At 41.7% G+C, this 72,089-nt stretch overlaps 2 protein-coding genes across 2 annotated transcripts; one reads left to right on the top strand and one right to left on the bottom strand.

Annotated features, from left to right (window-relative positions):
- The first annotated feature begins 25,745 nt into the window (after positions 1–25,745).
- On the top strand, positions 25,746–39,304 carry LOC126473530 (40S ribosomal protein S2). The gene is made up of 6 exons (XM_050100641.1): positions 25,746–25,856; positions 28,284–28,517; positions 28,592–28,709; positions 29,209–29,372; positions 38,787–38,946; positions 39,062–39,304. The coding sequence occupies exons 2-6, from the start codon at positions 28,287–28,289 to the stop codon at positions 39,220–39,222; spliced, it is 834 nt and encodes a 277-aa protein (XP_049956598.1). The 5' UTR covers positions 25,746–25,856; positions 28,284–28,286; the 3' UTR covers positions 39,223–39,304.
- A 23,382-nt stretch (positions 39,305–62,686) lies between these two features.
- On the bottom strand, positions 62,687–66,206 carry LOC126473529 (mitochondrial translation release factor in rescue). The gene is made up of 3 exons (XM_050100640.1): positions 66,068–66,206; positions 65,513–65,818; positions 62,687–63,104 (listed from the first exon to the last, which is right to left on the bottom strand). Exons 2-3 carry the CDS (start codon positions 65,757–65,759, stop codon positions 62,881–62,883), a joined length of 471 nt encoding a protein of 156 aa, XP_049956597.1. The 5' UTR covers positions 65,760–65,818; positions 66,068–66,206; the 3' UTR covers positions 62,687–62,880.
- Between the last annotated feature and the right edge of the window lie 5,883 nt (positions 66,207–72,089).

The raw sequence follows: 72,089 nt of genomic DNA, 5'->3' as shown, positions 1-72,089 counted from the left end.
GACTGTTTTTTCTGCTTCTACCAATCTTATTGACTTAATTGTGGCACTGAATGATGTGTTAACTGGATTTCTTTATGCAGCTGTACCTACTGCTACATTTGCATACTTTCATGGTAGTTCTTCCTGCAATGCTACTTCAATATGAATGTGGACTGAATGTAACACAGACCGTTTTGAAGGCGAAAGTTTGTACTATGCTGATAACCTGTAACGGTTTGGGAGTCTTTGAGTTACTTAAAAAGACATTTTTAACATTATTATAATAAGTTATAAGTCATTTGTTTTAGTACAGCTCATACTAAATAGTGTTTTCCTTAGTTAATGAACGCAACAGATAAACATAAGAACTAAATTAGTCATGAGTAATATAGTGTCCCACATTAAACAGTTTGAGGATGTTTGGATAGTTTTATGACTTCACTGTTGTTGACAATATGTTGGTAGCACATTGTCTCCTTGCATGTTACTTTGTATCAGAGACAGTGAGGTTGTGCAGTTCTTCGTAACAATAAGGCGAGGGTTCTCTTGAATTCTGTCACCGATTGTATATCGCATAAGGTAGAGATACATCAGTTCAGCAGGCCCTCTTCACAGCATTACCACTTCTCTTGACTGCAGCTTGTGGAATAACTTCACTTGTCGCTATCTTAAAAGTCACGAAGTAGCATTACTAACTTTGGCTTGTGGGAATGCTAACTTGATGTAAGAATAGTGAAGGGGAGCTGCACCTGTAATAAGCAATTCATGCCTGTGGAAATCTTTCTTAAGGCATCCACCACTATGCTGTCATACAAGTTAGGATTTTCACGCGCTCTAGCCAGAAACGCTAGTTACGTATCTTTAAAGAGGGTGGCAAGTATTTGTGCGATAGTTGCGCAGCTTTTAGCTAAAGGGCATGTAATGCCGCTGAAGTAAACAAAGTGTTTTCCGTGTTGGTTCAGCTACTGTTGAGCTTATGTTGAATGACTATAGATAATTTATATCACCATCTTTGAGCCTACTGTATTTTAGAAATCAGTATCGAAGTCACCATATATATTTTTCTTGGGAGAGTGAATTTCTGCTAGACGTTCCTCCACGTGAGTATTAAACACTTTTCTGTCTCCAGGCAGGTGACTTGTACACACAAATAATAATTGCATTGTGCCTCAGTAATTCAACTATAGTGAGTTCTATATCTTCTTCACTGGACAGATTATTGTATTTAATTACGCTGTTGAATTCAATATTTTTAACCAATGTGCAGGAACCACCGTAGCTCGATATTTTTCTACAAAACATGTTTGGAAATTTGAACCAACAGAGGAATTTTAGCTCTAACGTATCTTTTTTAATCCAGTGTTTGGTAGCGCATAGGACAGAAATATCATTCAGATTACTTAACATTATTTCTATTTCCTTAAATGTATTGAACAGTCACTGAATATTCTGATGGAGCGATTTAAAATTAGGTACAGGGAATATATCGTTTCATGCTTGACTACTTGCCCTCACTTCCTGCAGTAATGTGTCTAGTAGAAAAATATTCTCATTTTTTTGCAGGGATGGTATTCTTGGTGTTTGACTTGTTGCTTGTTGCTCCACTGGATGTGGGATTCTGCCTTTCATTTGTTGAGGTGCTTCCACTGGGTACTTTACTACAGCTCTTTTTCATCCATCTACCCATTAATGACTGTTTTGGTGCCATATTGGTGTTTGGAGTTCAGCCCGGTGTGTTGCTGCTTCTTTCTTCTTGTTTTTTTTCTGTTTACATACTGGTCCATAATTGCCTGTCTTTTCTTGTTTGGTACTTTTACTTTAAGACAGTCGCTTTTTACGTGTTGGTCTGTTTGTGTGTGCTTTATTTCTCAACTGGGTTTTTCTAATTTTGTCATGTGTATGAAGGAGTGAGGCATAGCGCCTTCACATCTTGCCTGTTTTAGATAAGACATTACAGCAGTGATCAGACTTGCAGTAGGAGTCACGCACAGCAATCTGACGCCACCTGTGGCGTCAGATTGCTCAAGCGTATAGAGTTTCTATGTGATCTGGTAGAGATCACTAGCTGACGAACACTGTTTGAACTGTATTTAAAATACGGTCGACTATAATTTGCAGTTCTGTTTGTTTAATTTTCTAATTGTTTATTAATTACTACTCTTATTGTGTTCAGTTATGAGAGTGAATGAAGGTGTGAATATGAAATACTGTTTTGTATAAAGTGTTTACACTATACAGTGAAGTAATTGGTTATGTGAGGAATGCTTGAGAATGACATGTGTGTTAGGCATTTGTACTGGGGAATTTATTATAAACTAGTTTGTCAGTTTATGCTACTGGGAAAATGAGATCATGATTTCGCAAAAATTGGTTTTGCTAAGAGCATATGGGATTTCAAAATTTGACTAAGTTAATTTACTGTTCTGATTTAGTGACAAATTTGGATTGGTCCTGTATATAGGTGCGGGATTGAATGGCTTGATGCTGCTTTCCCATTGGCTGTGATGTCTCTGCCAGTCAGAAATTAACATATTCACGCGTCTTGTGGTAACTAGAAACGTCTTTTGTGTGGGGAGATGAGTCCACGTTTCACTTCCATACATGGCTACAGTCCATACAATACTTTCAGAAACGACTTCCTGACATTTAAATCTATACTCGATGGTAACAAATTTTTCTTCTTCAGAAACACTTTCCTTGCCATTGCCAGTCTACATTTTATATCCTCTCTACTTCGACCATCATCAGTTATTTTGCTCCCCAGACAGCAAAACTCCTTTCCTACTTTAGGTGTCTCATTTCCCAGTCTAATTCCATCAGCATCACCCGACTTAGTTCGACTACATTCCGTTATCCTCGTTTTGCTTTTGTTGATGTTCATCTTATATCCACCCTTCAAGACACTGTCCATTCCGTTCAACTGCTCTTCCAAGTCCTTTGCTGTCTCTGACAGAATTACAATGTCATCGGTGAACCTCAAAGTTTTTATTTCTTCTCCATGGATTTTAATACCTACTCCGAACTTTTCTTTTGTTTCCTTTATTTATTGTTCAATATACAGACTGAATAACATCGGGGATAGGCTACAACCCTGTCTCACTCCCTTCCCAACCAGTGCTTCCCTTTCATACCCCTCGACTCTTATAACTGCCATCTGGTTTCTGTACAATTTGTAAATAGCCTTTCGCTCCTTGTATTTTATCCCTGCCACCATCAGAATTTGAAAGAGAGTATTCCAATCAACATTGTCAAAAGCTTTCTCTAAGTCTACAAATGCTAGAAAAGTAGGTTTGCCTTTCCTTAATCTTTCTTCTAAGTTAAGTCGTAGGGTCAGTATTGCCTCACGTGTTCCAACATTTCTATGGAATCCAAACTGATCTTCCTCGAGGTCAGCTTCTGTCAGTTTTTCCATTCGTCTGTAAAGAATTCGCGTTAGTGTTTTGCAGCTGTGACTTATTAAACCGATAGTTCGGTAATTTTCACATCTGTCACACCTGCTTTCTTTGGGATTGGAATTATTATATTCTTCTTGAAGTCTGAGGGTATTTCCCTTGTCTCTTACATCTTGCTCACCAGATGGTAGAGTTTTGTCAGGACTGGCTCTCCCAAGGCTGTCAGTAGTTCTAATGGAGTGTTGTCTACTCTGGGGGCCTTGTTTCGACTCAGGTCTTTCAGTGCTCTGTCAAACTCTTCACACAGTATCATATTTCCCATTTCATCTTCATCTACATCCTCTTCCATTTCCATAATATTATCCGCAAGTACATCGCCCTTGTATAGACCCTCTACATACTCCTTCCACCTTTCTGCTTTCCCTTCTTTGCTTAGAACTGGGTTTCCGTCAAAGCTCTTGATATTCATGCAAGTGGTCCTCCTTTCTCCAAAGGTCTCTTTATTTTCCTGTAGGCAGTATCTATCTTACCCCTAGTGAGATAAGCCTCTACATCCTTACATTTGTCCTCTAGCCATGCCTGCTTAGCCATTTTGCACTTCCTGTCGAGCTCATTTTTGAGATGTTTGTATTCCTTTTTGCCTGCTTCACTTACTGCATTTTTATATTTTTCTCCTTTCATCAATTAAATTCAATATTTCTTCTGTTACCCAAGGATTTCTACTAGCCCTCGTCTTTTTACCTACTTGATCCTCTGCTGCCTTCACTACTTCATCCCTCAAAGCTACCCATTCTTCTTCTACTGTATTTCTTTCCCCCTTTCCTGGCAATTGTTCCCTTATGCTCTCCCTGAAACTCTGTACAACCTCTGGTTTAGTCAGTTTATCCAGGTCCCATCTCGTTAAATTCCCACCTTTCTGCAGTTTGTTCGGTTTTAATCTACAGCTCATAACCAATACATTGTGGTCAGATTCCACATCTGCCCCTGGAAATGTCTTACAATTTATAACCTGGTTCCTAAATCTCTGTCTTATCATTATATAATCTATCTGATACCTTTTAGTATCTCCAGGGTTCTTCCATGTATACAACCTTCTTTCATGATTCTTGAACCAAGTGTTAGCTATGATTAAGTTATGTTCTGCACAAAATTCTACCAGGCAGCTTCCTCTTTCATTTCTTAGCCCCAATCCATATTCACCTACTATGTTTCCTTCTCTTCCTTTTCCTACTCCCGAATTCCAGTCACCCATGACTATTAAATTTTCGTCTCCCTTCACTACCTGAATAATTTCTTTTATCTCATCATACATTTCATCAATTTCTTCGTCATCTGCGGAGCTAGTTGGCATATAAACTTGTACTACTGTAGTAGGTCTGGGCTTTGTGTCTATCTTGGCCACAATAATGCGTTCACTATGCTGTTTGCAGTAGCTTACCCGTACTCCTATTTTTTTTATTCATTATTAAACCTACTTCTGCATGACCCCTATTTGATTTTGTATTTATAACTCTGTATTCACCTGACCAAAAGTCTTGTTCCTCCTGCCACCGAACTTCACTAATTCCCACCATATCTAACTTTAACCTATCCATTTCCCTTTTTAAATTTTCTAACCTACCTGCCCGATTAAGGGATCTGACATTCCACACTCCGACCCGTAGAACGCCAGTTTTCTTTCTCCTGATAATTACCATAAACTGGCTACAGTCATGAATGATGTATGCATGTGGACTTATGACTTTGTATAGTTTAGAATAAGGCTTGGTAGTGACTGGTGTATACAAGCCTACTGTAACAGAGTGAAATTTTATGCACATATATAGTTTAATTTAACTATTCCTTCGACCAATAAAACAACTTTGACTGCGACTTGTGGTTACAATGTGGACAGCTGTATTTTCTATAGCTTTTTCCGCTGAGAATTGCATATCAATAACTTCAAGGAGGCGTGCAGCAGCAATCCAATGCAACGCACAAACTGCCGCAAGAGACAAGCCTATTCCAGACGTGAATCTTTCCTCGATTGTTTAGATAGAGTCCATGAGCTGTACATTCGTTTCATTGCTGTCGTTCGATTTCAAAATTCACAGAGAGTCTCTTCCTGAATACACTTGCAGCAGTACTTATCAGAAGCGATTCACAGACTTGATTTTTCCGCTCAGGCCTTGGGCGTTATCTCTAAGAGGTACCGGACGAATAATTACGTTCAGTTTGTGTGTAACTTTCAGTATGCAGTGCAGATAATTCATTATATCCTTCTGCAATTCTTCCAAAGGGGTTTCAATGTCATTTGAGCCAGCAATAACGATTAATGGATCGTTTACTGAGAATCTGTTAGTTAATTTGTCCACATTTTTTACACCTTCCTTGATTGAAGCACCAGTTTTTATAACAATTTGCACACTGAAATTAATATTTGATTTGTTCTTTAATATATTTTCACAGTTCTTACCTTGACTATCACTTATAATAAGAATTTTATCTCCTTTACTAACAGTTATTTTAGGCCTAAAATATCGCATGTTTTCACATGAAACATAACTCGAGTTTTCCACTTCTTCTTGATCATAGCGAGTTATTTGTGTTTCTGAATCCCTGATTTTTAACTTCATGACACTGGTTTTCTCTTGCAGCACTTTTTAATCTTCATCCTTGATAACTATAGGCCACTTATCAGAAAAGTGCACTGTTTCTGACGAAATTTTCGGCGCATTTTGCTTCATCGGCGATTCATTTTGGTGCTTTCAGTTAGTAATTTCCATTTTTAGTGCAATGACAATAAATTATAGGCTGGATAAAAGTTCATTTAGTTTAGATATCTCGATCTTACAATTTGCACACGGTTTATTTTTACCGGAAATATTCACATATTTTGTAGGAGATGCGTGAAATATTTTTACATTGGCCACCATCTTATTTAGGGAGCAATGTTTATGCCCTGTTCTACTTTGTATAGCGTTGCATGTTGTCTTCGATTATGTTATGTGTTGTGTTTCGAATACAGACTGCAGAAGAAACAATATATACTAACTTGTCACAGACTGTCAGGCAGAGGGGTGCCCCTGGAATGTACAAAATGCCACTTAGAAAACTACTAAAATGGAAGATTGCTCTCTACAGAAAATCACCACATTGCTTAGCAACAACAGCAGTGGTGTGGAGAAAATACTGAAGTCTCTCCATAGCTCAGTACAGACGTGAGAAAAAAAATTGAAGGTTGCGAGAAATCTGGAAGCGGTATAAATTCTTCCTATAAACCAAAGTAGTTTGGTTTTGACTGTTTATGGTTCCTGGTAGACATTCAGGAACCAAATGAAATAAAAGATAAAATCGAAGAAGTAAACAAGGTTACACTTGCTTATGTTTATTTGTATTCTATATTGAACAGCACTATACAGCTGTAATTATTTTCGCATGATACAAATCCTAGCGGGCTTAAAAGTAATTTGCAGATTCATCACGAATATCTTTGCCTGTGTTTGAAGTTCTCGCTGGTATATTTGGGAGTGCAGTAAAAGATAATGCAGTAATATCTTGTTCCCATGCCCCAGGCATCACTTCACCAGCTTGCAGGCAATAATAATCGAAGCTGTAATAATCGACTCTGTAATAGTTCCTTGATTCGACATTTCTCTTTGAAACAGGGCAAGCAACTTTTCATGCAGTTTTCATTCAGTTTGAGGTTGATTAGGTAATTAGAGGGAGACAATAGTTGGATTCCTTGGGCAATGTTTTTATTTAAAATATATCGAATGACAGAGACTGGACATACTGTGCTCTTTCTATGTTCATTTTCTTTCATTTAACATCATGCTGGGATGACTTGTTCTCTGGATGATTTTTATGTGCATGGGAAAGCATGGCTCATTGTATTTGAGGCAGATTGGGCAACTAATTGTACAAAAAAATGGGTCCTTTGTCATCAGCGCAGCCTGGAACCTCAAGTGTCTGTCTTCGCAGCAGCTAGAATGCCTGCGGCTAACCAGATGATTGGTAGTTATTGTGTATTTACAACCTTGGCTCAGTCCAGTGGCCAAACTGTATCTGGGCTGCCACACTAACAGCAGGAGAGCGCCGCTGTCCCATGTTTTACTGGGAATTTTTTGCAGATAAACATCACTCGCTTACCAAAAGAATTACAGCTTGCAGAAAATAATAGCCTAGTCTTGTGAGCTGCTTTCCACATTCAGAGGTCCTCTGATGTGAGGCAAGTGCTGGGCGTGAAAATACGCCGTTGCTAAATTAGTCGGTAACGTCAGGGAGAAGGAGCTGTGGCGGCCGCTTTTTAGATGTTGAAAGATGTTTTGTCATGTGACTGTCATGGTAAGATGTGCGTTGTCTTGGCAGGGTTTTGTGTGCTGGAAGTATCCACACTACTGGGTCAGCATCTATGCATTTCTCGCTATTGGCAGGTATGAAATGTTTGGCGGAAAATTATACCAGGGCGTCGGAATCAGTGAAAATTTGGGCAGTCGGTGGTTACATACTTAGGAGTGTGAATTGGAACAGATATGGAGCTGTACACATCTTGGTGATGGAAATCAATGTGCATCCCAGGAGATCAATGGGGTCATAGTTGGGGCAGCAGGAATGCGCCCTTGGCTTCTCTACATCAGAGCCCTTTGCACATAGTGGCAATCACCACTGTTGTTCCTGAATAATTACAGTGAGCATAAGTAACAGCATTGGTGTGATAGAGCATTTCCTGGACCGCACTTATAGACTTATGTACGATCATCTATTTCATGTCCACCATTGCTCTATTAAATGTTTGAGTTTCTCCTATTAACCAGCAGATTTGCAGCCACTGTTTTCGTTTGGTGGTAGTGAATTGTGAGATTCATGTTTAGATCGATAATGTGTGAGAAGGGCATACTTTTATATTCAGTCGAGTAACTACAAATTGATGGAAATTCACTAAGTAGAATTTATATCAATAGAGTTTGTAAACCACATGAATGAGTTTATTGAGTAAATTATTGTATTAACTGAAAGAGTGTTTCTGTTGGACTCATTCCAATCACATTCAGATGTACTCTGTGTGAAATACGCTTTAGAATCTACATCTAGGGCCTTAAAAATCACGTTATCCATTAGAGTCGTGCATATTAAAATCTATGACCTAGATCTTAAAGGTGTGTCTGGCTCAGAATTAGATTTCTGCATCTGGGTAACTTTATAGATGCAGTCAGTCCCACATTTTTAAGAAATTATGAAGACACACGGCTCTCTAGGTGGTAGTTCATGCCTTCTAAGGTTGCAACAACATTGATTTACAAAAGACATAAAACACCAAGGCCACAATACCGAATGTATTCTTCACAACCATCCTAGCCCTAGAGAATCAGTAGTTAAAAATTCTTTCATGTGAGCCTTTTTGTGCATTCCTGGACACAGCTTCATCATGTTTTCCTGTAATACAGAAGCATGACCTACCAAGAGTATATAAGGTAGCAGCTTTGTCCCTCCATGTAAACATTCATGAGGTGGTAAGTTAAAGACACCTCCATCTGAAATCCTTCTTTGGCAGCCAAAATCAGCATAGAAAAATTTGTGATTAGTGTCAACAATATCAAGCAGCGCAGTACGTAATGACTCTTTGTAAATGTAAAATTTACTCTCACAGCAACAGGGCACTTTAGGGCAATAACCTTCCCTTTCAGTATTGCTCTGACACGAAGGAGGAAGTGGAGTATCTGTCTGAATACATTTTCTTTTTCATACAATTCATTTTAATTCTCTGGCATCTGAAACAAATTTGACTTCAAGTTTCACAAGAGATACCAGCAGAAGATATGAAAGATCTGTGATTCCAGATGAACCGGCAAGTACACGTCCTTCAGAATAAAGGAGTTGGAATGGGGGGGGGGCAGGTGGAAGTAGAGATCTTTTAAACCAGGATACTATAATGTTGTAGAATAATCTGCAGCAACAACAACAACAATGATAATACGATTCAATAGCTCAGTTACAACAAAACTAATAGGTGAATTTGTATAGAAGGGAGAAGTCCATAGTGAACAAGGATGTGTCACAGATATCATCAGGTACAGATTCCCTTGTCACATTTGTGTGAACTGCACTTGACACTGAAATGGAAGAAGTTCTTTTTGTTGACGACAATGGTGGCGATGATTTGGAATAAACTGGAATAGTTTTAATGCATGTACCAAAAATAAATTATGATCAATAAAATATATATTTTAGTACTACTTACATAACTAAATTGCCTTATTGCCTTCACAGGATCCTTCAGTGCTTCAACCAAAGCTTCATAAAGTGTAGGAATTATTTGAGCTATATCTGGCTTTGTAACATGGAATAAATATACAAAACTTCAACAGATATCTTCTATTGCCAAAATGTCGAAAAGTAACAGCACGTTTTTGCTTCACAGGAATTGCTTTTCTGAAATTTGTGTCTTTCTTCGCAATAACTGTCTTTATAACATAAATTAGAATTTCAAAATCAGATGGTGGCATCCTAGTGAAGTCCCTAAAACCAGAACCATCTTCCAAATTCAGCTCACACAGTATGTCATTTCCAGGATATCTTCCATAGTTTGTAAGACAACTACATCTTCCTCTTTGCCTGCTTATTTCGTCAAGTATTATTAATGCTGTATCATATCTCATTAATTCATCCTCTTCACTTGTTATAGCGTAGCTCTTGATGCAAATGCACAATGTGAAATGTTTGGTGCTAGTTTAGCATAGCAAATGATAAGAATACATATGTAGAAATGCTTCTTGCTAGTACTGATAGGGACACAAGTAAGGAGCATTGTTGCCAACATGTTGCAGACTTTGATAGAACACTGTTGCTGACAGATAAATGTTTTTATACCCAATGTAAACACGGGCTAAGTAATTCATGCATGTCAAAACCTGGCCTTACAGAGTGAAAGTCAATTAGATATCAATTCGCTTAGTCCAGTACCAGAGTGCGATGGTGAGACTGAGATACCATCCATGATGCAAAAAATTGGATTAACATTCTCAGAATATGGCGTCTGGCAACGATAACATTTATCAAAGGCCAAAGCAAACTACACAACTGATGGTCAACGATCAGTTTTGTATGATAAACTACTGAAAGCAATGCAACATTTCAAATAATCGACTTTTACTAGCTGTGGAAATTATATCCATACAAACACATTAGACAGTATTGATAAGGGAATATATAGAGCCTTTTTATCTTATATTTAGAGATTTCTTTCCTACCTAGCAAATAACATCAGAAAGAAATGTATTTTTCGCCTTCCACAGAGCTGAAATTTTTACTTAAAAAGATTATTTAATGAAAATAGCTTCATCAATTTAGTTCTTGTTTAGGCACAGTGTATTTATCAACTCTGTTCGGTTATCATAAAACATACTTAAGTTTTTACTATCAGATATCTGGCTTCTCTTGTGGAAGAACATTCAAAGTAAAACAATATCCAAGTCACCATGCAATATTCGCAATGTGTCACAAAAATAAAGCAACGTAATAAGTACTAAGAAGACATAAAAACACAAAATCTACTACTATTAGACGAGTGAACTGGTGAAGAAAGGTTAACTTTCTCAGTTAGAAGAGGCGACACTGTTCGTAACACCAGTGTCAACAGCTAAACTTCTTCCCTAGACATAGTGACCCTGAGGTCCCAATCCGTCTCATCTTGTTCTGTTTGGGCGTTAATGGCCTTTGTAAATTCCACCATTTGAAATACACTGTGGAATATTTTGATGTAGCTTTCCGTCAGGTACATAATTAGCATGCAGTGTGTTTTTATCTTCTAAGCATCTATTATTGTAAGGAGTAGTGGTGAACCTTTGAACCAGAATACTTGTACTTGTTAAGGCCCCTACACAAGCACCAATTGATTGGCTGACTGTAGGACTGACCATTTTTGTGGCAGCCTACACACATCCTGACCAGCTGCATTCAGCGTTTACAGCGCCCACGTGTTGTTGGGATTTATGTATGTAAAATTCATTTAGTTTATATCTGACATGATTCCCTTTGGTTTTACACAGAAACAGAAACTGGCGTTTGTCCAGGCTGTTATAGAGGTACAGAGGCCGTGAAGGTCACGAGTGGCTCACGTCTGACAGCTAGCGATCAGCTGATTGCAAAACGTCAGCTGAACTCATGTGTTGCTCGCAAGGAGCGCTGGCAATTGACTGCTCTTTTTGGAGTAGCAGACGCTCTGTGCAGTGAAATTTTCTTTGCTTGTTACTTTTTTTCTCTTTTACTCAGTTGTTAATAGAGACAGTTTGGTTAGTACTGATTATGCCTCACTGAACTTTCTTTTTTTACTTTGTTAGATGTGTATCACTATACATGTCGTTAAAAATAAAGTGTTGAGCCTAATTGTGCGTGCAGTCTTCTTCCGTGTATGGACATGATGCTTGTTTGCTGTTCTCACACTTCAGCTCTGCAGCTCTGGTGAACCCGACGTGATTACAGCCAAGGAAACATTTAAACACACCTGCATGTTTCAAGACAGAATATTTCAGAAGTGTAAATGTGAAACAGGCAGAAGGGCCAGCCGTCTCCAGACTAGCAGTATATCTCCCGCTGTTATGCCTGCATAATCTGGCACTTTGGTTTCCTCAAGTAGAAGCGAGCTATCTGAGTGCTGGAGTAACGGTGGATGCTATAAAATCTGCTTTTGTAGGTAGCCAGCTTGACCATAGATATGTCGGTGAGGCACAGGATACCATTACATCGCCACCCAAAGAAGTATTGTAACCGAGACTCAAAGGTATGTGGTAAGTCCTCAAACAAGAGGATACAGGGGACTGCAGGCCCTCGCAGTATCTCTAATATCTGAGAAGCAAGGCCGACGCACTCGTCATACCCGATACATACTCAGCATCTTACGGACTAGCAGGCTACCAGCGCAGGTGAAAACTATCATAGCATCTCAGACAGAGATGTCTCTCAACACTGTTGCAGAATTAGCTGTTTACATAGACGATACGATTGTGCTTGCCTCCTGTCCAGATACAGCTGCATCATATAGCAGTTCTATAATACAAGCCAAGTAGGATTACAAGAGCCTACAGAGAAAAACTCAATTCCTGAACAAGCGAATGAATGAGAATATCTTGGAAGAGGTAGACTCCCTGGCCAGACCGATGAATGATCTGCTCGATGACACAAGGGAGAGATTCCACCATAGATCATACTGTCAATCTACATCAGACCAGTCCTCTGATGACTCAAAACCGATGGGAATGTGCTGCTGGCACCACCAGTTTGGTGAGCAACCACAGAGCTGCAACCTGTCCTGCTTATACATCAGCCAGAAGCATCAGTCGGAGGTAGAAGTTTTGGGCATTCGTCCTAACACCGTTTCATAATTGCCTGGAAGACTGGGCACAAATTTCTCGTTGACTCCAGCTCAGACCTCAGTATTTGCCACAAGGTAACCAACACAAGTATCGACCAACCACTACGTTCAACTTGTTGGCAGCCAATAATTCCACTACCGCTACATATGAATTGTAACACATGGAGTCCTGGCTTTGAATTTTACGGTTGCTGACATGAGAGAACCGATCATTGGTGAGAATCTTTTGGCTCATTATCACCTACTGTTTGACGTCCCGCATGCCCGCCTGCTAGACACCATCACTGAGCTGTCTATGATCAGCTTTCGACAATGTGTTGCCATTTTCGACGCCAGAGTGGTCCAGTTTACTGCAGGCAGGTACACATACACCAACTCGAGCAGTTTCTATCAGTGAAGTGCCCCCCTAGGCCCCATAGAAGGTATGTCATAATACGGTACGCTATATTAATACTACTTCTGACCCACCTATTTCCTGTCGATCTAGGCGACTTGCACTCGGCCAATATGCCATAGCTTGATCAGAGTTTGATATGATGTTGAAGGAAGGCGTCATCTATCCCTCAAGTCGGCGTGGTCATCACCATTATATTTGGATCCTGAAAAGAATGGTATGTGGTTTCCATACGAGGATTACTTTGCTGTGATTGCATGTACGATACTGGACAGGTATCCAATCCCGCTGCTAAAAGGTTATAATCATGCCCTGTCCGGCAAAATGGTTTTCAGAGTTTTAGATTGTGCAAAAGCATATACACAGATCACTTTTGCTGCAGAAGATATTCCATAAACAGTCATCATTACACCCTTAGATTTACTGAAAATTTTGTATACGACCTTTGGACTTACAAATGCACAGACATGACAGCGATATATAAACGCTGCATTGAGAAGATTGCATCACTGCTGCTTTGCCTACCTTTACTACAGCCTCATCTATTCAGATACTCTGGAAGAGCATGAATGTCGCCTTTTAGAAGGTCTTGATGACTCAACGAGTCTGGAATCGTTTTGAATACAGTTAAGTATGTATCTAGCAATGCAACAATTACATTCTTGAGAAACCTTATTTCCTCCAGCAATGCAGCAGTTACATTCTTGGGACACCTTATTTCGTCTGAGTGGTCATGCCCGCTACCAGACGCTATCCTCAGTATATCTCGACCAGAAATGGGTGAGAAATTTGGTCGGTTCTAGGGGTTCTCAGGTTTTATCATTGCTATTTGCCCAATGCGGCAGAGCTAGCAGCAACACTAGCCTAAAGGCAAAGCTCCCATGCCATGGGCCCAGGCAGAGTTAGACGCTTTTGAGAAGGCCAAACAAAGCATAGTCGATGGGGCACTACTAGCACAGCCTGCATAGGACTCTACTCTCGCACTTGTTGGCATGAGCCAATCAGCCATTGGCGCCACACTACAATAATATGTGAACATTGGCTGGCAGCTGTTCGCCTTTTTCTCCCAAAAGCTGACGCCAATGCAGCCACAATACAGTGTGATCGAGCGAGGTTGAAACGTCCCCTTTGAACAATAATACATGACTGTCCTTTATCTGACACACAATACTTTTTAGCGCAACGCAATCTGACTTTCAAAAAAATCCCTACGAAAGAATGGCCCTGACTAATATTAACCTATACGTTTCACAAATCACTTACCTCACAAAAATCTTCGCTGCTCAAGCTACTGCAATACAGCGAGCGCCACTACTGCCAGCTAAATAAAAGATTCAAACTACTGAAGGCACTAACTACTGATAGGGATAGTTAGCAAATGAAAGATATTAATAGAGAACAAACAATGTATTTACCTTGATATCATCATATATAAATATAGCAGTTCATGACAAATTTCAAAACTCCGCCATCTCTCTCCCCACATCCACCACTGCTGGCGGCTCACCTCCAACTGCGCAACGCTACGCGCTGTTCACAGCCAGCTGCCTAACACTACAATGGCGAGTATTACAACAATGCAAAGCAGCCACAGACTGCACACAGCACAGCCAGTGATTTTCATACAGAGGTGGCGTTACCAATAAAAAAACCTAAACAGCCTACTTACATAGCCCCCATGCACCCCACAAAAAATTTTACAAATTGGTTTGGGCAGTGCCCAATACAGATTTGAAAAAAATTTTCATCATTACAATAACAAAGATATCAAATGCACACACTTATTGATAGAACGTTGGGGTCAAAAGCTAAAATTTTGTCACAGTCCATAAAGACAGTCCTGATCATTCATTACGGTAAAATATAGTGTTTTTCTCAAAGTCTGAGCAGTAGAAGAAAATGCACACAGAAGTAGTGGATTTCCATGCAGTCTTGAAGAAGTAGTGTTGTCCTTCCAACGGAAAGAGTGCTGACTCTCGACATGCAGACAAGTATTGGGTCACAACAGAGCAAACCCACTGCAGAGTCAGTCGAAGTTTTGATGAATATTGGTAGGTAGGTCATCACAGAGCAGACCCACCGTAGTCCTGGTAGAGATTACGATATTGGTGGGCCACCAGAGGTGCAGACCCACTGCAGTCCTTGTAGAAATAATGGTATTGATGGATCATCAAAGATGTAGACCCACTGTAGTCCTTGTAGAGATAATGGTATTGGTGGGCCACCAGAGGTGCAGACCCACTGTAGTCCTTGTAGAGATAATGGTATTGGTGGGCCACCAGAGGTGCAGACCCACTGTAGTCCTTGTAGAGATGGCCAGCAGCCATCTGTTGCAATTGTGCAGGTGCACATTCACCATCGAAGAGTCTTGCGGAGAATATAGCAAGTCCATAAACCACCACTTGTGCACTCACAAAGTTTTTGGAATTGTCCTTAGAACCAGCAATGCTGTTATCCAGTCCCTTGCTGAATTATTAACACACGTGCAAACACTAACAGTCCCTAATTCTCACATATTGTCCATATACTATGACCAACAAAAACGTGTGCAGTGAAATGTAACTTACAAGTTAATAATAAGATGAACTGGTGTCAATTACTATTTTATAAATTTACAACATGAAAATACAATTACAAAGGTACAAAATACATCATTAAAGAACATAATAATACAGATAACATTTGTAGTACAGGCTTTACAAAAGAATAGAAATAGACATATACATCAGTGTTACAGGAATTATGATATGAGTACATACATAAAAGATCGAATAACTTTTGAAACATCAACTTCACACATGAGCATTGAACAGAACAGAATTAATAATGTCTAACATCTTTACAAAGTAAATAACATATTATTAATGCCAATTATATTCGAGGATACCAGTATTCCTCATCATAGTGAATGTAGCTTAGTATTAGAAGAGAAAAAAAGTTCTATGAAACAGTACACAGAGACAGGAAGAAAACAAATACACAAGGGTACACAAACATATAGTGGGATAACACAAAAGGGAAAGGGCAGGGTTTGTTTTCAGTGTAACATTTGGTACTGCTGTCCAACCTAAAACTTCATTCCATAGATCTTTCGTCTTATTTCAAAATTTGTTTCCACCAAAAAAATCCTATCAAAGCATGCTTTCTGTATTTATATGTTCACATATTTCTTACCTCATTATTTATTTCCAAGAAAATCCTACGTAAACCTGTTGTCCCTAAACCCTACTTTTTTGCTCATATCCTCTTTCAAAATACTTTTTTTTGGCCAAACCATTTTCTTATAGCTTCTCAACGCATTTCTTCCAATTCATCACATCTCGTTCTCTCAAATAGCCTACCCCATCTTAAGCTAACTTAAATCTACTGAGCTCAGATGCTAAACTAAGGGACGAGGCAATGCAGCAGCACAAAACAATTAACACAAGCAGCAATGACAAAAAATACAGATTGGCAAAGCTAGCAGCAGCAAATGTAATAACTTATATCAAAACATGACATAGCTCAAGCAGAAAAAAATATTACACTAAAAATGGCCATGTCTAATACCTATGTCACATCTTAACACTAGAGTGATGCATCACAATTTATTCTACAAAAGAAATTACCAAGTACTTGAAAAGAAAATTATGAATGCAGTTCCTGTGAAGGTAAATGTCGCTTTGTGCTCCCTCATTTTTTTGAAAACAATTATTATATACTCGATCTGTAGACAGAAAATATTTATATTAGTACATCTATAAAATTTTATTTTAACCAATGCTGCAGTGCAGCTAGAAACTAGATATCAAATGAAATAAGCAACTATGTACAAAGCAAAGCGTAAGAACATCGTTCAATAGTCATGTGGCATTTCATAAGTAGTAAAAAAATCTCTCATCTAGAAAGACAGTAGTCATAGTCAGGTGTGTAGACAAACTATTTCTTGTCATTTCATTAGGCATTTCAGTAAATATCAGAAAGTACGATATGTTTCCAAGTAATTAGCGTGTCGGATTTGCGATGCTTTCTCTAAAGGAATGACAATGGCCAGGATAATGGCTTCCCTTTTTTTTTTCCTTCCTGTGCTCTGAAAGGCACGCGCCAATGGCCCTCTCTCCAGGCGTCCGACACAGCTGGGTGCCCACGACGCATTACGTGCAGGTGGTCACTTAACTTTCTTACGGAAATATTTACGACAGCAGTTTCCGCTACAGTGACAGTCTCACATAAAAATATTTCACAGGTCAAGAATTAACGTTGCAAATCTGTAGAAAGAAAATCCTATAAATATAAGTGTCCAAATAAAATATTCGTCAGCATTGTGATACAGTCACGCATTTACGCACATTTCATAACTCTTAAAGTACGATTCTTGGTTTCCAACATACTTCTTATTCCTCATATACAGTAGCATCATCTTATTGATCATAAACATATCTCAACAGCATAGTACACATCGTCGTCGTAATAATAACATCATAACACCTCAGTCAAATCTCAAAATCGTCGTAGCTTCCTCCAATAATTTCAAAACCTAAAAAAAATTCTCTGCTCATTTCAGTAGTGTCATCTACCTCAAATGTACTTTAAAATCATGCTCCCTTACCAAATATATCATTCAAAGCTCTCATAGTATCACAATGATTCCGAAAAAATATGAACAGTTTACAAAGTACAGACAAAATACAGTTTCATAAGTGTGAAGTTACCCAACTGTGTATTGCGTAAACATGTGTCACTGATGTAATAAAAAAAGTTTATCTCTCAGTTACATGATCAGATAGCTGTGTAATTTGTGTGTTAGAGAAATATGGTACCGATGTGTAAAGTTGTATAAGCAAATACCATATTAGCTAGGGTTCCTTGTGGTTGCCAAACACATGGTACACAAAGTAGGCGTATACCCCCATGAGGATTAATGTAATTATACCCTCAGGTGTTACAGATTACAGAAATAGAATGAAATATATCACGGAAAACTTTCTTTGTAATTCAAAAATCTTGAAAAATAAATGTTTTAAGTACAAAATTAATCACTCAAATACGTGTACTGTAGCGCTAAATGTGCGTCTTGTTGCAACATAATCTGTGTGGAAGTGTCGTAGTTATCGTCCTCCGAAAGCTAAGTTCTGCAGAAGTCAATGTACTTACCTCATAATACACAAAAGTGAAATGCTTTGCGTATAAATGTCTTAGTTATTACGCTTATTGCCGTGATGAAGAAAGTACTGTACAGTAACGTATTGTTGTGCTACGGAAAAGGCAGTCTCATTGTAGCTATACTACAAAAGTTACTACTAAAACCTGTTTTACTTTCCAGAATAAAACAGAAAAACTGTGCAGAAATAAAACAGAAACACTACAAAAGCAACATTGTAAATTGTCACTCATTAGAAGCGTCGTGATAAAACCGTGTAGTTGTCACTTAAACTAACCACTGTGTCGTCTGGTATCTCACAGAAAGTACATTAAATCCAGAATATATTTTCAAGTAGACCAAAATGTTGCATTAAAATCTCATTAGCAGTACTGGTAAATGTTCTAAGTATGTAAGCCTTATAGTCGTTCCATAATCGTGCAACTGACAAGCAAGAATGTACACACACAATAACACTGTGACGTCTGTTCACTATAACAATGCATTCGTCATTTCTGTTTAAGTAAGTTCTCTTGGTTCTTGATTGGATATTTAACTTCAAACATTGTTGTATGTTAACAGATTCTAAGTCTGACAATGCATATTAGTAATGTGAAGCGAAAAATTTTATGGCAAAGACTAAGTTAAAAAGCAGATTATCTTTCAATAAATGGTTTTACATGTGAAATGGGGTGTAAACCTTTACTCTTCCTAGTGCACAGAGTTTCAACTGAAAAGCAATTGTCATGTTTTTTTACGTCGGTAAGGAATGCTAAATCTTTTCTCAAGGCTAGCGTCTTTGTTATTTTTCCCTGAGCCAGCGGCCGCACGCAGCTGCCTGCTGTGCGAGTCATTGTCTGTCTCTTTGTTGGCGCGCGCTGTTATTGGGATTAGGAGACCTAACTTCTACAAATTCGCCTTGCCGAGAGGGCCCAGCTCTGTTAGAGTCCCGCCAGTTCTGATGAAATTCACGTATATCGTTATGATTATATCGTCTGTCGTCATGTCGGTAGTTCCTGTAGTTTCTTTCTTGTCGGTCATGTGGTGGAGAATTTCTCCCTGAATCGTAACTGCGCGCTGGACCGTTGCGTCTGAAATTATCCTGTCTCCCTTGATAATAACAGTTCTGGTTACCATATTGTCTGTTTCTATGGTTATCTCTGTCATATTCATTTCTACGGAAATGCGATCTTTCTCTGTAACTATTATTCTGCCAGCGGTTGTCATAAGGGTGGTGTCTGTTTTGGTCACGATTTGTGTTGTGAGAATAGCCTTGTCGTGTCCAGTTATTACTTCTGTCGTCACGGAATTGTGACGGATGTGACCTGTAGTGATTGTTTTCCCGGTTTCGCGTTCCGCGATGGTCAGTGTCAATTTCTAATTCTTGTAAAAGTCCCTGAAATGCTTCAATGTCGTCTTTGCAACGTCCTGCCAAAATAATATGTCGTAAATGTTCAGGCAATTTGATTAAGCAAATGCGGATGAGTTCTGAGGGGCTGTATGGGTTTGAAAGATATTGATTCTTATGCAACATGTCTTCAAAATATTTCACAAGACTGGAAAATTCAGATTGTTCGAAATGTTTCATCATTATGATGCCATGTTTTACTTGGTCTTGTGTGGCTTGAGACCAATATGCTGAGAGGAAGGCATGGTAAAACTCTCCTTCACTGTGGCAATCGTGAATGACCGATCGCATTCTTTCAGCTGGTTCATTCTCCAAGTAGCCACACATAAATTCTAACCTGTGCTCCAATGACCAGTTGGGATGAAAACAATGAGAGAATTGATGGAGCCACGCTTGTGGATGAATGTCGTTGGCAGAATTCTTAAACGTTTTGAATTTACGTGTAGTAATGAACAGCTTATAGTCAAAATCATCATGTCGGCGAGTCGCATGTCGGTCATTGTTACGTCGCTTCGGCGGTTCCAACTCAAAATTCGGTGCACATTGCCAATTTCTTTCATAACTTCCGAAATGCCCTATGTTATTATTTTGTGGCTGTTCCGTATTTCTATGTCCCTCTTCCCTTATTGGGGCGCGAGTGTCCTCTGAAATACGTAATTCTTGTATTACCTGTGTTAGCTGATCTTGTACTTCCCGGATTTCTCTTTGGTGTTGCGTATCAATTTGATTCAGATTTTGTTTCAGTTTCCTAATTTGTTCGCTCTCTTCTGTGTTATTAAAGACTACCGGTTTTGTGTCATTCAGATTATCATCTACCTTCGTAGATAAATTATTTAGCTGATCCGAAAGTTCAACTACTTTCTCTGATAATGAACTAATTTCCTCCATGTGTCTTTCTACTGTGTCCTTTAAGTTTTCCTGAGTTTTTGTAAGTTGCGTAACCGAATCGGTAGATGCAACTGAGTCAATTTTAGCTTGCAAGGTCTCATGATTTTCATGAACAATAATTTGCAGTTCTTTTATGGTTGCTTCGTGATTCTGTAATGCATTTTCATGTCGCGAAAAAATAGGTTGAAAATGCTCACAAATTTGTGTTTTTACGTCGTTACAGACTTTTTGACATTTCGATTCGATTTTATGTAACTCAGTAGTTAAATATTCACGTGTTTGTTCAAGTGTGGTGTCTAACTTTTGAAGATTTTGTTCCATTGTGTCTAACTTTTGAAGCTTTTGTCCCATTTGTTTCTGATTTTGTTCAAGTGTTGTGTCTAACTTTTGTAGCTTTTGTCCCATTTGTTGCATTAACTGTAATAACAATGCACTGGTGTCTGAAACATGTTCCTCAGTGCTTTTCGGCAGTGAATTTGCACCGGCAACATTCACATTTTGACAAGCGGAAAACGTGTCTTGACTCATTTGGGAAAACGGTGAGGACGCAAAACCTGAATCTACAGTATTTGCAAAATTGTGTCCTGTCATTTCGGATTCCTGAGGCGAGCTGTTGCCGACCGATCGATCGATAATGCTTCCCTCTTCACTAATTGTTTCACTGTCCACGCCATTGTTTGCCGCCCGCTCCATTTCCCTATGCATAATTATCAAATTACTACTTTGAACATCAGTTAATTCATTACTCGGTGGCGCTAACACACTGCTTTCATTTTCACTGTCATTTCTCAGTTTACTTTGGAGCCTAGTATTACGTTTTTCACACGCCATTATTGTCACAGTATTTCACACGACAACACAGAAAAGCACAATTTGAAGAGCAAAAATAAGAGAACACATTAACATAACACTGAAAATAATATCTAGTTAATTGCAGCTGCGAAATACTTGGTGCAAATCTACATGCATGCCACAACTGTTTTACTGTACAACAATGAAAGACTGCAATTACAAAGGAGATTTTCTCTACAATTACGCGCTAGCAATAAACAAAAGCTACACTAAATACACAAACTACAAGAAAAAATCAGAAGATTCCAGTGTGGTATCCTAGGCTAAGGGTCGACATATGAAACGTCCCCTTTGAACAATAATACATGACTGTCCTTTATCTGACACACAATATTTTTTAGCGCAACGCAATCTGACTTTCAAAAAAATCCCTACGAAAGAATGGCCCTGACTAACATTAACCTATACGTTTCACAAATCACTTACCTCACAAAAATCTTCGCTGCTCAAGCTACTGCAATACAGCGAGCGCCACTACTGCCAGCTAAATAAAAGATTCAAACTACTGAAGGCACTAACTACTGATAGGGATAGTTAGCAAATGAAAGATATTAATAGAGAACAAACAATGTATTTACCTTGATATCATCGTATATAAATATAGCAGTTCATGACAAATTTCAAAACTCCGCCATCTCTCTCCCCACATCCACCACTGCTGGCGGCTCACCTCCAACTGCGCAACGCTACGCGCTGTTCACAGCCAGCTGCCTAACACTACAATGGCGAGTATTACAACAATGCAAAGCAGCCACAGACTGCACACAGCACAGCCAGTGATTTTCATACAGAGGTGGCGTTACCAATAAAAAAACCTAAACAGCCTACTTACATAGAGAAAACATAAACAGCCTACTTACATAGGGAAAACATAAACAGCCTACTTACAAGGTGCCGCAGTGGTTACCACACTGGACTCACATTTGGGAGGATAGCAGTTCAAACCTGCATCTGGCCATCCTGATTTAGATTTTCTCTGATTTCCCTAGACGGCTTCAGGCAAATACCGGAATGGTTGCTTTGACAAAGCGTGGTCTGTTCCTTCCCACATCCTAGTTTCTGCTCTGTCTGTAATGACCTCGTTGTTGATGGACATTAAGCACTACTCTTCTCCACCTCCAATACAAGTCTTATGATAGAGAATTGTTAGCCATCTACATCGCTATAAAATACTTGTGTTCGCAACTCAAGGCCAGATTCTATACAATATGTGCAGCTGATAAGCCTGTAACATCAACAGTCCAACAAAATAGTGATAAATGTTCTCCACGAAAGTATAACCAGCCAGAGTTTACCTCATAGTTTTCTACAGACATTTGGCACGTTCTGGGTCTGATGATGTGTTGACAGACCGTTTATCCCGCTGTTACACAGACAGTTGACTTCATGCACCTGGCCAGAGCTCAAGGATCTGGCAAGGAGCTTTGTGATTGCCTGGATGACACTGTGTCAGACTTACAGCTTAAGCTTGTTGAAGCTCCAGCCTCAGATACTAAAGTCAATTGTGAGATATCTTATCCCAAAACCAGGCCGTTCGTGCCAGCACCACTTTGTACACAAGTATTTCAAATTCTACATAGTCTGTGCCACACAGGAGTTAAGGCAACGGTGAAAATAGTCTGAAACTGTCACCTCCAGCCAGGAGTGGAGAAGGATTGTTGACAGGGGGTCGATACGTGTACACAATGTCAATGTAGCAAAATAGTACAGTATGGGCACTCACCAGTAGCCAGCTTCCCAGATACACACAAGATTTGCACATATGCACACTGATGTCGGGCCACGGTCCCACTCTGAAAGGCAATGTTGCTTACTAACCATCATGGGCAGATTTACAACTCTAGCGACTGCATTTATGTCACAGTGGGTTGCAAGTTCTGGATGCCCAATCCCTATAACTGTGGACAACAGATGACAATTCAAATCTGATCTATTTACCAAACTGAGAAGCTTCTGTGGAGCAGTCCACCATTCTACTATGATCTACCACCCTCAGCAATAGCATGGTGGAACAGTGGTATGGTTCCCTTAAGCCAGCCCTAATGTGCCATGAGACTAAATGTATGTCAGCCTTGCAACTAGTTCTGCTGGGGATTTGGACAAAGTGCAAGCCGGAACTGAATGCATCACCAACTGAGTTTGTGTACGGTGAAACCTTATGCCTACTGTTAAGTTTGTTGATTTGAGAGCCTTACCAAAATACAGCACAGACTCTCTGCATTTCATTGATGACCTAAGAGACAGAATCTCACAAATCCGCCCACAACCAACATCCTGACGTGGTGAGCACCAAACTTTTGTGCATAAGGAATTAAACAGATGTACACAGGTCATGCTATGCAGGGATGGGCTTAAGCCAGTGTTAACACTTCTGTATACAGGCCCACACTGAGTTGTCACCATAGGCGACAAAACATTGAAGATCATGGTCAATGGAAAACAAAATACCGCCTCCATCAGCCATTGCAAGCCTGTGTTTGTCATATAAGAACCTGCTAGTATCCACCCCCGTCCTACCATGCTACATGCCTCAACTGTTGAAGACCAGACAGAACCCTCGACAATGACGCCAGCTCGTAAGACATGCTCTGGTTGCGGTATGCACTTCCTGGCAAAGTACATGGATAACGCCTACGGTAACACACAGGACGACACTCCGCTCTTCTGTGGGGGGCTGTGTAGAGGTAGAGACTGTGGGAGGTCACAACCGGCTCTCTCCTGACAGCTAGCAATCAGATGATTGCAAAACGTCAGCTGAGTTTGTACGCCAGCCGTAAGGAGCGCTGGCAAGTGATTGTTCTTTACTGAGGCACAGACTTTTCGTACAGCGACCTTTCTTCGCTTCTTACTTTTAATCTGTTGTTTATGGAGACTGTATGGTTAATACTGACTGCACTTAATTGAACATTATTTTTCTTTTTTTACTGTGTCAGACGTACGCCACAATACGAGTCATTAGAAATAAAGTGTTGAGTTTAACTGTGCACACAGTCTTCTTCATTATATGGATGTGATGTTTGTTCACTGATTTCGCACTTCAAACCAACACCAGTGACAGAGGTAACAAGGCCAAAAGAATCCAAGGGAAAGTTGTGGGCAGAGAAGTGGCTAATGCAAAGCAACAAATTCACCCACACTCTGTTAATAAGAAGCTGGGAGAAAATGATTTTCGTAAGTAACTAAGAATGGATGAAACATGCATTTCGGAGCAGCTAAACATCATCAAACGAAAAGGAATTCAGACGTGAGAGAGTCTGTAAGCTATGAGAAGAGGATGTCAGCTGCATTACGGTTTCCAGCCACTGGTAGAAGTTAAGAGAACCTCAACTTTAGTGTTGTTGTATTCCCGCAATTCATATCTAAAATAATTCCTGAAACCTGCAATACGGTTTATAGTTCCTTGAGGAAATACATCGTGGTAAAGCAAACTAATTAAAACAAACGATGTGTATGAACAAATTATAAATTTATTTACATATCTAGCATGAAAGGTGCCCCTGTACTTTTAAGAAACGAATTTCAGATGAGAAGAAGGAAGATTGCACATGATAGAGGTGCATGTCATCTAATAAGTACAACAGATATCTAAGAAAAGAAGCATTTAGCAACTGTTAGAACTGTAAATAAGATCCCACTCATTTCTTTTCATGGCAGAAGGCTTGGACAAAGTCTGGGCTATTTTAACACTTATAACAATAAAGCAAGTATATTTTACGGATAAATGTCTACTAACTGTCTATATTTCGGTTTTACTTCCGATAAGCATTGTAAATGAAATCTAGCGTCTAATCTGTCTATATTTTTGTTTTTTTTAATTTCATTTCCGATAAGTATCGGAACTAACACCTAAAAATTGAAATACAGGAGATCGACGGACTTTTATTCAATGTATAACGTTTACTCTCTGTACTTGTCACATAACCATTATGGATTCGTTAAAAAATGAAAAAAGTGCTTCGTTTCTTGCGTCTCATTGCTGTAATCCTCGCATAACGTTTTCTACAAAAATCTCGAGTCTTTAAATTTCTCCACAAATTCTGTCAAAGTTTTGTCCTCCTCGCACTCTCTAGCACAGTATTTAATCCCATACGCAGTGACAAAAAACGAACTTTTGTCGAGCGGTTGGCACGACAGCGTTACCTGCGGCACAATGGTGTGCGCGTGCCGGTGGTTGGGGGGGGGGGGGGTCGACTGTCGTGTGCTTCCACCCGACCGACATCCCAATAAGGAAGTTCGTCTATCGGTTGGTCAAAATGCCTTCATATGTGATTTTGTCGGTTGGTCTGTCGCTCTGTTGTTGCATGTGCAGGCCCTTTATTTTCACTTGCTGACTAATACAAAAATGTTCCAGGGCAACAGACTTCGAGAGATCGATATTGTTAGTGAGAAATGGAAGGCACCTCCTGTTTCCGGCTGGCACTGGACAACAAAGCCGGAAGTCTTTCTCGTCATACAGTCGATAGAAGAGTCTACCAGTAAGTAGCGTGGAATCGTGATTCTGTTGATTTTTGTGTTATTTCGTGGTTTTTTTGTTGTCAAATTGTGTTGATGATTATAATTGTAGCAGCTCTTCAATACTTATAATTAAAAACATGTGTTTTAGTAATATAATAGGACGATTTGAGTTTGTGTTTGATCATTCAAACTCGGATAACAGATTATATCATATTACGTTATAAGCCTATCCCACATAATTCCCCTTGTGTGTGAGACGTGCGTTTCTTGCCAGTTCCGTCGTTTTATAGATATTGTGTAAATTTTATTTTGTTGTTGTTTAAAACGGGCTGAATACATGCCAGAAAGGCCACGTGCACCTGTAGTTATGTTACCAGTCACGTAACCGGATAGGAATTTTCTCTCTGTATTTGCATGCATACCGTCTACTGCATAATATGTTTTCATTAGAAAGAAAAAAAAGTGTCAGCAAACCGAAGATTTTCCGTATTTGGTATTTATTTCAGTAAATATTGCATGGTGGTGCTATTTCGTTGTGAACGAGAGAAATTGAACGTGTAATAGAGTAAGCCGTCGTGATTTTGGGATGGCTATAGGAATCATATTTGTTAATTGTATTCATAACACGTTTCAGAATCCGTCTTTCTGTAAGCGGTCATATCCCTTCTTAACATCTCATTATAACATCAACGAAATTAATAAAGTTTTGAATCATCATCGCAGTTGATGACCTAATGACCTACCAACTTAATAAGTGTGGGGAGGGGGGGGGGGGTAGAAGATACAACAAACTGCTGTAAAAATTTGTGAATCAGATTATTAGTGCATAAGGGTGTGACTCCAAAAACATTAATAAAGAGGAAGAACAATCAGAGAATAGAGTATATTGCACTAAAAACTGAACTTGGGCCTTGATATCAGTTAAAGGTTGTAAGATTCCGTGTTCGTAGTTCTAATGCGGCCCTACAATCCTGTGAAAAAGGATTTTTGTTACTGATCTTAGATGCTGCAGTGCATTTAAAGTAGTAGGCGTGCATAGTGCTAGGCCCGTACACCTGCCTCCCGTTTGCCCATATATCAGTCATAAGTATTTCGTTTTTGTGCTGTATGCTTTGCAGGTGGTTCTAATTTTTTAGTTAAATTATTTTTACATTCCAAGCACAGTGGCTGATGGGAGCATATGTAACGGCATTTCACATATGCAGTCGCTCCCATCAACCACAGTGCCGAGTGTCAGCACGGATTGTGCGAATTGTGACAATTTTCTCTCCGTAATTTTTCTTAAAAATTATTAAATTGCAATATAAATTCAGTTAATTTTCTATTATATTACTGCTGTGTGTACGAAAAATACAAGGGTTTCACAGGCTGTGACATGGTCGTGAATAAGTGCCCTGAATATAGAATAAATTTCGTTTACTTCATGTCAATGATCACAAATTTTTTGTCATCAGATTACAAGTTTTGGTCTATAATGACGATTTCAGATGTGCAGCAAAATATGGGGAAAACACAAATACATTAGCATATTGTCTACAGCTTATAATAATAAAATAGACCATAATGAAAATTATTACTGACACATATGTGCATTTATGCACTTTAACTATGGAGAGGCAGACCTCTTTTATAAGCAAACATGCCGTAATATATTGGAGCCATAGTGGCATCGTCAAATGTTAAAACGCGAAATCAGCACCAGCATTGGCAGATACATATGAATAACAGCATAAGTAAGAGTCATATCAGCAGCAGTACTGTTCAAAACAAACTGCCGCACAGTAGCCACAAAATGTTGTGTAGCATGTTCAACAGATTTCACTACTGTAGGCATACACATATTTTTCAGTGATTAATTGTAAAGTGTAAAATAAAGGAGGATACAATCAGTAAAATCCTCTAAAGGGCTTATAAGGTGGAAGAGGCGTTAGTTATAAAAAGCAATGAAATAAATTACGATGAAAGTTATGATTGTTAAAACGGAAAATGTTAAGAGACAATAATTGACATATGCTCAAGTGGCAATATTAAAGATAATGATGTAATTAATAAACAGCTTTCAGAGTGCACAGAACAATATAAAAATGTCAGTAGTACTTTTCATTGTGGTCAGTTTTATTGTTTTAAGCCTTTGATAATCCGTTAGTGTGTTTGTGTTTACCCATATTTTGCTGCAGCTTTGAAGATGTCATTATTAACCAAAACTGGTAGTCTGATGACAAAAAAATTGTGACCATAGATGTGATGCAAAAGAAATTTATAACACAAGGGTTGGCCATGACATGACTTGTCAAAATCTGTTCATGGTCATAGACGGAAAACACTTAGTACATTATTCTTGAGATAGATTACTTGTTATTAGTGATAGAACTAAGTCTCCAACACAATAACTATTGTATAAATTTCCACCAATGCAAACTTTGTGTTGACTGTTCTTCTTATTACAGAACATGGCGGACGCTGCTCCAGCCGGTGGACGAGGGGGTTTTCGTGGTGGTTTTGGTTCCAGAGGTGGTCGTGGAGGCCCAAGGGGTCGGGGTCGTGGTAGAGGACGTGGCAGGGGCCGTGGAGGCAAAGAAACTGAGAAGGAATGGGTTCCTGTTACTAAGCTGGGTCGATTGGTGAAGGATGGGAAAATACGCTCACTTGAGGAAATATACCTGTTCTCACTGCCGATTAAGGTATGTAGCTTTCCCATGTTATGCTGATAAGAAATGACATAAGAAGAATCTCAATCACTTTTCTCTCTTTCTAGGAGTTTGAAATAATTGATTTCTTCCTTGGCACCTCTTTGAAAGATGAAGTTCTTAAAATCATGCCAGTACAGAAGCAAACTCGTGCTGGTCAGAGGACAAGATTCAAAGCATTTGTTGGTAAGGAATGAAGCTTTTATTCATCTCTTGATATATGATCCTTAATTTCACAAGATATTGTAATGAGAGGACCTGTGCCTTTCCCTATTTGTTTTGAAAGTAGCACCGAAAAACCCCATCATGTCTAGATGACTTGTTATGGCAGTTCAGGTGCAAGAGAATCATTTGGCCCTGAACCATTGGGCAGTCCTGATTTGGAGTCTCCACACTGATGTGGGCCATACAGATGATTTTGTTAGATTATTTCATGTGCTTTTCATTAACAGTTGTAGATGTAGTGTTCAAAGTATTTTTTTCCCATACTTCCAATTGGATTCTAATGTCTTTGTTTGTCTAAAATTATTTTAATTGTGGATCTCAACCCTGTATTGGGAGTAATTGTATTTAGTCTTGGCAGATTGTTTATTTTTGTCAAGTGGTTTAATAGTTCACTAATTCACTGGCAAATTTTATGTAGCATGTCTTTCCCAATTGACATTATAATTGCATTTCTTTGCAGCTATTGGTGACTCTAATGGGCACATTGGGCTTGGTGTGAAGTGTTCCAAGGAAGTTGCTACAGCTATTCGTGGAGCTATTGTTCTTGCAAAGCTGTCTGTTGTGCCAGTTCGAAGAGGTTACTGGGGTAACAAGATTGGAAAACCACACACAGTGCCCTGCAAGGTTGGTTTTGGAAATTTAATAATTGACTAAATTTTAGCACTAGGCAGGAATCGTTCAATCATTTGCCAGATTAAAATGTCATCAGAGTTCGCTTTGGGAGCCATATGGAGATGACTTGTATGTGTTAGTAAACTATTTCTACATTGGAGATGATGTGAATGTTTTTCGGGGTGTATACACTCCGGGAAATTCGGCTAAATTCTGGGAATTTTCATTGATTTAGTTTTTCGTGTGATTTTGGCTGGTAAGACCTTATAAATAGCAAAATGTCTTCTGATGAATGTGAGCAGTTGCCTGCAGGCTCATGCGCTTGTGCAGTTGAGTTGTGTATGAGCAGTACCTTCTCCCGCTTCTTGCTACTTGAAGCGTGGCTGCAGCAGTAGCAAGAAGCGGTCGTGCTACACAGAAAAATTTTTCTGGTGCACCTAAGCTGCCAGATTCACACACGTGTGTAAAGCAGTCTGGGTTTTAGTGGGGAGTATAGTGAACCGTGTTTGTTTGGTAATTTTGCTGTTTCCTGATGTCCTATTTAGTCTTCGTTTACAGTTCACACACGAAATGAAAACAAATTGATTTCTATTGCTGGGAGCTATCAAGCCAATTTAAAAAAATGCATGTAATTATGGAAGGCTGTTATTATTTTCAGTTTCCTGATTTTATTTTATTTTAACTTTTCTGTCAGTCACACATTAATCGACTTGCACAACAATGGAGTAATTTTTGTCTGTTTGCTAAATTAATATGGCTTTTATTAATCTTTTACACAGATGCAGTCAATTTACAAGAAACGAAGTGTTTCATTCCACATTATTGGCTAGTTTCAATTGTTCACTGAATTCCAAGGGCACGTTTCTTGTCTTCTGGCACATATGGCATTATGCCACAATAAAGAATCAAATGTGAGACTATTCAATACTGGTACTCCAAGAAAACTTTCGTCCCAAAAAGTGCACTGAAAAGCTTGATAACAGGTTAGGGCCTACTTCAATGTGAATCTGGACATAATGTGTCCTTCAAGCCGAATTATGCATTTTAGTGTGGTTTATGAAAGTCCTGTGCTCTTTGAGTATCCTCTGATGTCCTGTTTCTTTTGTGGCGTCATAAAAGATCTCTTAACGCTGTATGTGTATGAGCATATTGGCTTTCGACATCATAGCTGCCCATGTGCAGTGACACCTGTTTTTGGCACTCTCTGGTGGCTGCTGAAAAGAACCCATGTCTACGAGGTCATAGGAAAATACTGCGAATGGTTTGGTTCTTCGAAAAGTGTTATTTTCAAAGGAAATTTTCTTTTAGTCAAGATAGAGTATGTTACATGTGAGAATGTGCAATGAATTTCTTAAATCACAAGAGCATTTGGCTCTCATTTAAAACTTAAAACTTTCAGGATCAGCCACTTAGAATAATTTCAAGCCCAGGAGAGCAGACATTGATGTCATTGTTTAAAATTTTACTGGCACATTTGTGTGATGTATCTTAAAGTGCAACACACGCTAAAAAGACCAATGCTATATATGAAAGCTTAACTTTCCTTGTTACTTATTAATCATCAAGACAAGTATTACACGTGAAAGCTTAGTTTTTCTGGTAGCTACACTAGGTACATTAATTAAACCATTAACTTTGGCTATTTGTGCATTCACACTACTTAACAGTGATAGTGTTGCTGTTGGCTAACTACTACATCATATGTCCTATATTCTGAATATCTGCTGTGACTCTCTGACATGATCATGTGATGTGAGCTATGATTGGCTACAATAGCACATTGCAGTCTCTATTTCAATGCTTTGGAAACTTAGGTGCTGTGTTTAATGGAATTTGAATTCATACTATGAAAACGTGCAGTGCACATATTGTTGCACATCAAAGATCTTTCCAAAACACTTCCCTGCTCGCTTCCCCCCTGCCAAGTTTCATTTTCTAAAGTGCTGGGAAGTTCTTGCTGGTGTGTAAAACCTTTACCATTCAATGGATTGATGGTTTTATAGCTCCGAGGAAAAGTACACTCACTTATCGTGGAAAAAGTTTTTCACTGTTGAAGTGTATTTTCACATGAGAAAAAGTGATTTTTTAACTGGGAGATCTGGGAATTTTTTGTCTGCGTATACATCCTGGTTATTATAGTGTAATTTGTAAGACTCTTTTAAGTTTCGTGTTATATATAAACATGGAAACACTATTAGTTATTTGTACTTTAAATGTTAGCTGGAGATAGTCGGCATTGAGGCTGATAGGTATCATTTCTGGATGACTAATGAAATTCAGGTTTTTCTTTTTGCGTATTGGGTGGCGGTTGTGGAATAGCAGTTATAAAAAACTGTAAGCAAGAGACAGAATATAGTAATGGTAAAGCCTGCCACACTGTTCACACATGTCAGGATGATATTTAGAATAATTGTAGGTTTTCAACAGAGTTAGTCATTTTCCTTTCACCATATTTAAATGATGTCTCTAATTTATCTTTGTCAGACATTGCTTGTGATTTTGATGCTCATTGTTAGGACTCTAAGCAAACTGAAACTACATGGTATATACCACTTAATCAGTTGTCCCTACTGTCAAGGGATAAAGCTTTTTTAGAGATTTTTAAGACCAGCCAAACTGAAAAAGTTCTGTGTTAAAGGGAAGCCCTTATCCACTGTTGGTCCATCTTCGATAGTGCAATGAAACAACTGCCAGGGTAGCATACAGTGTCCTTCATTTAATTCGTATGAAGTCCAGACTCTGAGTGATGAAATCTGCAGAGCAATGAAATATGCATTTGCTGTTTAGGTCTTTGCCATGGATGTTCTCCAAAAATATTGTGAAAGTAAAATAACTAACTTTGGTGCAGACCTAGAAAAATTAAAAATCATGCCAAGAAGGAATGTGGAATGGGTTGAACACAACACTGGCAGTAGGAAGATGAGAATATTTGCTGCATCTGTAAAGATCATATAAGATGTAATTCGCCTTTCTCCATTGTGTATTTTGGGTAGGTGTTGCAAGAGTTTGGGAGAATAGACAGGAATTAATCTCTATTTGTGGGTGGAGTAATGTATTGTGAGACTAATATTGGTACAAAGTATGTGTCAATTATGTATTGTCTAGTGGCTTGTGGAGAATATACGTAGATGTAGAAGCCTCTGATTTGTATAGATCTTGTAGAAGTCTCTGATCTGCATAGATCTTTTGGCCATCACTTTGGAGTGTCCCCCCTGCGGGTCCGGGGATTAGAATAGGCCCGCGGTATTCCTGCCTGTCGTAAGAGGCGGCTAAAAGGAGTCCATCCCCCTCACGGGGGTAGTTCGCGCCTGCGTCCGGAGACGGACGGTTCCACGACCTATCATCGTGGTCCTTTTGGTTTTTTCACTTCCCGTTTCTTCCTTCCTTTTGTTGGTTCCTTTCTTTGCTCTTCTCCACCTCACTGTCTTCCTTACTCTTTCCCTTGCCTTCTCCTTGCCTTCTCATTGCCTTTTTCTCCTTGCCTTCTCATTGCCTTTTTCTCCTTGCCTTCTCATTGCCTTCTTCTCCTTGCCTTCTTATTGCCTTCTTCTCCTTGCTTTCTCATTGCCTTCTTCTCCTTGCCTTCTCTGGTCTCCGCCTCGGCGTTTGAGACAGTCTGTCCTCTTTCTCCCTCTCTCTCTTCTTTTTCCTCTTCTTCCTTCCTCCCTGTGCGTGTCTGAAGGCCGACCCACGCGTTCGCACGCGTAGCCGGTGACGGGGTAACGCGTAAGTCCCCGCCCTGGGTAGACATGTAAGGCACGCGCGTACCCCCTGGTAAAGGCCAGGCCCGGGGAGGGGTGATTGCCTGAGCTGATACCTTCTGACCATGCCGATTGGTCCCTCCGTCTGTTTCTCGGGAGGTGTGACCTGAGGTGTAAACATTCACCTAAGGCGGGAGTGCCCTCTGAGAGGGTCCCCACAAGGAAGGAGCGCGCCATCGGAGACGCTGGCAATCATGGGGGATTCCTCCGCAATGGATTCTACTCCATCTCTTTCGACTTCGACCCAAAAACGGAAACGTGACCAGCCAACAGTGACAAAAGTACTACCGCCTGCCCCACAGTTCCTCGTAGTTTCTCGAACTGAGGACGGAAAGGATTTTTCCTCTGTCAACCCTTTCGTTATTCAGAAGGGCGTAGATGCCATAGCCGGATCTGTCAAATCCTGTACCAGGTTGCGTAACGGCACCTTATTACTGGAAACTGAGAATGCCTTTCAGGCACAAAAACTGCTTCGGGCCACCCTCCTGTACACGTTCCCTGTCCAGGTGGAGGCCCACCGAACTTTGAATTCGTCTCGTGGTGTGGTCTATACTGACTCCCTCGACGGATTGACTGACGAGGAGCTTCAATCATTCCTCGCTGAGCAGGGCGTGACGGCTGTCCATAGGGTCATGAAAAAGGTCAACAATGACCTTGTACCGACCCGGACAATTTTCTTGACCTTCGATAGTGTTAAGCTGCCATCGCGCATCAAGGCGGGCTACGAGGTTATTTCTGTTCGCCCCTATATCCCGACACCTACGCGCTGCTACCAGTGTCAGCGTTTCAATCACACTCGACAGTCTTGTTCCAATGCGGCTAAATGTGTCACCTGTGGCAGGGATGCCCATGAGGGTGACTGTCCACCTCCGTCTCCTCGTTGTGTGAACTGTCAGGGTGACCATGCAGCATCCTCCCGCGACTGTCCTGTCTATAAGGAAGAACGCTGTATCCAGGAAATTCGGGTCAAAGAGAAAGTGTCCACCTCGGCTGCTCGCAAGCTATTGGCTAGTAGGAAGCCCACGCTGCTCCCAGCGGGGAAATACAGTACTGTCCTCGCCTCTCCTCGGACTACCCGGGAGGTAGCAACCCAGACATGCGATCTGACCTTCAGCACCACGGTCGTCCGTTCGGCCAGTGCTAAGATCGCGCGGTCGACGTCTCCTCTTCCTCCCATCACCCCACAGACACGAGCACCTTCTTCAGCTTCTGCTAAAACGAAGACACCGAAGTCAGATGCACGGGCCTTCAAGAAGGAACCATCCCGTGCAGACTTCCTCCGTACCTCGACCTCACAGCCTTCGACCGGTACTTCCACTACACGTCCTTCCAAAAAGGCGCATAGGAAGCACAGTTCTCCTTCCCCGCCACGGCGCATTTCTTCTCTTGCGCCACCCAGCGGCTGCCGCCCCAGGCCGTCATCCGTTTCGCCTGGCCGCACCGCTGGTCGCCGTACATCTGGCCGTTCACTGGCGGAGGAAGCTCCCCCTCCCGGCCATCCTCCCGAGATGGCCGATGACCCTATAGACCCAATGGACGATGACTGTCCGCCTACTGATAGCGGCGGCAGTGCTCGCTCGAAGCCAGGCCCTAAGCGGCCTTCGAGGTGACCACTTCTCTCATCTTTCTTTTCTTACGATGGCACTTATTCACTGGAATATTCGCAGCATTCGCTCCAACCGAGAGGACTTGAAGTTGCTGCTCCGCTTGCACCGTCCGCTTGTCGTAGCCCTCCAGGAAACGAAGCTACGCCCATGCGATCAAATTGCCTTGGCACACTACACCTCTGTGCGTTTTGACCTACCCCCTGTGGTAGGTATCCCAGCTCATGGAGGGGTTATGTTGCTGGTCCGGGATGATATTTACTACGATCCCATCACGTTGCACACCGGCCTGCAGGCAGTTGCCATCCGCATTACTCTCCCCACTTTTACGTTTTCCTTTTGTACCGTTTACACTCCATCGTCATCTGCCGTTACCAGGGCAGACGTGATGCAACTTATTGCTCAGCTACCTGCACCATTTTTGTTAACTGGAGACTTCAATGCCCACCATCCCCTTTGGGGCTCTCCAGCATCCTGCCCGAGGGGCTCCTTGTTAGCAAACCTTTTCAACCAGCTCGATCTTGTCTGCCTCAATACTGGCGCCCCTACTTTTCTTTCGGACACATCTCACACCTATTCCCATTTAGACCTCTCTATATGTACTCCCCAACTTGCACGCCGGTTTGAGTGGTATGCACTTTCTGATACATATTCGAGCGACCATTTCCCGTGTGTTATCCATCTCCTGCAGCATACTCCCTCTCCGTGCTCCTCTCGTTGGACCATCTCCAAGGCAGACTGGGAGCTCTTCTCTTCCAGGGCGACCTTTCAGGATCAAACCTTCACAAGCTGCGATCGTCAGGTCGCACACCTCACGGAAGTCATTCTCGCTGCTGCTGAATATTCCATCCCTCACCCTACTTCTTCTCCACGTCGCGTACCGGTCCCCTGGTGGACCGCAGCATGTAGAGATGCTTTACGTGCTCGTCGACGTGCTTTACGCACCTTTAAGCGCCACCCTACAGTGGCGAATTGTATTAATTATAAACGATTACGTGCTCGGTGTCGTCGTATTATTAAAGAAAGCAAGAAAGCCAGCTGGGCTGCTTTCACAAGCACCTTCAACAGTTCTACTCCTTCTTCTGTTGTCTGGGGTAGCCTGCGCCGGCTATCTGGCACTAAGGTCCACTCCCCAGTTTCTGGCTTGAAGGTCGCGAATGAAGTCCTTGTGGCCCCTGAGGCTGTCTCCAATGCCTTCGGCCGCTTTTTCGCCGAGGTTTCGAGCTCCGCTCATTACCACCCTGCCTTCCTCCCCCGCAAACAGGCAGAGGAGGCTAGGCCACCTGACTTCCGCTCCTTGAATTGTCAAAGTTATAATGCCCCATTCACCATGCGGGAACTCGAAACCGCACTTGGCCGATCACGGTCCTCCGCTCCAGGGCCTGATTCTATTCATATTCAGATGCTGAAGAACCTTTCTCCTGCGGGTAAAGGTTTTCTTCTTCGTACATACAATCGCATCTGGATTGAGGGACATGTTCCCGCATGCTGGCGCGAGTCTATTGTTGTCCCGATTCCTAAGCCGGGGAAGGACAAGCACTTGCCTTCCAGTTATCGACCCATCTCGCTTACCAGCTGTGTCTGTAAAGTGATGGAGCGAATGGTTAACTCTCGATTGGTTTGGCTGCTCGAGTCTCGACGCCTACTTACCAATGTACAATGTGGATTTCGAAGGCGCCGCTCTGCTGTTGACCATCTGGTTACCTTGTCGACCTTCATTATGAATAACTTCTTGCGGAAGCGCCCGACCGCGGCTGTGTTCTTTGATTTGGAGAAGGCTTACGACACCTGTTGGAGGGCGGGCATTCTCCGCACCATGCATACATGGGGCTTTCGCGGTCGCCTCCCTCTTTTTATTCATTCCTTTTTAATGGATCGACAGTTTCGGGTACGTGTGGGTTCTGTCCTGTCCGACACCTTTCGCCAGGAGAATGGGGTGCCACAGGGCTCAGTTTTGAGCGTCGCTCTCTTCGCCATCGCGATCAATCCAATAATGGATTGCCTCCCAGCTGATGTATCAGGCTCCCTTTTCGTGGACGATTTTACCATCTATTGCAGCGCGCAGTGTGCACGTGTCCTGGAGCGCTGTCTTCAGCGTTCTCTTGACCGTCTTTACTCCTGGAGTGTCGCCAATGGCTTCCGTTTTTCTGCCGAGAAGACGGTCTGTATTAACTTCTGGCGCTACAAAGAGTTTCTCCCACCGTCCTTACGACTCGGTCCCGTTGCTCTCCCACTCGTGGAGACAATCAAATTTTTAGGCCTTACCTTTGACAGGAAACTTAGCTGGTCTCCACATGTCATATTTGGCCGCCCGTTGTACCCGTTCTTTAAATGTCCTCCGTGTTCTCAGTGGTATGTCGTGGGGAGCGGATCGAACCGTCCTACTTCGTCTATATCGGTCGATCGTCCGCTCCAAGCTGGATTATGGGAGCTTCGTATACTCCTCTGCACGGCCATCCATCTTACGCCGCCTCAACTCCATACAACATCGGGGTTTACGACTTGCGATCGGAGCATTTTATACCAGTCCCGTAGAGAGTCTTCATGCTGACGCTGGCGAATTGCCACTCACCTACCGGCGCGATATACTGCTTTGTCGGTATGCCTGTCGGCTACTGTCAATGCCCGACCATCCGTCTTATCGTTCCTTTTTTGACGACTCTCTTGACCTTCAATACGGGTTGTATGTCTCTGCCTTGCTACCCCCTGGAGTTCGCTTTCGTCGCCTCCTTCAACACCTTCATTTTTCACTCCCTGCAACCTTTCGAGTGGGCGAGAGCCGCACGCCACCTTGGCTCCAGGCTCAGGTCCGCGTTCACCTCGACCTCAGCTCGCTCCCAAAAGAGGTCACCCCCGGTTCGGTCTACCACTCCCGTTTTTTGGAACTTCGTTCGAAGTTCAACAACATGACTTTCATTTATACAGATGGCTCTAAGACCAATGACGGGGTCGGGTGTTCCTTTATTGTCGGGGCACAAAGTTTCCAATACCGGCTCCATGGCCATTGTTCGGTCTTCACAGCTGAGCTCTTTGCCCTCTACCAGGCTGTTCTTCACATCTGCCGCCACCGACATTCTGCTTATGTCATCTGCTCAGATTCCCTGAGCGCCATCCAGAGCCTCAGTGATCCGTACCCGGTTCACCCTTTCGTACACCGGATCCAACGCTCTCTTCAGCAGCTGGTGGACGTCGGTACGCCGGTTAGCTTTATGTGGGTTCCTGGCCATGTCGGTATCCCTGGGAACGAAGCTGCAGATGCCGCGGCCAAGGCTGCGGTCCTCCAGCCTCGGACAGCTTCTTGTTGTGTCCCTTCGTCCGATTTTAGCAGGGTCATTTGTCGGCGCGTTGTGTCGCTGTGGCATGCCGATTGGGCTGCACTTACCGACAACAAGCTTCGGGCCTTAAAACCTCTTCCCGTGGCTTGGACGTCCTCCTCACGCCCTTCTCGGCGGGAGGAGGTCGTTTTAGCAAGGTTAAGAATTGGACACTGCCGGTTCAGCCATCGCCATCTGCTGACGGCTGCGCCGGCGCCGTTCTGCCCATGTGGGCACTTGCTGACGGTTAGACACATTTTAATGTCCTGTCCTGATCTTAACACACTGCGCCTCGATCTTAACCTGCCTAATACTTTCGATGCCATTTTAGCGGATGACCCACGAGCAGCTGCTCGTGTTCTTTGTTTTATCAATTTGACACACCTCGCTAAGGACATTTGATGATGTTTTTTAATCCTATGCCTGTCAGTCTGTCTTTTATTGTGTTTTCCCTTTTAGTTGTTGTTGTCAACTTGTGCCTCGCGGTGCATTCTTAGAGTAGTCAGGGCGCTAATGACCATTGAAGTTGTGCGCCCGAAAACCACAAAAAAAAAAAAAAAAAAAAAAAAAAACTTTGGAGTGTATGTTTGATCTTAACCATTTTTGTTGTGTGATGTAATTTCTTTTGACAGCAGTTTATATAACTTTTTCAAATGTGTAGTAGTATGTTATCAAGTTATCCACATAACATTTCTTGCAGATTTCCATTTCCTATTGTGCACTTAAAAATTAATCTACTGTTTTCAGGTCACAGGAAAATGTGGCTCTGTTCAGGTGCGTCTCATTCCAGCACCTCGTGGTACAGGTATTGTGTCAGCACCAGTACCAAAGAAGCTCTTGCAGATGGCAGGTATTGAAGATTGCTATACATCAGCTCGTGGCTCAACTGGAACCCTAGGAAACTTTGGTATGTTCACTTTGTATTGATGCTTAACATTTATTGTAACTTTCATGCTGCAGTACATTGTAAGGGTTACCCTTTTTATGGGAATATGCCAATTATTTCATTAATTTCTTTTCAGCTAAGGCAACGTATGCTGCTATTGCAAAAACGTACGCATACCTGACTCCAGATTTGTGGAAAGAGGAGCCCCTCACGAAGACACCCTATGAGGAATTTGCAGATTACTTATACAAGAATAATCGCCCTGTTGCAGGTTCCAATCCTCAGCGTGATGTATAAGGACTCTGTAAATTCCAGATGGATGAGATTCCTTGTACAAATGTTGCATTTTATAATTTGAATAAATGATACTTGAAAGAAATTTTCTCCCTGTACTTCTTATCAAATGTGTTATACATAAGTGGTGCTGGAAATGGAGTCTCGAAAAAGTAAGAAACGGCTAAAGAAACTGCTTTGGTTGTCTTGCCTCTCTTTGTTTTTATGTTGGAGATGCAGGTTCACTTCCAAAAAATGTGGGGACCTAAAATTCAAACCCAATACTAAACTGTAGTCCTGTCACTCGTATGCCATTGCCCAAAATTAGGAATGAGAATTTGTCTTGAGAGGCAGAGCCTCTAAAGAAATTTGTAAAGCTCCATGAAATTTATTGCACAGTAATAGTATATAGATATCAGTACTTCGTAATGTCTTAGGTGTGCAGCAGTTGGATTTGGCAGTGTATCAGCTACAGCTGGCTTATCACAACTACTGCACATGGTTTTGAGCAAATTGTCAGTTGGCCTGACAAGTAGGTTACTTTCTAAACATCAGTTTTCTTCAGTGTTTCTTTTTTAAGAGAAACTATTCCCATACTAGGTTTGAAAAGGGTGGATGACATAGCTTATAATTTCATTTCAACTTCTTATACTCAGCATAACACGTCATGAGAAGAAAAACAAAAAACAGTAGTTTTTGCTGTGTGCTCAGTGAAATTAAATAGTAAAGAGTTAATGTTTTATTATCTCTTCACAGAGTTTAACTTTGTAGATTTCACTTCAGTTATCTTTACATCTAACATAGTTGCAACACATACATGTATAATACTTCCAACCATAGTAAGGAGGCAGACAGGTCTTACTTTTTTAGGAGGTTGATGAGGAGGACTGGAGTTGGAAAGTGCATTTCATTGAAGCAATAATAGATAACTTGGTGTAATTATACAAAGTAATGGTAAATAGGTATGAAAAATTGTTTTTGGAATAATAATATACAGTGCATTATATAAGTAGATGAAAATTTTATATTGCAACAAGACAGTGGTACTACGTACACAGCCTCAAGTACTATGCTGTTCCTGTGTAACACTTACGGCAGCTACCAGACTGCATGTTTTCCTGATATACTGTATGTTGAAAATACATTCAAATCTTGCACTAAAAGCAGTCATTACAAAAGTGATTAGAGGAAGACACTTCCACAAGTATGTGACAAAATGTATGCAGTATATCACTGAAAGTTTTTTCGGCATTTGTTGATACTTTCACAGTAATTCATCCTTGCACAACATTAAATGACAAATTGCCCTTGTGCAGGTTTTTATTTTTCTAGATATATTCAGTCCATGTTACCATGAAAACTGCAGGAACGAACAAAAATCTGTTCTAAGAGTGTCCATTTCAGATGGTGCAGTGTGAGTGGTTAAAATTTTTACGATATTGCATTTTTAATATTTTACACATGTCATACATAATATACTACAGCATATTGTTAGTACAGTGACTTCTCAACTAAATAAGTTCCAAAGCTGAAATACATAGATGTTGTATACAATTTACACTTAGTGAATATGAAGTTAGAACTGAAGTAATCACATAAGGTTGCTGGAAAGAAAACTAATGAAATACATACTGTTAGGTTTATGGTGACACATTGTGTAAGTAAATATAAAAATATTTCAGCTCCAGAACAATAGTAATGTCCGCATTAGTAAGCTGGAAAGAACAGCTGCTAGCTGGTGGCCATAATGTTTCAACTTTCAAAAACATTATACGAGGGACAAATAAAATTTTCTTTCCTGTGTGGGTGGTGAGAGGTGTCTTTGAAATGTATGCAGGTGCACAATTTCATGTTTCCATTAGTTACAGTACTCATATCATTTCCACTCATCCAAAATGAATCTTACAGCTCAACTGAAATGAATTTTTCCTTGTGTGTTGGCTGTTAGGTCTACCTAATTGCACTTATCATTTGCTGTAAATAGGCCACACAACCATTTTAAATATTTTCTTTTTCAAGGTAAATGTTGTCTCAAGGCTGCCTTGGAGTTTTGGTGTCAAACGTGATTATGTTCTCTATACTCTTGCAAGGCATGCTTTGAGGAATACATACAGAAGTTCTCGAAACATTCACCCTTGCACAAAAAGAGTGTATTGTGTAACATTATAGGTTTTTAACTTTGCTGTCTGGGATGAGGCATTAGATAGTGTATTAATATAAGGTCTTTGTGCCCTACAGCGCAATCCATCAAAAATGTTATGTTAAGAAATATATTCTGACTTTAAGGACAGACAGTGAACGATATATTTTCTAGTAATGCATACTACCAGTAGAAATCAAACAGTGGGAAAGTACAGGATGGAATGTAACAATATTATGAAAAGGAACGTTGCTACTCACCGTATAGCGGAGATGAGTTGCAGATGGGCACAACAAAAAAGACTTGTCACGAATAAAGCTTTCAGCCATTAAGGCCTTCGTCAACAACACACACACACACACACACACACACACACACACACACACACACACGGCTTCTGTTTCAGGCAACTGGCAGTAGTGTGGTTTTCAGTTGCCTGAGACTTCAGTCATGTGTGTGACACAAGCTCTGCTGTTTTGCTTTCCAAAGGTGGGTTGACAAGCTATTAAGCAGTTATAATGATTTGCCTCTATATATAGTCTATGTTAACAGTAGTCCAGTGCTAAAAAAAGCCTGAACGAATAAGTTTTCTCAGTGGAAAATATTTAAAAAATGTGTATGTCTTGTTTTCAGTCCTAGATGGATTTTATAAAGCAAGATGTAACACAAATACAACAGTCTGTTACAGGCAATTTAGAAATTCAGTGGGGAAATACAGAGTGTACATAAAGTCTTGGAACAATTTCAAATATTTATTGCACAAGAACCAAACATACGTATATCATTTTGAAGAGAAACCATGACAGGTTTTTTTCTTTTTTTCTTTTTTTTTTTTTTCCCTTCATGTATAGTGCCACAGTGTATTTGGTAATTTGCTGATGGTGCTTGTCATAAACATGGTGAGTTCAGGTGCGGGGCGAGCTTTGTTTGTTGGAGTTTGTGATATGGCCTCCCCAATCACCAATCTCACTCTGTGTGACTCTTTTCTGTGGGGCACATTAAAGATTTGGTGTATGTACCGCCTCTACCACATGATGTAGCAGAGCTCCGGGAGAGAATACGGGAAGTGAATGCCACAGTTGACGATGCCATGCTGGGACAGGTATGGCAAGAATTCAGTTACCGTATTGACATCTGGCGGGTCACTCATGGTTTGCATATCGAATGTATGTAAAAAAACTTTCAGAGTTTCTCTTCAAAATGCAATATGTATTACATCTGTAAAATGTTTAGTTCTTGTGCAATAATTGAAACTGAGCTGGGCACATGCAAATGTAAGTTACGTGTTGTTTCTTATAAACTGGTTGATTTGACAGTATAGTAAAATCAAGCTCACCATTAACTGTAGTCATGGTATTTATTATCCCCAGTTGGAGATTTTATTTTATTTGTTTATTTTTTGGAAGGGGGGGGGGTGTTATTGCTCTGAGGGTACAGGGTTTGAAAACTACACTGGCACTCCGGCTGATATTGTAGTAAGTGTGGCTAGTTAATATAGCATTAGGAGTCAGAAATTCATTGAGATTTTAGTTTTGTTAAGATTTACACGTAAACATTTTGTTCAATGATTTATTATGATACCTATGACCTGGAAACATATTAACCATTCAATTTTAAAAGTAAGAAAAACAGATTACTTTCTGAGATTGATTACACACAAAATGCAGCTCACTTCAATACAGATATTGTCTTCAGTACTAGTCAAAGATAAACTGGTTCATCTACTTTACAAGAAGATAGACCTGGGGTTATTTATTATCAATTTTAATTTAGAGAAAGAACTGTTACTGTTGTCCACTGACAGTGAAGTTAGTTTGTACATGTTTTCAAAAAAATTGAGAAATACTGGTATTAAATTATTTGAAGTTGTATAATTCAGCATGTCTTCACACTGTGGCGCGGTCATCAGAGAAGGCTGGCAAAAGTCTTGCACTGAGGTGACAGAAGTCAAAGGATAGAGATATACGGTTGGTGGTAGTATCGCATACACAAGATATAAAAGGGCAGTGCATTGGCAGAGCAGTCATTTGCTCTCAGGTGATTCATGTGAATAGGTGTCCGGTGTGATCATGGCTGCATAATGGGAATTTACAGACTGTATGCGGAATAGTAGTTGGAGCTAGATGCATGGGACATTCCATTTCGGAAATTGTGAGGAAATTCAATATACTGTAAAGAATGTGCCGACAGTACCAAATTTTAGGCATTACATTTCAACATAGACAACGGATTGGCCGACAGCATTCGCTTAATGACCGAGAGCAGCGGCGTTTGCGTAGAGTTGTCAGGCATACGACGAATGTATCTACTAGTGAAATCTGGTGTTGATAGGCTATGGCAGTAGAAGACCAATGTGAGTGCCTCTGCTAACAGCACGACATCGCCTGCAGCACCTCGCCTGGGCTTGTGATCAGTCGGGTGAGTCCCCATTTCAGTTGATAAAGAGCTGAAGGTATGGTTAAAGTGTGGTGCAGACCCGATAAAGTGTGGACACCTGTTTTCAGTAAGGTACTGTGCAAGTTGGTATTGGCTCCATAATGGTGTGCACCATGTTTACATGGAATGGACTGTGTCCTCTGGTTCAGTGACGAAATTGATTATGTTCAGCTGCTTAGAGACAATGTGAGCCATTCATGGGCTTTGTTTCCAGACAATGATGGAATTTTTATGGATGAAAATGCACCACAATTGTTTGCGATTGGTTCGAAGAACATTCTGGACAATTCAAGTGAATTATTTTGCCGCCCAGATCGCCCGACATGAATCTCATCAAACATTTATGGGACATAACAGAAAGGGCAGTTTGTGCACACTTCTGCAATTTTTGATGGCTACAGAGGCAGCATGGCTTTATATTTCTGCAGGAGACTTCCAGTGACTATTTGAGTCCATACTATGTCAAGTTGCTGCACTATGCCGGGCAAAAGGAGGTCCGACACAATATTAGGAGGTATCCCATGACTTTTGTCAACTCAGTGTATTTATATATGTGTGGCCATTCTGTCTGCAAGAACAGACACCACATATAACAACAGCAATGATGGCCAGTGATCCCTTCAGTGCAGATGCCCACCAAGCTTGAACTTCTGCGGGAATTGGCGTGCTGCCACGAGTAATGAGCCTAATGAGTGTGGGAACTACTGATGTAGTGTGGTATACGTTGAGAATTTGGGTTGGACAGGAAGTGTGCTACGGTAGTCCATGCAGTTATGGTGACCACTTTATCCAGATGGGATAGTGGTCAGAGCATTTGCCTTGTAAGCAGAAGACCTGGGTTCAAATCCCGGTCTGGCACTAATGTTCAACTTCCCTCATTGATTTAAATCAATGCCCACTGGCAGTTAATCTCTCTAATTCCTTTGTGTAATGGTTCTGTTTCATTAAAGAGATGATTTTGATCAAAATCCTACTTAGCTGCTGCTCAGTTTATTTCTGTGTCTAGTTTTTCCCAATGATACAGTGTGTATAATAATTAACACCAGACAACTAACACAGAAGAATAAGATACATACTAGTAAGCATGAGTCCACAAATAAGCCATTTGTGAAATAATTGCTAATAATGTGTGGTTACGAGTCACGAGTAACTTCAGCATGAAATAGTGTCCTATTTAGTGGAAATGTACTTCAAATGTAAACATTTCCATCGAGTTCCCATCTAATTGCCTTCAAATTTCATTCAAAATGAATTACAATATTACACTTCAGCACATTCCAAGTTAAAATTTGCTGTATGCTTGTACTTGATATCAAGTGGTATATCAGATATCACTTGACACAATACTCTGTATTAAGGTATTTTCTTTGGTATTCTGATGATGGGTCATTCCTAAAATGCATACATAAAAAGTTTTAACAAGTGGATTGTTGTTATCAGCCAATAAATGGTGATAAGGACAGGTTCAATAGGTGTGAGAAATACGGCAACACAGGCACAATACATCTTTACACAACTGTATTCTGCACATGAGCTACACATCTGCTTCAGAGTCACTCAAGCAAAAAAAGGTCTTTGTAATGAAGATGAGTAATCTTGACTCTTCCTCAGCTCGGTTGGTGGAACTAAGTTGGCTGGTGGTGCTGAAGTGAGCTGTGAATGATGCAGTGGCAATACTGTCTGGAATTACACCACCCAGGTATACTGCATTAGGGAAAGACTATATTTAAAAAAATATTTTTCAGATTTAGGTAACTGAAACATCATTAATATGAAGAAAGCGGTAGATTGCTACTCACCCTAAAATTGAAATGTTGAGTTACGGAGAGGCACAACAAAAAGACTGTTACCCACTTAGCTTTTAGCCAAAGCTTGCTTCAGAAAAAGACACACACGCACGTGTATGTTTATTTACACAAACAAGCACACCTCACGCACATGACTATTATCTCCAGCAGCTCGGTGTGGAATGCAGCTGTCATGTGGAACAAAAGCAGCAATCTGGAGCGAACAGCAGGGTACGGGTGTGGGGGAAGAAGACAGCTGTCTGGTGAAGTGTGTAGGTACTAAATGGAGGCATGAGAAGACTGCTATCAGGCACAGTGCTGAAGCCATGGGGTAAGGGGGGCGGGAGCAGAAAAGGAGAGAAGCTTGGTAGGGGAAGGAGAGCCAGGTGTATTGGCAAAGTACAGTACACAGTCAGGATGATGGAACAAGAATAGGGAGGAGGTGATGCGGAGGGGGGCAGAAACTGTTGGTTGGAAGGTTATCCTGGATTGAGACTGGGATAATTTCATGAGTGGATTGGTTGGTTTAAAAGAGGGGGGAAGGGGCCAAACAGCTAGGTCATTGGTCCCTTGTTCCGAATAAAACAAGCAAGACTGACAACACAAAATGGAGAGAAAGGAAAAACCACAAGAACGATGGAAGGGCAACAAACACTTAAATGGAAAAAAGAGGAGAAGATCACAGAAACGCAAGAAACAGGTAGAAGAGGTTAAAACGACAAAACAGATTACCGTGGCTGGCTGACCATGAGAATAAAAAGGAGAAGCCAGCCACTCTGCAACACATTAAAACCTCCACCCTAAAAGCACAAGTGTGGAGGACACACAGGGACAAAGGACATGCACTAAAATTTAGATCAAATGATAAAAACCACCAACACAATTAAAACGTAAAACTAAATCAGCTGATGAGGCGTTGTCAGATAAAATTAGCAGCAACGAGTCCAGTAACCGAAGATTTCGTTGCTGGGCAGTTAATGTTGGACAGTACACCAGAATATGAGCTACTGTCGACCGGGCACTGCATCGACACTGAGGGGGTCTCCACGGCGCAGGAGGTAGCCGTGGGTCGCTCAAGCATGGCCAATGCGGAGCTGGCAGAGAATCACTGAGGCCCACATGGAAGACTGACACACATTCATAGTCTCCTTAATGGCATGCAATTTGGCGTGTGTACTGAGACTATGGCATTCCGTCTCCCAAAGCCGAAAAACCTGGTGATGTAGAAACGAATGCAGGTCAGTTATTGGAAAGCCGATCTCCAAAAGTGGTTTCTGTATAGCCCGTTTGGCCAGTGTCAGCAAGTTCGTTGCCTGGGATTCCGACGTGTCCTGGGGTCCAAACAAACACCACTGAATGACCGGACCGTTCCAAGGCATAGGTTACTCCTGGATGATCACTACCAAAGGATAACGAGGGTAGCACTGGTTGATAGCTTGTAGGCTACCCAAGGAGTCAGTACACGGATGTGCTCCAGAGCACAAGATATAGCCACCAGCTCTGCAGTGAAAACACTGCAGCCATCGGGCAAGGGATGCTGTTCAATACATTTTCCATGGACATACGTGAAACCGACATGACCATCAGCTACCGAGTGTCAGTGTAAATCACTTCATGACCTCGGTAAATGTCAAGAATTGGGATGAAGTGACAGCAGAGAGCTGTGGGGTGAACTAAGTCCTTTGGGCCATGTGAAAGGTCCAGGCAAAGCCGTGGCCTAGGTGTACACCATGGAGGTGTACGCAATTGGACTTCGAGTATAGGTGGTAAAGGCAAGGACTCCAGTTCAGATACAAGGGATTGGACGTGAACTGCTATTGTAAGCCGTGACCTGGGCCGCTGATGTGGGGGGAGATAAACTACTGTGGGTCGAAAAAGGAGACAGTAATTAGGATGTGCAGGAGAACTACGAACATGTGCAACGTAACTGGTGAGCAGTTGTGCACACCTGACCTCCAAATGGGGGAACTCCAGCCTCCACAAGGACACTGATATCCGGACTTGTCCTAAGAGCTCCCGTCGCTAGTCGAATGCCACAGTGGTGCACTGGATCAAGTAAATGCAACACTGAAGGCGCCGATGAACCATAAACGAGACTCCCATAGTCATGGCGGGATTGAACAAAGGCTCTGTATAGCTGCAGCAGTGTAGGGCAATCTGCACCCCAGTTTGTGTTGCTCAGGCAGTGGAGGGCATTGATTTGCTGCCAGCACTTCCGCTTAAGCTGACGAAGGTGAAGAAGCCAAGTCAATCGGGCGTCAAAAACCAGTCCTAAAAATCTCCACAACAGTGAGGGGATCATCAGTAAGGTAAAGTTCTGGTTCTGGTTCTGGATGAACGGTACGACGCCGACAGAAGTGCACAACACACGACTTTGCGGCTGAAAACTGAAAGCTGTGGGCTAAAACCCACAAATGCGCCTTGTGGATGGCTCCCTGTAGGTGCCGCTCAGCAGCACCAGTACTGGTGGAGCTGTACAAAATGCAGAATTCGCCTGCATACAGATAGGGTGAGCCGGACGGTCCTACAGCTGCTGCGTGACCGTTAATGGCCACTAAAAATAGAGATACACTCAATACAGAGCCCTGTGGGACCCCATTCTGGATATGGGGGAAACTGTGGGAGGCACCAGCTTGGGCATGGAAAGTACAAAGCGACAGGAAATTCTGGATAAAAATCGGGAGCAGGCCTCGGATAACCCACTTGTATAATGTGCCAAGGATACGATGTCGCCAGGTGGTGTCATACGCTTTTCGTAAATCAAAAAAAGACGGCAACAAGGTGTTGGCGTCTGGAAAAGGCTGTTCGGATGGCAGACTCGAGGGACACAAGATTATCAGTGGTAGAGCGATGCAGGCGGAAGCCGCCCCGGCACACAGTCAGTAGGCCACATGACTCTAGTATCCAACCCAACTGCAGCCACACCATATTTTCCAGCAGCTTACAAAGAACGTTGGTGAGGCTGATGGGCCGATAGCTATCCACATCAAGAGGGTTTTTGCCGGGTCTGAGCACAGGTATAATGGTGCTCTCCCGCCAGTGCAATGGAAAGATGGCATCGCACCAGATCCAGTTGAAGATCATCAGGAGATGTCACTTGTAGTCAGATGAGAGATGTTTAATCATCTGACTGTGGATCCGATAGGGCCGACGAGCTGTGTTGGGGCAATGTCCAAGGGCACTGAGGAGCTCCCACTCTGTAAATGGGGCGTTATAGGGTTCGCTGTGGTGTGTAGTGTACGAGAGAACTTTCTCTTCCATTCGCCATTTGAGAGTGTGAAAGGGTGGGGGGTGGGGGGCAATTCTCTGTTGCAGAGGCGCGAGCATAGTGCTCAGCAAAGTGCTCGGCAATCGCCTCTGCGTCGGTAGATAACACGCCATTTATGTTAACACCACGAACACCTATTGGGGCCTGGTACCCAAAAAGTCATTTGATCTTTGCCCAGACTTGGGAAGGTGACGTACGGCACCTAATGGTCGACACATACCTCTCCCAACACTCATGCTTTCGTCTTTTCATACGCTGGCGAACGAGGGCATGGAGCCATTTAAATGCTTATGCCACTGTAGAGCTCGCGACGCTCCTTATAGCCTCAGCAACTTCGGGCGACCACCAAAGGACTGTCTTTCGCCGGGGGCACTCTAAAGAATGAGGGATCGCATCTGCCGCTGCAGGAACGATCGTTGTAGTTGCCTGCTCAACCACCACATCGATGTTACCGTGTGGGGGATATTCAACAGTGACAGCAGAGCTGAAGTTTCCCAGTCCACCTTGTTTAAAGCCCATCTGGACAGGCGTCCATGGGCCTGACACCGGGCCAGTGACAGGAAGATGGGGAAGTGGTCACTACCATACAGGTTGTCATGTGCTCTCCAGTGCATTGAGGGGAGAAGGCCAGGACTGCAAACCGAGGGGTCAATGGCCGAATATGTGTCATGCGCCACAATAAAATGTGTGGCGGCCCCAGTATTTAAGAGGCAGAGGTCAAGTTGAGACAGGAAAGTTTTGACATCTCTACCTCGACCAGTAAGCACAGTGCTACCCCCACAAGGGGTTATGGGCATTAAAATCTCCCAAAAGTAGAAAAGGTTTAGGGAGTTGATGAATCAGTGCAGCCAATGCGTTCAGGGGTAATGCACCATCTGGAGGAAGATAAAAATTGCAGACAGTTATTTCCTGCGTTGTCCTTATCCTGACAGCCACAGTTTCAAGAGGGATTTGAAGAGGCACACGTTCACTGCATACTGAGTTCAGGACATAGACACAAACTCCACCTGACACTGTACTATAGTTGCTGCAGTTCCAGTAATATCCCTTATAGCCACAGAGGGCAGGGGTCCGCATTGCTGGGAACCAGGTTTCCTGGAGGGCAATGCAGAAAGCAGGTGTAAAGCTTAACAGTTGCTTTAGCTCAGCTAGGTGGTGGAAAAACTGCCGCAGTTCCACTGGAGAATAACGTTATTGTGAGGCAGGGACAGCATGAGGCGCGCAAGGAGGCAGGTTATGCCTCAGCGTCACCTGCTGCCTCTGACTGAGTATTTGTAGCCATTTCTATGGTGGATGAGACATCAGTGAGAACCAGGTCCGCAGGGGACGCAAAGATCTCCACTGCAGGCTCATATGCAAAATTGATAGGGAATGGCAGTGTTGGAGCCACCAGAGGGTTCTGTCTCTTAGCAGGCTTCTTCTAGTTTGCTTGCCCTCTCTCGCTTCTCTTTAGGAGCTTGCTGGGAAGATTTCTCTGAAGCAGCTTCAGGCATGGAGGAAGACCATGAAGCTCTTTGACCAGCAGCCTTTGGCTCCTTGAGCCACTGGCGTGTGTCCGCCGTGGAACTACTGGAGACCTTGGAAGAGAGGGCCCCAAGGAATGTTGCTTCTCCAGCAGTGGGGAGGGGACTGATGTCCCCTGCGTTTGGGGGCGGGGCTTGCTCCCAAAGCACCTACTTTGGGGGAAGATTTGCCCCCTACCACCAAGGAGGCAGATGTATTCTGGTGGCCTGGAGGGCCCACTGTTGGTAACACAGAGTGAGGAACCACTGACACTTGGGATGGTGATGGTGATGTATCTGCAGCGTATGTTGACATCAACCGAGTGGGGTTTAATCTTTCGAATTTACGTTTAGCCTCTGTGTCAGCCAGTTCAGGGTCTTGTACTCCATAATTTTCCACCCCTTTTGGAGTACTGGGCAGTCTGGCGAGCAGGGGGAGTGATGTTCTCCACAATTGATGCAGATGGGGGGTGGCACACATGGAGTATCTGGGTGCTGTGGACGTCCACAGTATCAACATGTGGCACTGGAAGTGCAGTGGGAAGACATGTGCCTAAACTTCCAGCACTTAGAGAACCGCATAGGGGGACGAACGTATGGTTTAACATCACAGCAGTAAACCATCACCTTGACCTTTTCAGGCAATGAATCACCCTCAAACGTCAAGATGAAGGCACCGGTAGCAACCATGTTGTTTTTGGGTCCCCTGTAAACGATGGAAAATAATCCCCTGGACCATGTTGGGGCTTTTATGAGGACTGACGGAAACAGGAATATCACCCAGTTTGTCGCAGGCGAGTAACACTCGAGATTGGGCTGGGGATGCTTTCTGAATCAAGACTGCCCCGTTTCGCACCTTGGACAGCGCTGTCACTTCTACAAACTTATCCTCAAGGTGTTCAACGAAAACTTGAGGCTTTGTCAGTAGAAAAGAGTCCCCCTCGGTTCTGCTACAGACTAAAAACCGAGGCGAGTATGGGTCTCTCTGTTCTGTATCTCTACATTCCTCCCATGGTGTAGCGAGGGAGGGAAACGATTTAGGGACATACCTGTCGGCATTGTATTCTATCTCCCCCTTCTTAGAGGCTGCTTGTTCAAATGGCTCTGAGCACTATGGGACTTAACATCTGAGGTCATCAGTCCCCTAGAACTTAGAACTACTTAAACCTAACTAACCTAAGGACATCACACACATCCATGCCCGAGGCAGGATTCGAACCTGCAACCGTAGCAGTCGCGCGGTTCCAAACTGAGCGCCTAGAACCGCTAGACCACTGCGGCCGGCTAGGCTGCTGGTGCCGTACGGTCACCAGCAAGAGATGACTTAGTCTGCTGCATTGCGGGTCATCCGCCCTGATGCCACCCACTTCGATCGGGGACTCTCCCCATGGGAGCCACCCACCAAGTACAACCCCTGTGTTAACAGAGGGCTACCACCAAATCGGTACATGACAGCCCCACCACAGCAGACTGGCTACCATGCTGGATATAGGGTGCAAAGAAATCCAATATTGTCATGGGGGCGAAAGGGGACAGGAGACAACAGAAGAAGATGACATACCCCAGAAAGTGTCCTCGCCCAAACAGTTGAATCGCAGGTGGAGATGCAAAGCCATGACAAGAGATTCAGGAGATCGAATCTAAGGGCACTCGTGCACCACGTACGGTATCCTTCCCCACATAGCCTGCACTTCTGTAGAATTTTGAAAGTGGCAGATCAAACGATAGAATGGGACCTGAACTCATGGGGCTGAAAAGTGTGAGACTCCTTTTAGTCACCTCTTACAACAGGGAGGAATACCTCAGGCCTATTCTAACCCCTGGACCTGCAGGGGAGGGGGGGCGGGGGTCAGGAGTGGAGAATGCGATGTAAGGATAACTCCCATCTGTGCAATTCAGGAAAGCTGGTGGTGGAGGGGAGGATCCAGATTGCTCAGGTTGTGATACAGCCATTGAAATCAAGCATTTTATGTTCAGCTGAATGTTGTGCTGCAGGTTGGTCTACTGACAACAGTTTGGCAGTAGCCATTCTTCCTGATGGACAGGTAATTAGTACTTCTGATGCCAACTGTCGCAAACTCTTCTTGTGTGGTATCTCGGCACACCACACCTGCTTTCACAGATCGTCTGGCCTCTGATGGGGTAGGATAATCCTGTAACAGGACTAGAGTAGGAAGTACTGGGTGGGTGGATTGGGCAGATCTTGCATAGGGATATGACTCCTGTGGCAAATGCTTGGGATTGAGAGTGGCATAGGTATGGACAAGGATGTTATGGAGGTTGGGTGAGCAGTGGAACACCACTTTATGAGGGGTGGGAAGTATCTTGGGTAGGATGTCCCTCATCTCAGAGCATGATTACAGGTAATCAAAGCCCTGACCAACAATGTGGGTCATTTGTTCCAGTTCAGGGTGGTATTAGGTGACAAAGAGGGCACTCCTTTGTACTTGGTTCTTGTGGACAGGTGGGGAAATGGCACAGAGATCTGTTTACGGACTAGGTCTGGGTATAGTGCCTTTCTGTGAAAGCCTCGGTGAGATCTTCAGCATAAGGGCAAGAGGGTTCTTGTCACCACAGATATGCTGTCCCTAGGTGGCCAGGCTGTATGGGAGGAATTTTTTGGTGTGCAGGGAATGACAGCTGTTGAAATGCAGGTACTGTTGGTGGCTGATGGGTTTAATGTGGACAGAGGTGTGGATGGAGCCATCAGAGAGGAGGAGGTCAACGTCCAAGAAGGTGGCATACTGTGATTAGGAGGACCAGCCATTGCAGATGAGAGAGAAGGTGTTGAAGTTGCGAAGGAATGGGGATAGGGTGTGTTGGCCCTGCGTCCAGATCATGAAGATATTATCAATGAACCTGAACTAAACTAGGGCTTTGGCATTCTGGGAGACGGGAGGCTAAGGTATCCTCTAGATGGCCCATAAACGGGTAGGCATAGGATGGTGCTAAGCATGTGCTCATGGCTGTGATGCAGATTTCTTGTATACTTCGCCTTCAAAGAAGAAGAAGTTGTGAGTTAGTAAGGAGAATGAGGTAATGGCTTTGGAGTCTGAAGGACATTGGGAAAGGTAGTGTTCAACAGCGACAAGACCATATACATGAAGGATGTTGATGTATAGGGAAGTGGTGTCCAAAGTGACAAGTAGGGAATCAGGAGGTAAAAGGAAGGGGATGATGGAGAGATGAGAAGGAACCAGTTGGTATCTTTGACACGGGAGACTAGATTACGGGCAGCTGGTCGGAGGTATCTGTCGATTTGGGCTGAAATTCTTTCAGTGGGAGTGCATAACAAGCTACAATGGGGCATCCAGGATTGTTGGGTTTGAGGATTTTGGGGAGCATGTACAAGTGGGTGCACGGGGCATCATCGGGGTGAGGAGGGAAATGAATTCAGAGGAGAGGATCTGAGAAGAACCTAAGGCTTTAAGCAGAGACTGGAGGTTATGTTTTGACTTCTGGGATGTGACCACTCTGTCACAGTTTATAGTTGGATGAGTCAGATCATTAGCACAGGCCTTCTGCCAGGTAGTGACTGTGATTAGTTATTACAGTGGTGGAACCTTTGCAGGTGGGATGATTAGGTCAGGATTTGTTTTGAGGTTAAGTAGCACACACCTTCCACCAGATAGTCATTCTGATTAATAACAACAGTGGTGGAACCATTGTCTGCAGGTAGGATGATTAGGTCATGATTTGTTTTGAGGCTGTTTGTGCCTTTCCTTTCATCTACCAAAAGACTGGTGTTCTTAGGAAGGGACCTGGCGAAGGATGGTGCTCTCCCACTGCTTCTCCTCTCTGGTAGCTTCATCCATTCCTCTGTCCACATAAAATTCACCAACCACCAACAGTACCTGGCATAGGGATGGACTGAGGATGTTGTGGAGATTGGGTGGGTGATGGACCATCACTTTAGGAGGGATGGGAAGGATCTTGGGTAAGATGTCCCTCATTTCAGGGCATGATGATAGTTTATCAAAGAAATGATGTGGTTCAGTTGTTCTAGTCTGGGGTGGTATTAGGTGATGGAGGGGGCACTCCTTTGTAGCTAGTTTTTGGGGGCATGTGGTGAAATGGCACAGAGAGGAGGGATAGTGCCTGTCTGTGAAGGCCTTGGTGAGACCTACAGCATGAAGGGCAAGACAGTTCTTGTCACTGCAGATACACTGTCCCCAGGTGGGCAGGCTGTATGGGAATGATTTTTTGGTGTGGAGGAGATGATAGCTGTTGAGATACTTCCCACCCATCCTAAAGTGATGTTCTGTCACTCACACAACCTACACTAAATCCTAGTCAATCCCTATGCCACTTCCAATCCCCTGCCACAAGGACGATATCCCTATGGATGACCCAGGAGCAGGACTTGCCCACCCAGCACTTCCTATTCCAGGCCTGTCACAAGCAGATCCTGCCCCCACCAGAGGCCGGGCCACCTGTAAAAGTGGCCATGTCGTATTCCAGCTCTGCTGCAATGATTGCACTGCTTTTTATGTTGGTATGACAACCAAGCAGCAGTCCACCAGAATGAAAAGCCACTGTCAGACTGTGGCCAACAGCACAGTACACCACCCTATGGCACGACATTCAGCTGAACATAAAATGTTTGATTTCAGTGGCTGTTTCACAGTCTGAGCCATCTGGATCCTCCTGTTCACCACCAGCTTTTCTGAACTGCACAGATGGGAGTTATCCTGATATCACATTTTCAGCTCCTGAAATTTACCAAATCTCAACCTATGGTAACCTACTGCCTCCACCCCACCATCCAACAGTTTCCCCATTCCTACTCCCTATTCACACTTCACCCGCATTGTGTGCTGTACTCTGTCAATGCATCTGCCCATCTTTCCCCTTCCCTGTGCCTCTCCTTTTCCACTCCCCCTTCCCTCACCCTGCCCAACAGTTTCCCAATACTGTAGCTGGTGGCAGTCTTGTCATGCCTCCATTTAGTCCCTCTGCACCCTTCATCAGACAGCATTCTCCCCCCACCCACTATCCCTTTCTTGCACCCTCCAGAGAGCTGCCTTTGTTCCACATGACAATTGCATTCCAGTCCAAGCTACCAGAGATGGTCATGTATGCAAGAGGTGTGCTTGCTTGAGTAAATGTGTGCGTTTTTCTTTTCTGAAGAAGGCTTTGGCCAAACGCTGAATGTGTAATGGCCTTTATTTGCACCTGTCAATGGGTCAACTTCACAGTAAGTAGCAATTTATCATTTTCCTTATATTGTTGATATTCCTACCTGGGGTTGCCATTGTTTGAAGTGGTATCATTAACAGCTTTGACCTATTACTAAATCATCAGATCATCTGTTTGAACAGGAGGAAAATGTGGAGTAGTAAAATACCAGAAACAATTACAATCCATACTACTGTCTTTTCTCAGCTATACACACTTGCTGATCAACTGAACAGGCCTGGAGAGGCATTCAGTGTAACCAGATCTGTGAGCTGATTAATGGATCTGAAGCCTACAGTTAGCCATGTAATAGGATGAATCTGGTAACTCTTAAATTGCAGATCTAAGATTAAATACACTCCTGGAAATGGAAAAAAGAACACATTGACACCGGTGTGTCAGACCCACCATACTTGCTCCGGACACTGCGAGAGGGCTGTACAAGCAATGATCACACGCACGGCGCAGCGGACACACCAGGAACCGCGGTGTTGGCCGTCGAATGGCGCTAGCTGCGCAGCATTTGTGCACCGCCGCCGTCAGTGTCAGCCAGTTTGCCGTGGCATACGGAGCTCCATCGCAGTCTTTAACACTGGTAGCATGCCGCGACAGCGTGGACGTGAACCGTATGTGCAGTTGACGGACTTTAAGCGAGGGCGTATAGTGGGCATGCGGGAGGCCGGGTGGACGTACCGCCGAATTGCTCAACACGTGGGGCGTGAGGTCTCCACAGTACATCGATGTTGTCGCCAGTGGTCGGCGGAAGGTGCACGTGCCCGTCGACCTGGGACCGGACCGCAGCGACGCACGGATGCATGCCAAGACCGTAGGATCCTACGCAGTGCCGTAGGGGACCGCACCGCCACTTCCCAGCAAATTAGGGACACTGTTGCTCCTGGGGTATCGGCGAGGACCATTCGCAACCGTCTCCATGAACCTGGGCTACGGTCCCGCACACCGTTAGGCCGTCTTCCGCTCACGCCCCAACATCGTGCAGCCCGCCTCCAGTGGTGTCGCGACAGGCGTGAATGGAGGGACGAATGGAGACGTGTCGTCTTCAGCGATGAGAGTCGCTTCTGCCTTGGTGCCAATGATGGTCGTATGCGTGTTTGGCGCCGTGCAGGTGAGCGCCACAATCAGGACTGCATACGACCGAGGCACACAGGGCCAACACCCGGCATCATGGTGTGGGGAGCGATCTCCTACACTGGCCGTACACCACTGGTGATCGTCGAGGGGACACTGAATAGTGCACGGTACATCCAAACCGTCATCGAACCCATCGTTCTACCATTCCTAGACCGGCAAGGGAACTTGCTGTTCCAACAGGACAATGCACGTCCGCAAGTATCCCGTGCCACCCAACGTGCTCTAGAAGGTGTAAGTCAACTACCCTGGCCAGCAAGATCCCCGGATCTGTCCCCCATTGAGCATGTTCGGGACTGGATGAAGCGTCGTCTCACGCGGTCTGCACGTCCAGCACGAACGCTGGTCCAACTGAGGCGCCAGGTGGAAATGGCATGGCAAGCCGTTCCACAGGACTGCATCCAGCATCTCTACGGTCGTCTCCATGGGAGAATAGCAGCCTGCATTGCTGCGAAAGGTGGATATACACTGTACTAGTGCCGACATTGTGCATGCTCTGTTGCCTGTGTCTATGTGCCTGTGGTTCTGTCAGTGTGATCATGTGATGTATCTGACTCCAGCAATGTGTCAATAAAGTTTCCCCTTCCTGGGACAATGAATTCACGGTGTTCTTATTTCAATTTCCAGGAGTGTATATTTTCAGTATAATACTAATTCAGGGGTGCCATAAGTTTCCCCAAGTGAAATTCCCTGATGAGTTTTGGCATTTTTCCCTGACGAATTTTGAGATCTAAAGGGTAAATTAAGACGCAAGTTGACAATTTGTCTTTGCAGCTACAGAAAAAGAAACAATAGTGCAGATGAGGGAATATCTAAAAAAACTTGCAACCAGGTGGCATTTCCTGATGTGAGAAAAAATCTTAACTACTAACATCAACATTTTTGTAATGAACTGTTCTTAGATGGAGAAAGCAAGCCAAATGGTATGTGTATTTCATTAAGACCACTGATGTTATTTTATTTCAATACAACGAAACACATTTGGTGACAAATATACGCATTTCCTTGGAGTCACAAGATGGATTTAAAATACCTTCACTGATTTAAGAAATCACCACAGAAAAAAGTAGGCCCCTTGAAAGTCATGTATAAGGTGGGGAAGAATTATGTATGCTAGCACTGTATATTGGTTCTACTATGTTTGTTATTGTCAGGTATTACCCACTGTGTCATATCTATTATTTTACAGGTATTGTGACATTTTTCTTTCGAGAAATATACGAGTACATGTGTGCAAACCACCACGAATTTCTTTTTCTTATCATCCACACTTTCTAACATATCAACTACCTTTGAAGTGCCAAAATGTACTAGAACAAGTAAAATATCTATAAAACGCCACACTGTACAAAATACTTGCGGCGAGGCAGTTGCAATTCCTGAAATCCATTGCCTGTGGTCTCTGGCCTGCTGAGGAGCACCAGTTTTCTGTCCATGGAGAAAACATGAAAATCTGCTGCATTATGCCACACACAAACAGATCTGGCCTGCAGGCAGATCGGTGAGACTAGATACGACAAGCAGGGCCTGCACATTAGTGGGAACTGAATGGCTTCAGATCGGCAGGCCTGATCCATTACAGATACCCGCAGAAACAGCCTCTGGTTTTGGTCCATTGCGGAAATCCACTCATATGGCCAGCTGTTCATGAGCCACAGACAGCACACTTGTGAACTGAGACCATGGTGATCAATTCAAGCAACAGGTGACTTGTTCAAATACTCGGAGAATCAATAATAATGGGAATAGGTAGCAACTCGCCATAAAGATAATTGCTGAGCCACAGACAGGCACGTAGAAAAGACAATCACACACTCAACTACATTTACAGCCATAGTGTGAGAAAACGATAGTGCGCACACGCACGCACACACACACGCACACGCACACACACACACACACACACACACACACACACACACACACACACACACACACACACACATCTGAGAATAAGATCCAAAGAAATCACTCCTCACTGCCTCTTGCCGGCAGCTGCTAGGCTTGCTGCAGGAAGTGGTGGCATCGCTGACTGCAAACTCAGGGGAGTGGTAGGAAGGGGAGAAAGGAAGCGGCACAGGTGCTCAGCTGCACCCAGCCAACGACAATGGATGACACCTCAGTAAACAAACCATTTCATCTACTGAGACAAAAATGATATTTTTCCAGTGTATTTTTTTTTCCTTTTCCTTACAAATTTCCCTGATAAATCCCTGAGGTGTTTGAAATTCTCTGATTTCCAGAGCCTGTGGCAACCCCTCAATTGCAAGAGACACTTTTCAGGTCATAAACTATGAAGACACTACTTACCTACTGGTGCAGACACATTAGACGTACCCTAGAAGAAGTCTAGATGACACCCAGCTGCAGATGTGAACTGGAACTAACAAACTAGTATCTGGCATAGTTAACTGTAGCATTCAATTCCTACAATCAGAGCACATCTCCGGTTTATGAGTTGCTATGTAGCCCATTGAAATATGTATAATTGTGTATGGAAGTTAGTTTGATTTATAATTTAGTTTCCTTCTGTTTTACCACCATCCTTTTTCTTTCTGTTTAAACACGTCATCTGATGACTTTGTAATAAGTCGAAACCAGTTACAATGCCATGTATGTGACCTTAGGCTGAAATATACAGGATGTATCAAAAAGAATCATCCGATTTTTAAAAAATCATAACTTATGTTATTTGAGATACGTGCATGGACAATGTACAGTTGGTAAGAGCAAACTCTCGATTTTTTCATGGTTCCCACTAGGCAGCAGCACTGAGTGCCCAATTTAGTCCTAGTGAAAATGGTGTCAGAACAGAAGAAAGTATTTTGTGTTCTACATTTTGCGCAGTGCGTGTCCGTAATAACTGTTCAGTGTAACTTTCGTACTAGGTATGGTGCAGATCCTCCAACAGCACAGAGTATTGGTAAGAGCAAACTCTCGATTCCGAGAAACGGGTTGTTTGTGTAAAGGGAAATTGCTGCGCTGTCCCCTCGTGTCTGACACAGATGTCGAACTCATCTGCCACAGTTTCACAAGGAGTCCGCAGAAATCTGTTCGCCGTGCAACTCAACAGCTTAACATGCACCCGATGTCCGTCCGGAGTGTGTTGTGTTGATGTTTACAAATGGAACCATACAAAATTCAGTTACTGCTAGTTCATCGTGAAGGTGACAAACAACAATGTGTAGAGTTCTGTAATTTCGTTCTTGGCAAGGAGGAGAATGAAAGTTTTCTTTCACGCTTAGTGTTTAGTGATGAGGCAATACTCCATTTAAATGGAAAGGTGAACCATCATAATGTGAGAATATGGGGTATAGAACAACCACATGAAGTTGTACAACACAAGAGGGACTCGAGACATATTCGCTGCAGTGTGAGGACAATTTGAACACCACATTGACATATGCTGCATCTGTGCATCTCAAAAGGGACATATTGAACACCTATGCAAAGGTATGGGGAAAAAAACCACTTCGAGTTTTCCGTTCATCAAAAAACAAAATTCATTGTATATGTTTATTAATTTCAGATATATAGATATGCCAAATTAGATGATTCTTTTTGATACACCCTATCAATTAAAAAGAAAACTTAAGTATTAATTTAAATAATCTCAGCTACAGCTATTATCAGACTTAAGTGATAACAACTAGTCTAATAGCAATGGAGTAGTTGTGTGCAGCAGTTTCTCCTTTGCTGCTGTCGCATTTCATACCCTTGTTCTTGTTGTAAGTCTCAGTCCATGAAGTGGAAATGTAATGCATCTTCTCAGATAAATACAATCACTTTTAGAGAAACACGCAGGTTTCTAATTTTGTCACTTCCACTGATAGCTCAAGATCCAATGAATATGTTGCAAACAGTGTACACACAGCACATTTGTAAATAGATTCATCATGGTCATTCATCTTTCACAAAACATTTTTAATGTATTAAAAAAGTTAGATTATTTATTTGACCTAAGAAAAACTGGATATAACATAATACAATTTAATCACAGTTTTTTTTTTTTTTTTTTTTTAAATAGCCTGCTAGAACAGTGTGTGTTTTCCACACCACACAGTTAATCTGCACTCACTCACTCACTCTCTCTCTCTCTCTCTCTCTCTCTCTCTCTCCCTAATATCGTTAATGATGGGCCTATGCTCCATGTGACAATTCAGTTTCTGCCTGACACTACTGTACTCTCTTGTATGTGTAACACTTGGTATATTTCCTTCTAGCTTCCCACATTGAACACTACATAAAAAATGATCATCAGAAAATATGGCCCTAACAGAAATTCCAGAATGGTCCTACTGGATCCCGAGTCATACTAAATTTTTACCTTCTAATTATAAGGAGAGAGCCATTGAGAAGCACTCTTTCAAAATGAAAGATTTTAATGGCTGCTTCGCAGCACGTGCCACCTTTCCACCAACACTAGCTTTTCTGAGTTGTGCAGGTGGGAACTCTCCCCGCAACATATTCTACATTCTGGCCTCAACCTTTGTTAATCCCTCTATCCCCTTCCCTGTTCTCACTCCAGCATCAACATTACACAGCCCTCTATTCCACCAACACACCCACTGTCTTTTTACTTCTCTCCTTTTCTGCTGCCCTCCCACCCTCCGTCTAACCTCCTGACTGCACCTAGCTCCTCTACCCTCTCCACGTAATCCCTGTGTGCTCCCACAAGCAGCACTTTACTGTGCATCACCCCTTCCCTGCTATCGCTCCCCTTCCCCAACCCAGCCTCCTCTATCTCCCAACCACCCAGACTGCTTCTGTCATCATGCACAACTGCTTGCAGTCTTTTCATAATATGAGCAAAATGAAAGATTGTTTTGAGAAGATATCCATTTCTACATTCTTTGCTTCTGCTTTGATAATTTAACATAGCCATTCTCAGAAATGTGTTTCACATGCTAATAACACCCGAGTACACACTGACTCAGCGGACCATTTATGTGATAAATGAGAGTAACAGACAGCCAACTCCCAATTATCCAGGTGGATTATCCATCCACAGCCCGGCACTGTTTGAATGCATAAAAAAAAGCAAGCCTGAAATATTCTCTTAAAATTAAAACAAATATTTTCATTTAGAATATAAATTTCTGGTTGTGAAGAGACAGATGAAGAAAACATATCTGAATGGTTAACTAGCAATGACTATGAACTGAGATTTGAACAGCTAGGAGATGCAGGTACAGTGAAATGAATGTGTTTGCTAGCAAAAAGACAACAAAAATTAGAAGATAAAGGAACTCATTATCACGCACACCAACTTACTGTAATGTTTTGATCTTTCACTGAAGCACGCAATACAAAATTAGTCCGACTATATCGATGACTTGGGTCTCCAGAAAATGAGAATGTCAGGAAAAAGAAAAACAAAAGAACTTGGACAGATATTTCTTGAAAATTAACAGCAAAAGGGTGTGTTTTAAGTGTAATTTTGCAAGTAACACATAAGCAACACTGTTGGCTTTCAAATGTTACATGTAGTATGTTTTGTAAATGCCATTTACATATAACTCTGTGTCTGCTGACGGGTAGCCCACTTCAAACTATGAAAGCAAACCTGTTCAGAAGTAAAGTAGATAATTTTCTTTACATCGTTCAAAATGAAAAATACCTATATAACTTTTAAATTCAAGCCTTGATTAGCAACAACACAATTACATTAATTTGATTCCTGACTGTGTCTCAGAAAACCTATCAATTTTTTTTTTAATCTGAATATAGTATGACAAATGCTGTTATCCTAGTGCCCCTCTTATCTGCTTGAGATACTTGTTACCTATTAGTAGCTAGTGAACACTGCATAATTTGTGACTCACTTTGCTCCCATTTGTCAAATACTGTTCAGTCATGCAATATTAGCATCGGAAGTTGCGTGTATCTTGTCAACAAATTTGATTATCTGGATATGTCAGGTCCCAATAATAAGCAGTTTAACACCATGTCCCGAGTTACATGTCTTATTCCAGCACAGCACCTTCAATTTATGTTTTAAGGAGGAGGAGACTAAGAAAGGTTATGACTATTCACTTTTTTAATTTGTATATACTTTTCTTGAGGATAGTGTTACAGTTCAATCCTTTGATAATTTTAATTATTTATCTGTTTTTCAGTAAAATACAAATGATGATAACTAAAATTATCTGCTTATTTGCTCCCACTTCAGTGCAAACCAATTGATTTACTTATCTATTGTCTTTGCACATCAAGTGATCCCTCTCATGAATTCAAGCCTTCACGTTCACGCCAAAGTTTCTTCAGAAGTTCTCGTTTGTTTCGACGTTGCTCTTCCTTCTTTTGCTTCTGCTGTTGAAGACACTTCCGCTGTGCTTGCAAGCTGTGTTCCCCATTTACGAGGGCATCCAGTTTCTCTACCAGCAAATCACGTGCTAGCTTCCGATTCTCACTCTGCAGTCTTGAATGATGAACTTTTACGACTAAACCTGTAGATAACATGCAGTTTAATACTGTGCAATGTTTGATGTAAAAGGTAAAAAACTGATGTTAAATTATTACTTCAAACGGAAAACTAGTAATGTATAAATACAGACTTTGTTGTAATAGAAAGTCCTTGGTGGAATACAAACAATTTAAAGACCAAAGGTAACAACCCTTATAGGAATTAAGGCACAGAGTCGCCGATAGTCAAATAAACACGAGACAGAACACCACTACTTCTCAGATTACTACACGATGAGTTGTTAACCTGATTCCTTAAATTATGCATATGACTGTCAACTTAATGTGCCACCAATACATTCCTCATAGAATGAAAATAAAAGAAATTGTATATATTATTGTGTGCGTAGTTTACCTACTTTATACTGCTGACATACGGGAATACTGTTTTTGAGGCCTCTATGAAAATAATGGAAGACATTCATTCCTACATAAAAATGTTATGATAAATAATACACAGGAAAAGTTCTACTGAGATCATTCATAATTAGAGATGAACAAACTTTAAATAATCTCTGCCTATGAGCATCTGCGATGAGGGACTGAAAGAAACTGAGGTCGTGATAAAGTTAATATAAACAGCAGACAAACTTTCAGTTACATATATCAGTGAAGAACAAGTTGAACATACTAAAACAAAGTCAGCAAGTAATCTAATCATTACATTCTTTGGTACCTGTGACTATGGAATAAAAGAAAAAGATAAATTACACAGCTAGAAAATACAGTAAACACTAACAACAGAAATAATTGTAATCGGTACTATGATATGCAGTTCATCTTTACATAGCTTTATTTGTATTTTGTCTGCCACATTATACTGTTTTGGCAGTGAGAATAAAACAATTTCTGTTTGCCTCTATGTGCTTGGTCTATGCCGACCTTACCTGTGAGGAAATAAATTCTTTCTGGTAGAAGTTTACAGCCACGCCAAGGCCATATTTACACGTTATGTGTAGCAATGTTGTCAGTGCTTGCTATGAGGGATCACAGTAATGAGAGTGGGTGTGTCAGCTGCTTGTTCTGTGCAGCCAATGAAAGAGGGAGAAATGATGTGTTTCATACCAAGAGATGACGGAATACTGTATTGAATACCAACACGAATTCAATACATGTGTCTCACATTCGTGTCATACCACATTTGTTGGCTTTGCCAACTCACAACAAAATAATCACCTTACAACCTAACCTAGGCCTTGGGCTACCCTACAGATTAGTGTCACTACAGCCTTGATTTGGAGAGGAAACATCTTTTTACACAATTCATTGGTCGATTTTGCCAACTCACAATCAAATTATCACCTTCTGTGGGGTTTGATATTACTATCTGATGCTACATAAAATTCAATTGAATCCTTTACGTGCTTGGACAGGATATCTGCCTCGAAAAGCCACCATCATGAATTTTGCAACAGATCTTTCCAGAAAATACAGTGCTCTTTTGTACTGTGTGTATTTGGCACTCAGCCCACTGCAGCTCTTCTCTTAAACAAAAGATAGAAGGTGAACTCAAATGATACAAGTTCATATTGCAATAGTTTGTAAGCAAACAACTTAATAATAACAGTACCAAAATCCAAAGCAGCAGATTTCCAAGTTTAATGTCCTACCCAATCAAAAATAGTTATCAATGACACTCTTTCTTTGCAAATGTCACCATTTTGCCACTTGTGGGTTGATTTAATTCACTAAGTTACGACAAAGATAGACTTTTAGAAACAAAGATATAGTGCTTCATATGTATGTTTGGGACTAATGGCAGCTAATGCTTAATAACAGGTTTACGAAACATACAAGATTTATTTTTAAATATGCTAATGAGATAATCAATTTTGACACAAGAAGCCTGTGTCTCCTTATAGAAAAATGACAGTATTCAAACAGCAAAAATTAGATTCCTAAGAAAAGAAGGATGTTTTAGGTTGTATAGGATACGCAATCATGAAATAAGAATCAAATGAAATATTATACCTGAAAAAAAAAAATTGCAGAAAATATGAATAAATGGAAAGGTGATACCTATAGAATGGAGGGAGTACTTCTGGACAAACAGAATATGGCAGATGTAAAGAATGAAATTTTGGACAACCTCTGAAAAGATGAGAGGAAGTGTCTGAATGAAACCAGAACAGGCATTCCATCTATTCCATGAATGGAATAAATATGTCACATTTTCAAGCATCCACCAGTAAAAGTAATGCGTCCCTGCTCTTTATCACATACTCATTATAAGAATAGTTTTCCCACTTTAAAATAATGATGATCTAATGCAATTTTGGGGAAAGAAAATGATGCAAACATCTGCAGCGGAAACTTATGACTGGGCAGCATAAATACATTATGTGAACTTCTTGCACATTACATGAACACACATGTAAATATATATTGTTACCTGTTGGTTTATGGGTGAGCACAACACAATTATTTGTCTTGTTAACAGCCTGGCCACCAGGTCCACTACCCCTGACAAATACTTCTTCGAGGTCTTCTTCTTGTAGTGTAGGGACACGTGAGTAATCCAATGTATGTTTGTGTCTTAAAAATGTTAGGGCAGAAGCCAATTCAGTGCTTGTGCGTTCACTCCAGAAAATGGGCCCACTTCTTGAAATAATTTGCCTTATTCCAGTAACAGACATCATTCACTTCGATATTTACTCTTCTAGATAATACGACGATTTTGCAAAAGTCTCAGACCTTTCTGTAAGGGAAAAAAGAGTATACAACTTACATATTACTGGACCTCTATTAGCATGAAAATTCTTCAGTCTAACTGTAACACATTAACAGTGATCACAGCAAAACAAAAAGAACTTTGGAAAATCCTTGAGAATCGATGAATCAAATAATTATATTTTGATGTATAATGTACTTCGCTACGTTTTGGTAATTACACAAATTTGAACTTGAAATAAAAGCATGTACGAAGTGAACTATTTCAGCGACGTACTTCATACTGAAATTTTACTTCGTTTTCTTCTACGAGTCTTTTGTTTGCCTTGAACTCTGCTGTAATCCTATCACGAAAGTACTTTTTATCCGTTAGTTTTAACTCTTTCCCATACTGGAGTAAACTTTTATATAGCCTTAGAACCTCACGCCCACTTGGTGCGGCCATTATCTGTAACGTTTGAGAAATTGTCCACAGTCATACACATATCAAATCAGTTAACTAATAAATGACGAATATTTCTCAAAATTGTGTTATAATTAAGCACTAGTATGCAGCTGTGATAGCTGAAAAGGGCACAGCAGATTGTTTACGGCTTACGGGTAATCCTAGCGCCTCTTCCGGAATCTGTACAAACTAGTGCAAGTAATCTACCTGCGACATGCATTTGTCTTACTGCAGACGGCTTTCGAACGCGGAAACATATGCTACTGACTGACAATTTTATCTTTAGCTTCGAAACAATTTTTTGAAACATAATTTGTGGGGACAGACTCACTGTAGAGTACCCCGACTGCTATATTGGGTCGAAATATTAGTTTTGTTATGAGTTGGGGATGGGGAAGTCAACAATTGTGATCCTATGAGAAGCAACTCAGATTGTAAAAATCAAATACTCGTTCAGAACACAATAAGTTATTAGAATTTACTTTCAATCGTACTTTCTGTTCTACAGAATCATATTTCTTGTTTTGTCACATATTTCGAACTTTTAAGATTAAGGCTCCCTTGACGTTTCGTAGTTTGATTATAAACGTCACGATGAAAAATATCTTGTGTGAAGGTAAGAGTGTAATGACAGGAAGTGCACTACAACAGAGAGGCGCGTCAGGACGCTGCTCCATTTACAGGTACCGCATTTACCGTGGCGGAGGGACAACATGCAGCAAATTTGTATGTAAGTCGTTCGGCAACCTCCGAGCAAACTGGACGACAGTTGCATCTATGCTATAATGTCTTTGTTATGTCAGGAAGAAGGAAGTATAAAGCAAAAGCAAGGAAGAAAAATGCGAAGAATATGGTTGCATAATATTTCGAATTCACTATATGAAGAAGGAGGATATCATACGTTTTTGTTACGGTGTAAAACGGCACTTGCCGTTGGGATCTTAAAAAGGCTCCACGGAGTTTGTCATACGTACTTTGGAATGCCTCAAGATAAATGCAGCAAGTTAATTCAGAATATGAATGCCCACATAGCAAAAGCGGATGCACTATTCAGAACAAAAAAATGTATTTTATAGGTATTTGTACGTTATCTTTGACTAAAAATAAATGTCTTGCACCAACGCAGAAACAATGTGAAATATACTTACCCGTTATTCCTAGTTGGTAATTTCCTTCCAAATGTTGCTTTTTCTGGTACTATTCATACATTGTTTATTTTGAAGGTCATGTAACACTGGATATTCACTTATTCATACAATGAACTTTTCCTCTTGTAATGCCATTTTGGTAAATAAACTTACGTTCTGCACGTCAACAGCGTTATGATTTGAATGGCGTGCAATGTCGTGACGCTTGCTGTACCGTACTATACGAACTATATTCCGACAATAGAGGTACGCGACGGCTCACGGCACCTCATAGTTGGCCAGTTGGTGAACTTTGCTTCGCAGTGCTGCGACGCGCAATTCCGCTGTACAGGTGAGGCATTGTACTTCAAAGTCGCTTGCAGTGCCTATATTATTCTGAATTACACTGCAAAGTTCCTTTGGATATGCGTGCAGTATCGTAATATTTGTCGCATCGTGCTATGCCGCTCTACTGCAGTGCAGTGTCGCTCAAGGCTTTACCTTTAATTCTGTCGTTGGTTCCGTCATTATGTACATAATACACGAATACACACGTGGATAGATAGCAACAGTCGACAGAGTGGGTACCTTAATTCGGCTCACACCTGACGGGACGGAATGGGACGAAACGTCAAAAAGATTGCACAGTGCAATTTGTAGGTTGACGTAAACTTGTCAAGCACAAGCGACATACTAAACAATGGGAGCTTGACAAGTTGGCCATAGCTGAGCTTTGTCTGGAAAATGGACACAACACACAATCTGAAAAGCCGAGTGTCCTGGCTCAAGCATCAATACACTGGCATTCCATTACAAAGGAGCAGCCGAACTTAGAATAAACAGCAACAATTTTAACAGGGGCCAGGAATAAACACATAGAAGGACGTGGACATGGACTTTGGATATCGAAACAAAGGCAAGACGGATGCTTGACGCTTATAGAGAGGCGGGGGTTGGAAGTTCCAAAAGTGGCGTCGGCCTGTCGCACCATCTGACTTCGGTCAGTCACGAACGTTGCCGACGAAAAAGGCAGGTCCTGGCGTCACGTGACCGGGATAGGCCTGAGCTCGCTGGCTCAGCTCAGCAGACGAATGACTTTCTAAATCTATTGACTCGTAATTAACTGTTCAAAAAAAATGTTCAAATGTGTGTGAAATCTTATGGGACTTAACTGCTAAGGTCATCAGTCCCTAAGCTTACACACTACTTAACCTAAATTATCCTAAGGACAAACACACACACCCATGCCCGAGGGAGGACTCGAACCTCCACCGGAACCAGCCGCAAATTAACTGTTTATGCACACAGAGAACTGCATCTCCTACTGGTTTCCGCTAGTTTGGACTCTTGCAGATTACTAGTACTACAACAGAACATAACTTGGCAATATAGTGTAGTTTAATGTACACACTCAACATAAAAGATATAACTGCATGTTCTTAGTTCTCAGTCTCTTTTGCTGAACAGTCCTTATTTCATACTACATCTAGTGCCTCATACATCTGATGATCCTCTGGCAATGTTTTTTCGTTTTATTGTACACATCACACACATGACAAATTACTAATGGGTCTCTGGAATTCTGAATTTTCTCTCCATAAAAACGCAGGATAAACTAACACTTATGCACATCACTGAAATATTCTCACAGAGAACACCATTCGTTTATTTTACATTAAAGATTAGCTATATGAACCAAATTAAATCTCTCCTCAGATGTATGAACTTTATCAAAAAACTGTAAATACAACAAACACATAAAGGATTGGTCACTATGAGTCAGAATTTATAAACTAACAAGAGAGGAGTCACCAATTCTAATAAAGAAAATATTATACCAATCATCTAAGAAGTAGGGCAGTACAGTAATAAATGCATTCTTCATTCACAGTTTTAGATACATGAACTGGAACTACTGGGATGAAGCAAGGCGTCATGCCTCTGAGGCCATATTTGTCATTCAGAGCTGAATATTTTGGAAAGAAATTGGCTTACAGAGATTTTATAATTTCTTATGTTCATCTGAAGTGTCAGCTTATTTTCCTGATTTACAAAACTAAACAACAAGCAACTAAAATTCTGTGGTACCCTACATTTTTTAACACTTCAGCCCTGTGTATAGAAGATCAAACTGCGACCAAGGTTGGTAGTTAACTCCCTTTACAGTAATTAACTGCGGGAAATCTCTGACAGGGTTACTGCTTGTTCACAAATTAGAAAACAGAAATGCAATAAACATACTGTCAGCTCAGCATATCAGCTATCCACTCACCTCAGTAAAAAAAAAAAAAAAAAAAAAAAAAAAAAAACCAACTTGAAGACTCACAATGTGCAATCAAGTAAACTGCTAAGACAAAACCAGCCACTTACAGTAACTGCTGACATGTACACCTGAATGAAGGTAAAACCATAATTAAAGAACAAACTTTCAAAGTCAACAGCAGGAACATTAACAAACTGTCTTTCTTGTGGGTCTCGGTCCCGCGGCAGGCTGGAGCTGCTATGAGCTACCCATCTCACCTTCCTTGTGCCCATCACTTCAGATCTTTCCAGTTGTTACCAGATGCTGCAATCATGCCAGTATAAGAGGAAAGCGATGTCAGCCCTGGCATTCAGTGATTTTTTTCTCTTGATGACCACTACTTAATTTGTAAAGGTATGTGCTGGTACCCCGTACCGATTCCTCTGATGAACAAAAATCAGAAGTGCAGCTTTTGAGACATGGCACGACAGAACTTCGGCTGTGGTTGAAGCTATCTAAAACTATGGTTGCTTGATATGAGACTAGACTGGTGTCAGGTGTTGGGAGAGGCTGTGGCCAATTCAGCCCATGTATTTGACACAAACACTTGGTCCAAAGACATTAAAGACAATACTTTTGGGGAAAAAGATGTTGAATTACCTGCAGTTCACTTTCAGTTGAACAAACGAGATATAATTAAAGCATTTCGTGAGTTTGTTTTTGATAATTGTGAGAACTTTGGTGGAAATTGAGAAAACAACAGAAAATGTTTTACAGATTTGCTTCTGTTGTCAGCTAACATCAAGACTATTCCAGTGGCATCTAGTGAATATGAAAGAGTGTTTTCCCAAATGAATCTCATCATTACTTATGTTAGAGCCTCTCTCTTTACAAAAACAGTTTCTCGACTACTTTTTGTTGAAAGATCCACAGCCGACTCGTTCTGATGCTTCAAAGTACGTGTAATCCTTGTTGCTTCGTGAATGGCACTTTGGTATGGACACCAACAGCAACGAAACAGAGAGACAGGAGGGACATACAACGAAAAATTTTCAAAGCTTTCGGCAGTTTTATAAGCTGTAAGGTAAAATATTTAAATTTTTGCCCATTTTCAGTACAATTTAATTCCAAATTTATGTGTGTGCGACTTACTGTGATTTCCTTTTTGTAGCAAGCCGTAAATTGAGAAATAGTATTTAACTTCATTAATAAGACATGTAATAAAAGTTTGTTGGTACATATGAGAGTTTTACTTTTTAACAGTACAAACGTTGTAGTCACACATTTAAACCTCAGAGAAAAGCGTTAAAATAACGATTTAAGAAGCTTAAATTTCAAAAATACCCCTCCAGAAGGTACAGTACCAGAACCTCGTTTTTTTACAGATCAGGCACTGACGATGACAGTGGTGGAGGCAACTATCGACAGCTTGAGTATTTTATTCGAAATGGTGCTTCTTGACATCTGACGGTATTTCACACTCTTTAATTTGTGCATAGCACAAATTGATGTAAATAAACACTATTATTATTAAGTGTATGTGGTTGTTTTTCTTTCTAGCCACTCAGGTAGGAACACAGTAAGTACATGCACTTGCCACATTGCTGTTTATTTGTGTAAATTCGCCGATTTGCCTGTAGATCAGATTGATGTTATATGGACACTAAGATTATGTATGAATGAGATTAGCTTGAAGCTACCTAGATTCCAATACTTTCAGAACTTTATTCATCGTCATCTCTAAAAGAAATAATGGCTATTGTCTAAAATTTTTTGAATGTTTCTATGGATCTACATTGAATTGATGGACTTCTGCTTGTCAGAAAAATGACTAAATGACGTTTGATGTCTCCATTAATTATACTAGGCATAATGGGCAATGTAATATCTAAAGCATAATTTAATATTTTTCTTGAGTAATAATGTAATTTATTCGGCTGTTAGTGTTTGCAACACAGGAGCCGCTAGAGCTTTTTATCCCTCATCGCTGGTTGAATATCATATATCATTCGTCTACCGCAATTTCCGAGTTATTGTTCTTCTGTCTGCTCTTTGCCTGGCATCAGTATTGGTACGGGCAGGACACAATTCTGATTGCTGTCCTTAAGTATGCATTATATGCCTAATATATTTATATCAGGGTGATGTAGGACGCTCTGGGACGAAGCCTTCTATGTAATGTCGTAGCGACCTTGGCAACTGACACATCGATTGTGAACAGTAAGAGTGTAATCAGTGTGATATCTTTGTACTCAGTGAGTGTCTTGCATGCCAATTGTAGACATCATTTATCTTATTGCAGTATAAACTGTGTATAGCAAATTGTTTAATAAGTGTCTGGTGTTCCATTTATCCTACTATCAATTCTGTATGGACTTTATTATGTACCTGTAACTAAATTTCAATAGTGTTGACCCAATCAAGATAACGCAACGTAAATATGGAATTACTTCAACAATATCTCCAACAACCCCACTGCAAACAA

This window comes from Schistocerca serialis, chromosome 4 (genome assembly GCF_023864345.2).
Source record: "Schistocerca serialis cubense isolate TAMUIC-IGC-003099 chromosome 4, iqSchSeri2.2, whole genome shotgun sequence".
NCBI lineage: Eukaryota > Metazoa > Arthropoda > Insecta > Orthoptera > Acrididae > Schistocerca > Schistocerca serialis.
The sequence above is the reverse complement of the archived record's forward strand: the minus strand, read 5'-3'. Positions and strand labels throughout refer to the sequence as shown.

What these genes read in the sequence shown, in the direction of transcription:
- LOC126473530 (XM_050100641.1), top strand. Translation starts at nt 28,287, where the DNA reads ATGGCGGACGCTGCTCCAGCCGGTGGACGAGGGGGTTTTCGTGGTGGT. An exon ending in AAGATTCAAAGCATTTGTTG is followed by an intron (nt 28,710 to 29,208) that starts GTAAGGAATGAA and finishes ATTTCTTTGCAG; the next exon opens with CTATTGGTGACTCTAATGGG. An exon ending in CACACACAGTGCCCTGCAAG is followed by an intron (nt 29,373 to 38,786) that starts GTTGGTTTTGGA and finishes TACTGTTTTCAG; the next exon opens with GTCACAGGAAAATGTGGCTC.
- LOC126473529 (XM_050100640.1), bottom strand. Translation starts at nt 65,759, where the DNA reads ATGATGTCTGTTACTGGAATAAGGCAAATTATTTCAAGAAGTGGGCCC. An exon ending in GCTCACCCATAAACCAACAG is followed by an intron (nt 63,105 to 65,512) that starts GTAACAATATAT and finishes TGTTATCTACAG; the next exon opens with GTTTAGTCGTAAAAGTTCAT.